Genomic DNA, 61,740 nt, shown 5'->3' with positions numbered 1-61,740 from the left:
TTCCAAAATGGGTTTGCAGGTGATTAATTACAGGAGCCAGAGGCCTTTGCCAGAAGCAGCTCAGACATGCACACTGTTTACACATTGGTGTTTGACTCATCATCAGCCCAGTCCTTCCCCCTTCCTCATCAGAACTAGTTTTGCTCCAGATCTGCCCCATTCCTAGTCCAGAGGGCTACCCTGATTTGTCTAAGCAAATCAGAGTACATTTTCCCCCATAAAGGTAAATGATTGGGAGATGAACTTGTGATCTTACTTGACCCAGTCAGACTGAGGGGAAGGGCTTCTCTTTCATGCTCTGGAAAGAAGTTTTCACACCCTGTTTATTTTTTATTTTGAAACAGAGTCTCACTAAGTGGGTGAGGCTAGCCTTGAACCTGCAATCTTCCTGTCTCAGTCTCCCAAGGACTGCTATTATAGGCGTGTGCCACAGCTCGTAGCTAAAGACCACATTCTAAAAGCCATTTTTGGCGTTTGGTGAAAAGAGCTAGTAAAGGTAGGAAGAAAACCAAGGTGCCCAGTGGTTGTAAACAAGAAAACTCACTATCAGCAGCCATGTTTCAAAATGCAGAGAGGAAGAAAGAAGAAAGAGGAAGAAAGAAGAAGGAGAAGGAGAAAGAGAAGGAAAAGGAGGAGAAAAAGGAGAAGAAGAAGCTTGAAAGGATGAACAGAAAGAACCTGTATTTTTATGACACCACTAAGTCACTCCAGGAATTCTCGTTTTATGTGAGAATACATTTCTTTTTAAGCCACTTCCAGTCAAGCTTCTTGACTCTATTTATTTGCAGATCAAATGATCTTAGCAGGCACGGTAAGGATTGGATTGATATGGTATGGATTGATGGTCTCCCTTCAGCTTCCCGCAGGCTCCCCAGTGTTCTGCAGTCAACAGTGGGCTGAAATAGTGGTTGAGAGCCATGACTTTTCAGTTTAAACCATCTATTCATTTTCCCTGGGTCACTCGTGGAGGATATGGGTTTTAGTCAGTTTTCTCGTCACTGTGACCAAAATACCCGACAAGAACAACTTAAGGGAGGAAAGATTTCCTGGTGGCAGGAGCTGCAGTGCCAGCCACAGAGCCTGCAGAGAGGTGCTACTCCCACATCATGAGGGCCAGAAGTAGAGAGAGAGGGGAGGGGGCCTGCAAACACATACTCCCCAAGGCCACGGCCCCACCACCGGCCTCCCCCAGCTATGCCCCGCCTCAACCTTGGGGCACTCAGACATGCTTTCAACACATGAACGCTGGGGGAGCATTTTAAGTTCAAACCATAACAATGTGGTTTGTATTATTTGGGGGATGTTATTCTCTTTCACTGACACAACACGCTACAAATAATTTACTATTAATGCCTAGTCCTACATGGATCTATAATTTGGAAGAACTTTCTTCAAGTAAAATTATGTTAGCCGGGTGTGGTGGCCCACACTGTAATCCCCGCGCTTGGGAGGCGGAGACAGGAGGATCGCTCAGGTTTGAAGCCAAGAGACCCTGTTTCCAAATAAAAAAGTGTAAAAATAGGTCTGGGGGTGTAGCCGGAGGTAGAAGGGTTTCCATGAACCCCAGTACCACAAAAAAAAAAAAAAATAGAGTATGTTATAGCAAATCAAGACGTGTCCAAATCACCCAAGACTCCCATGGGCAGTGCTAGAAATAGCAGTACTTCATAAATGTTCCTCTTGAATAAATAAACAAATATTCCTCTTGCTTAGTTCTAGCCTGATGGAAAGAAAAATTCACATGTTTTAAAATAGCCAGCTAGGCTGGGTGTGGTGGCGCATGCTTGTAATCCCCGCGCTTGGGATGTGGAAACAGGAGGATCGCGCAGGTTCGACGCCAGCCTCTCTGGCTTAAGAGACCTCGTTTCCAAATAAAAATATAAAATAGGTCTGGGAGTGTAGCCCAGAGATAGAAGGGTTTCCAGGAACCCCAGTACCACCACACAAAAAAAAGCCAGCTAAGGTAGTTTTAGCAAATAGACATCTGTAACGCTGTCTTCTTCCTTCTTTATCCCAGACGTGAGCTATTTATGTGGTTTCTTCTACTGATCCTTTATGGTTAGTTCATGTTTATAACCTCTAACATATTTACACTAAAGACCACATGGGAGAAGGGGATCTGAGGATTGAACCCGGGGGCATTCTGTTTTCGAGTCACACCCCAGCCCTTTTTTTTTTTTTTTAATAAGGTCTCACTAAGTGACTGAGGCTGGACTTGAACCTATTAAACTCCTGATTCAGCCTCACAAGTACTTAGATTACAGGCATGTGACACCATGTTACCTAAATACCATAATTTTAAAGCTATTTTTGGCTCCTGGTGGGAAGAATTAGTAAAAGTAGGAAGTAGGGGAGGACTCAGGGGAAGACCAAAGTGGCCAACTTCCCAAGAAGAACTGTGGGCAAGTGTTTAATGGATTGCTCAGAGAATCTCTAGACAACAGGCCTCGGGATTCATGACACACTGATTATTTGACCATTATTATGTGAACTAAGGAATCAGAAAGAAAGGTAAATTTTCATCTAACAGTAGACAATCTTGTGCTGGGTGTGATAAAAAGATAAATAAGTTCTCACTAAGTGGTTGAGTCTGGCCTTGAACCTGTGAAACTCCTGACTCAGCCTTCCAAGTACATTGTCCTTAAAGGAAGAGGATACAACAGCCAACTATTTTAGACATCAAATGATTAAACTCTAAAGCTATGTGGGACTTCTGGGAAGATGGTGACCGAGAAAAGCGGGGCTTAAGAGCCCCGCTAACAACCAATCTCCATTACCACAAAATCAGCACCTTTCATAGCCAGAAAACACCATCACCAGAGAAACAAAAAAATCACCAGGCTCCAGAGAGAAAGCAGACGGAGAACAGAGCTCAGAGCCATAGAGGAGATACACCGGCCTCACTCCCGAGGACGCGGCAGCAGCGCTTTACTGCCGGCAGCAGTGGCGAGTTCACTGGATGGCTACAGCAAGCCGAGGTGAGCCGCTGCAGAACAGCCAGGTGGGATTTCTCGGCACAGGGAGCATCTAAAGCTCCCAGTGGCTGAGCTCAGCACACGCTGCAGGGATTCAGAGTAGAACTCAAAACCAAGAAAAAATACGCCAGCCTCACAGCCGAGGGCGTAGCAGCGGCGCCATATTGCCACTGGCGGCAGCAGCAGCGAATTCACTGAGTCCAGTACAGCTACATCTGCGTACTCAAGAACAGTGAGTCAAATTGCGGGCCACAGAGGAGAAATCCCAGTACTGTACTCCCTGGGACTTGACCCAGTGGGGGAGGGGCGGTGGCAGAGATATCACACCATAGGAGAACGTGCAACCTGGCACCCCCCACAGTCTAAAGCAGCCTCTATCGACTCTCTGGGTCGGAGACTCTGTGATACAACCCAGTAAAGGAGTAGTGGGACCTGAGATACTACAGACTCAAGATCCAGAGCACCTTAAGTGAAGTAATAGAGACCCAAGGGAAGAACCCAGAGAAGGCACAAACTTCCGAAATCATGGGAAAGAGGAATAATACTGGAGCAATGAATGCCCACAACCCCACAACATCAGAACCCGATAAAACAGAAAATCAGAGATTTCTAGAAGATCAAATCAGGAAAATAACTGTAGAAATAATAGAGGTGCTTCGAAAAGAATTCAGAGAGAGCCAAAAAGAGATAAAGGATGCAATTAATGAAGTAAAGGCCTCAATTCAAAGCACAAACATCTGATTAGACCACATGGAGAACAGAATCTTGCTCTTAGAAGATGATCATTCCAAAAATGAACGCATAGTTTCTAATCTAGAAAAAAATATCCGACAGCAGGAATCTGACACTGAAGAAATATGGGCCCATTTTAAGAGAGCTAACCTAAGAATAATTGGAATAGAGGAGGGAAAAGAAGGTGAAACCAAAGGGATCAACAATCTCTTCAAGGAAGTAATAGCAGAAAATTTTCCAAACATAGAGCAAGAGGTCGATACACAGGTCCAGGAAACTTATAGAACTCCCTTTAGACAGGATCTGAGAAGAGGATCCCCACGCCATATAATTGTCAAAATGACCAATGTGGAAGCCAAGCAGAGAATCTTAAAGGCAACAAAAACAAAGGGCCAAGTGACATTCAGAGGCAAACCAATTAGAATCACTCCAGACTTCCCAAACCAAGTTATGAGAGCCAGAAGGGCTTGGAGTAACATATTCCAAACTCTGAAAGAAAACAACTTCCAGCCAAAAATTTCCTACCCAGCAAAACTTTCTATCAAATTAGATGGAGAAAGAAGAAGCTTCCATGACAAACAGAAACTGAAGGAATTTATGTCTTCAAAACCAGCACTAGAGAAAATACTCAAAGAGATTAACTACAAAGAAGAAATAGGTAACACACTCCAGAACTAGAAAAACAAGATTTTCCATCCAACAGACAACTAAGATTGGTTATCTGTGGAGATTCATTATTTATGTTAGTCTTTTACCTATCTCTAAATTGTATTGTTTGCCTTTATTGTTGTTAATTTTTAGTATTTCTAGTTGGAATATTAATATACCTTCAGATATAGCATTTGGAAATATTTTATCCCATTCTATTAGTAACTTTTAAGTCTGTTTACATTTTCTTTGGATATACAATATTATTTTTTATTTTTTATTTTTTAGGGAGTTTGTATACTCTTCTGTTGCCTGTGCCATTGAAATCATAACCAAGAAATCACTGCCAATTTCAATGTTGTGAGGTTTTATGACCCAGATTTTTCTCCTAAAAGTTTATAGTCTTACGATTTATATTTAGGTCTTTTATCTATTTTGAGTTAATATTTGTATATGGGATTAGGTAAGGGTCCAATTTTATTCTTTCCCATGTAATTATTATTTTTCAACAATATTTAGTTAAGAGATTATTATTTCTACCACCAAATGTTCGAGGAAATCTTGTCAAAAATAACTTGACAATATAGGGAAGAATTTAGCTCTAGGCTGTTATTTAACTCCAATGGTTTATATATCTGCCTTTAGAACAGTACTACACTGTTTCAATTATTGTAGCTTTATATGGTTTGAAATCAGGAAATATATATCTTCTAGCTTTGTTCTTTTTCAAGATCGTTTTGGGTATCTAGAGTCCATATTCCAGGATAAATTTTTTTTTCTGAAAAATAAATATATAAATATATGATAGTTTCACCTAAAAAAAATAGAAAAAAAATATTCTCCGGTAAGAAAGAAAGTAAAAAGAAATATTGAAATGTTATCTTTAAGTCATCAAAAGCTTGGTATCAGACAAATGAAACTGTTATGTGAGATTATAATTTTTAATTTTGGATAAATTGCTATAATACTAGATGTCAACCATTAAGCCAAGCATGGGAGGGAGGGATGGGGAGGGAATGGGGTGGGGATTGGGTGGGGGCTGACTGGGCGATGTGTGCATGTATGTCTACAAAAGTTTGTATCCCACTATGATGTATGAATACAGTGCACCAATAAAAAAATAAATCAATAAAAGAACCAGGAAAAAATAAATAAATAAAATAAAGCTATGTGGTACAGAGTAAATGTCATCAAGATACCAAGAAAGAATTTCTAATCAGTCACTGTGGTCAGGAGAGCCTATTTCATGGACAAGGTGAGCTTCATATAATGATTTAGGCTTAGAAGTACGTTCCACATTGAGAAAAATTACAATAATTATGGTGTTATAATTTAAAACAATATGAAATACTTTTTTATTTAAAACCTTGTTGAATTGTTTTCAACACGGATATACGAAATTGTCTTCTGTATTTTGGAATGCTTCAAAATAAAACTCAGAAAAATGTCAAATAGAGTTATACACTTCCTTACTTAGGAATTAAAAGCTATGGGCATTTGATGAGTTTATTTATTTACCCACTTAATATTTATAGAATGCCTTCTATATGCCAGTTAAGGTTCTGAATGGTGAGCAAACATCTTAGGGAGATCAACAATAAAGTAGCTAGAAATGCTTCAAAGGAAGAGAAGAGGTTGAAGTGACGGTGAATAGGTGCAAAACCTACTTGGCTGGGTGGTCAGGGAGGGCGTCTCTGAAAAGGCAATGTGCGGTTACAACTGAGAGTGAGCAGAGCCAGCCTGCCAGGGCCAGCAGGGCTCCAGGCAGGGACTGTGAGGTCTCAGGTAATAATTATGTGGGGGTAGAGAGAGATCAATGGATGGGAATGTATGCATGTATGTATGTGTGTATCCTGTGGTTTTTGTTTGTGGTTGTGGGGTCTGGCATGTCTGAGATTTGTAGGTAGTCCAGTAACCTGGAACTCTTGGGCAGGAGCTGGTATTATCATCTCGAGGCAAAATTTTTCTTCAGAAACCTCAGTTTTGCTGTAAGACCTTTCAACTGACTGATTGAATGAGGCCCTTCCACATTATTAAAAGCAATCTTTACATAATGTCAACTGATTATGAATATAAATCATTTCTACACTAATGTCTGATTAAATAACAGGGTACAGTGGCCTAGCTAAGTTGACGGATGCAGCTAAGCGTTGCGGCAGAAAACACCCAGCATGGTGTTTGGAGCAGAGACCATAAAAGAAACCAGGTAAACCTGAAAAGCTGTCCAGAGGTGTCGAAGCTAAGAAAGGGGTTTAGTTTTAATTCAAAGTGCACTGGGGAACCATAGAACTGTATTAGCAGGGAGTGGAGGGTTCTGTCACCTGATAGCCCAAAACTTATTTTTCAAAATGGGCATGGTCTCTTGTACCTAAAGTCCCAGCACTTGGGAGGCTGAAGGAGTTCAAGACATCCTGGGAAACATAGTGAGACTCTATTGAAAAAACAAAGTTATGGTTGGGCATCGTAGAGCATGCTTGTAATCCCAGGACTTGGGAGGCTGAGACAGGAGATTCTCAGGTTAGTGGCCAGCCCCAGCAACTTAGTGAGGCCCTCCACAACTTAGCAAGAGCTTGTTTCAGAAATTTATAAAATAGTCCTGGAGGTGTAGTTCGGAAGTAGAACTCCTCAGGTTCAATCCCCAGCAACACACACACACACACACACACACACACACACACACACACACACTATTTTTCAATCTTCTCAAAAGAAAGCCAGTGGGGAAGCTGGATGTGGTGGCAGCACATGCTTGTAATCCCAGTATTTGGGAAGCTAAGACTAAGGATCCCAAGTTTGTGGCCAGCCTCAGCTACTTAGTGAGGCACTCCACACCTTAGTGAGACCTTGTTTCAAAATAAAGAATAAAAAATAGGGCTGGGAGTGTAGCTCAGAGGAAGAATGCCCCTGGGTTCAATACCCAGTACCTTAAAAAAAAAAAGGAAAAGAAAAACTAGTGGGGATTTAAATTTAAATTTAAAAATAAATAGAAAGATGGGGGTGGTAGCATATGCCTGTAATCCTTAGGAGGCTGAGACAGGAGGATTGCAAGTTCGAGGACAGCCTTAGCAACTTAGCAAGACACTCAGCAACTTAGTGAGACCCTGCTTCAAAACAACAACAACAAAAAAGTTAAAAGAGATGGTGGTTATATTTAAAAAATAAAAATAAAAGGAATTATAGTATTGATGAGAGGTAGAATGTCCTGGCTTCTATCCCTACTACCACAAAAATGAATGAATGAATGAATGAATAAATAAATAGGTTAATTAATCACTCTGGATGCTCTCTGGAAAACAATATAGGGAATATATCAGCCAGGGTCTGGTCAAAAGGCAATAATTACATCAGTAATTTAATATGAGGAGTTATTAACTCTTATAAGGAGGTTAACTATTAAAAGGATTGAAGAAGACCCTAAGATGCACAGAGGTATCAACAGCACAGAGCGTTCTTGGGGCTGAGGGGAGAACAAAGGGGAATCAGGGACTCTGAAGAGGTCCCTGAGGTCTGAGATTTGGACTCTGATGAGACTGTGGTTCCTGCAGGAACAAGCTGCCCACCACTGAAGAGGAGAAAGAACTTTCTGGAAGCGGCTTGCTGGGACCACAAGTTCCTCAGCCACTTCGGGAAACAGGAAACAGCTACACGCTGAGCTGTTTGCTGGCCCTTGAAAGAATAAAAATAGTGAGAAGAAATTTTCTTCTCTCTCCTCCAGCCTCACAGACTCTGTCCCACACTCCCCATAGGCAGAGCCTCACATCAGTTTGGCTGACTAAGAAAAACCTGGCTTACAGAGTCTGCTCTAGTATCACAAAGTAGGGCCAAGAAAGATGGGCTTAGGCTGAGAACCAATGGGTAGATCGCTAGAGCGGGAGTAAGGTGGATAGAAGTGGGGGACAGTGATCAGGGAAGGGCTGGTGGGCCTGGGTGAGGGTGGGGGCAGAGCAGAAAAATCCAAGTTATTCACTGGAAAGAGGTGCTCAAAAAATGTTAGTTTGCCTTATTTTTTCTTTTTTTTTTTTTTAGGTACTGAGGATGAAACCCAGGAGCATTCTGCCTCTGAGCTACACCTTTTAGCCCTATTTTTTATTCTTTATTTTGTCTCACTGAGTTGCAAAGGGCCTCAGTAAATAGTAGTTGAGGCTGTCCACAAACTGCGATCCTCCTGTCCAGCCTCCCAAATGCTGGGATTACAAGTATGTGCCACCATGCCTGGCTTTTGTTTGCCTTCTTAATAGTTCATTAGAAAAAAATAGAAAGTAAGAAAATTCTGTGGTATATCTCAGGCTCTTAAACAGACATGTTATTGACATTATTATTATTATTATTATTATTATTATTATTATTATTATTATATTTGTGTGTATGTGTGTGTAATTGAGGATCAAACCCATAGCCATTCTACCTCTGAGCAACAACACTAGCCCTATTTTATTTATTTACTTTATTTTGAAACAGAGTCTCACTAAGTTACCAGGCATTGCTGGCTTCAAATCTATGATCCTCCCGTCTTAGCCTCCCAAGTACTGGGATTACAGGTATGTGCCACCATTCCCAACTTAATAGTTATATTATTAATTCATTTATTCATGTAGTGAAAGATATTGAGAAAATATAAGTAAATAGATATTCCATGTTCATGGATACTAAGTTTCAATATTGTTCAAATTTGAATTCTTCCCTACTTTATCTACAGTTTCAATTCAATCCCAATCAAAATCTCAGCAAGGCTGGGCATGGTGGCACACACTTGTAATCCCAGTATTTGGGAAGCTGAGACAGAAGGATCGCAGATTCCTGGACAGCCTCAGCTACTTAGTGAGCTTCTCTACAACTTAGTGAGACCCTGTTTCAAAATAAAAAAATAAAAAATAGGTGTAGGGTTGTAGCTCAGAGGTAGATTGCCCCTGGGTTCAATCCAATCCCCAGTACCACAAATAAAAAAAATTAGCAGGAAGTTATTTTATGAATATTGACAAAGGATTCTAAAGTCTATATAGAAATGGAAAAGGCCTAGACAGCCAATACAATATTGAAGGAGAAAGTTGGAAGACTGACACTACCCCACTTTAAGCCTTTTATGAATCTACAGTCCTCAAGACAGTGTGGTATGGGGGGGAGAGTGGGCAATAGACTAATGAAACAGTATAGAGATCTCGGAACCACACAAAATATAGTCAACCACTCTTTGACAAAGGAACAAAAGCAATCTAATGTAGAAAGGACTTTTTTTTTTTTAGTAAATGGTGATAGAACAACAGACTGGAGCAACAGGCCTATATGCAAAAACAACTGTACACAATTAGTCATTTAGCAACAGGCTTATATGCAAAAATAGCTATAGAATTTAGTCACATCAAATATTTATTGATTTCTACTAAGTGTCAGACACCAAGTTTGTGGTGGTGCTAATGATGAAAACAATATATGGATAAAATTAAGGCTCTACTGTCAGACAATCAGTTTAACAGGCCATTGACACTTGGCACCTGTAGTTGTGATTGAAGCAGTTGTGGAACAGTGAGCGGAGTGTGTTCAGACCACAGGACATACACTTAAAAAAAAGAGGTGGTGGTGCACACTTACAATCCCCGCGCTTGGGAGGCAGAGACAAGAGGATCGTGCAGGTTTGAAGCCAGCCTCGCTGGCTTAAGAGACCCTGTTTTCAAATAAAAATATAAAATAGGTCTGGGAGTGTAGCCCGGAGGTAGAAGGGTTTCCAGAAACCCCAGTACCACCAAAAATAAATAAATAAATAAATAAATAAATAAATAAATAAATAAATAAATAGAAAAGAAAGAAAGAAAAAAATTAACTGCAGCTAATTGAGGCTTCTTATTAATATAAATTTTCCATCAATCATGAAAATTTCTATATAGATGATGAGCAGTCTCCAAATAGCCTATTGTCACCTTTATATTCAATAATTTGAGTTAAGTAAGTTAAGTGCTTTCAGTGAGAAACCCATTGGTTTATGGCATTGGTAACTCCACAAGAAGGGGTGACAGGGAAATGACACAGAGTACATTACAGATGGGCATTAAAAAGACCTGGAGATCACAGAATTTGACCTGAATTAAAATAGCAGCTGCAGAATGGGGGTGGTTACTCTGGATGCATACTATAAATACCACAGCCTTCCCGACATGCTTGATATTAATGGTCTGAATAACATTTTGTCCCCTCTGTATTTGATTTGGATTTTCTCATTGCTGTGAGTGTTTAGTTTCAGATATATAGTGGGCCAAAGGGGAAAGGGGCCAAAAGTAAAGCCGGTTTATAGGAAGAGAAGCTGGGATTCAAATCACTGTGGCTTGACTCAAGATGAAAGCAAAACTGGAGACTTCAGTAGATTGTTAATTATTTCCCCAAATTTATTCTCCTTTTCCCCATAGTGATAGTTTTAGCTAGGCAGACAGCAACTTATCAGAGACTGCATTTCTTGGACTCTTCATAGTTAAGATTAGCCATGAGGCCAAGTTCTTGCAGATAAAGTATGAATAAAAGTGCTGCATTGAGTCCCTATGTCACTAGCTTTAAAGGAAATCGTTTGCTTTATATTTCTTCTCTTTGTTTCTTCCCATGGCTCAGGCTACAGTAATGTCGGTAATTCAACTTTAGCCATGTATATAAGTATCACACCGTAAGAAGGAATGACAAGAGGAAAGAGCTTCATTCTGGAGTAGACGTCTCCATCAGCCTGGACTACTTGCCTCCGAACATAAAGAATAATAATTTTCTATTTTATTTATTGGTCTTTTAATGTCGCTATAGTGTATGTGTGTGTGTGTGTGTGTGTGTGTGTGTGTGTGTGTGTGTGTGTGTTTTACTAGGGATTGAACCCAAAGGCATTCTGCCTTCGAGCTACATCCCCCAGCCTGATTCCATTTCTTATTTGGAAACAGGGTCTCGCTAGGTTGATGAGAGGCTCACTACTTGCTGAGGCTGTTCTTGAACTTGCAATCTCCCTGTCCCAGCCTCCCAACTATTGGTTATACAGGTGTGCATCACCATGCCCTGCTCCATAGTTTGGATCTGAAATGTTACCCAAAAGTCAGCGTGTTAAAGGCTTGGTCCCTGCAATGTTAGGAGTTCAATTGAATCTTTAAGAGAAGGAGGCTAGTGGGCGGTCTTTAGATTACTGGAGTTGGACCCATGGAGGGAACTGTGGACCTTGGTTCTTCCTTTCTCTCTTTTGCTTTCTGAGGTTAGTGTTTTTGCTCCACTGTTCACTCCCGCTGTGATGTTCCACCACAAGCCCAAAGCAACGGGGCCAAATGGTCACGCACTGAGCCCTCTCAAATGGTGAGCTCCAGCAGACCTCTTCTCCTTTACAAGTTGCTTATCTCATGTCTTTGTTACATAATGGGAAGCTCAGGGACACAAATGTCTTGGTAACAGCAGCAGCTTAAATTGTAGGTGAGTCTGGTGCGGTGGCACCCATCGGGAATCCCAGGACTTGGGGAACAATAGGAATGCAGATTAGAGGCCAGCTTCAACAACTTAGCAAGACACTCAGCAAATCGGTGAGACCCTGTTTCAAAATAAAAATAAATGGGCTGGGGGTATAGCTTGGAGGTAGGATGATCCCAGGTTCAAGAACTGTGAAGGAAGAGCCGGGCGTGGTGGCGCACGCTTGTAATCCCCGCGCTTGGGAGGCGGAGACAGGAGGATCGCACAGGTTCGAAGCCTGCCTCAGCTACTTAGTGAGGCTCTCAGCAACTTAGTGAGACCCTGTTTCTAAATAAAATATAAAATAGGTCTGGGAGTATAGCCGGAGGTAGGAAGCCTCTAGGTTCCACCCCCAGTACCACCACCACCAAAAAAAAAAAAAAAAAAAAAAAAAAACTGTGAAGGAAGAAGGAGGAAGGAAAGAGGGAGGGAAGAAAGGATGGGAAAAAAGGAGGGAGGAAAGGAAGGAATAAAAAAAGGAAAGAAAGAAAGGAGGAAGGAAGGAAAAGTCAATTACTTCCTTTTTCCACTAAAGCAATTTCTTTTCTTTTCATTTCTTTCTTTTTTTGGTACTGGGGGTGGAACCCAGAGGCTTTCTACCTCCGGGCTATACTCTCAGACCCATTTTTATATTTTATTTAGAAACAGGGTCTCACTAAGTTGCTGAGAGCCTCACTAAGTAGCTGAGGCTGGCTTTGAACCTGTGCGATCCTCCTGTCTCAGCCTCCCAAGCGCGGGGATTACAAGCGTGTGCCACCACGCCCAGCCACTGAAGCAATTTCTATCCCAAATACCCTGTAGTGGTGTGGGAAAGGCTGTGATAGTTGAGGGAGATAAAGAGAAGAGAGAGAGGAGACTGGTATTCTAAGTAAAAATGGAGAGAGATGGGGCAAAAAATGATGGTTTTAAATATTAGTCTGGAAACGTTGTACTTTAGTCGAGATCCTTAACAAGCTCTGGGGTTGTTCCTACTTGCTTCCCTCAGGCTTCCTCTTTACAACTCCCTCTGTGTCCTTGTGCTCCAGAAGGGCACAGATATCCCTGCAGCAGAGCCATGTTGTGTCCATGGGAAATGAAGTTTACTAAACACACTATGAGCAAGGAAGGAGCAAAGTGCGTGTGGCCTCCTGAGCTTCGTGCGCACTGAGGATGCTTGTGCTGGTCATGGCTGGCTAAAGCCCAAAGCAGAAAGGGCCCTAAGATTAGCCCCCTCTCCACCCTGAATTCTTTCAGGATGCTTGGAGTCAGCCTGTCCTTCCATTGGGCTGACTCAGACCTACAGAGCCCGCCCTGCCAAGCAGCCAAGAGGGTAGGAATGCATGTGTGAAGCCATCAAATCATGTTATGTGTTTGTGTGAATGTGCCACAATGAAAACCACTAGCTATTTATTTATTTATTTATTTTAGTGGTACTGGGGGTAGAACCCAGGGACTTTTCTACCTTCAAGCTATACTCCCAGACCTATTTTATACTTTATTTGGAAACAGGGTCTCACTAAGTTGCTGAGAGCCTCACTCAGTAGCTGAGGCTGGCTTTGAACCTGCGTAATCCTCCTGTCTCAGCCTCCCAAGCACAGGGATTACAAGCGTGCGCCACCACGCCCGGTACTATTATTTTATTTTTTTAATTACACATCAGAAAAAAATTCTACCACCTCAACATCACCACACTGGAGCCCAGCTTCCAGCACGTCTCTGAGGACACACTTACATCACATCCAAAGCCTAGCAGTAATTGACTTTTTTGTTCTGTTGATCCTGAGTTAGCAGCTTTGTGATACTGTCTGCTTTTCAACTACAGAGTTCTGGGGTCCTGACTCAATACAGTCTGAAAATTACTGAAGCCATGTCAGCCTAGCTCTGAATCGTTAACAGATTGGAGTACTGAGTGCAGCCCTCTTCCACAAGGCTCTAACATTGCCCTTTGATAAAGATAACAAAGAAAAACTATCTGTAGATAACACAGACTTGATGGTTACAGTTCATGTATTACTGGTATTTTTCAGATATGAAAAGTTCAATGAATAACGTAACTGACAAGGAAATGTAGTTCTTTCTGTACAGACAAAGATGAAAAAGAATAAGAACAACAACAACAAAACAACAACAAAAACATACCCTCTACTTGCCCTTCCTGACTGCCTAGATGGCTGCTCAGGTCCTGGGCAGTCCCTGAGGTCCTAGGATTCCTCCCCAGAAAGAAGCGGGCTGTCCAATCCAGCCTCAGCAAAGCAAATGGTAATGGCTGGGAGCTTAAAATAGATCTGGGAGGCGCTCATTAACATGGCATAGAAGCAGTTCAGCACCTCTGGCCTTTTTCATTTTGGAAATTGCTTTGGTCTACTTTTACTCTTTCTATTCAGTGGACCAGAAAACTCAGACATTTCCCAACATATTTATCTCATTTGATGATGAACTAATTTAGAATGGCCAAAATAATTGTCCTGCAGGAATGCAGGAATTCAACCTCAGTTCACAAAATCCCTGACATCTGACGTAGGAGGATTTATAGGTTTAGTGGAAATTGCTTTCTCCTGCTCACCAGATTACATACTGCCGGTTGATTTTTTTTTTTTCGCATGAGTAAACATCCTTCTAATAATGAACAGACCAATAATGTCTTAAGAGAGAAAAAGGGCATCCGTTTCCTTTCTGCGGTCTCTTGAGAGAAGTGTTTGGATTTGGAAACCCATGTTGGCTGTCCAGAATATGAAATTCGGCATCTTCCTTCTGTGGTGGGGATGGGTTTTGGCTACTGAGAGCAGAGTGCACTGGCCTGGAAGAGAAATGCATGAGATGTCTAAGAAAGGCAGGTGAGTGACACTGGCTGGAGGGTCCCGGGGAGGAGGGCGCGTGAGGCTGCTCACGGCATCCTTCTGGAAACAAACATCACTTCCAGCTGATGTATTTTGTGTGGATGCCTTTTCTTTCCTTTCCCCTTTGTTCTCCCACTTTCTCCTCTTAGGGAGCTAAATTATATCTTCTTCTGTAATGATGCTAGGTTAAATAATATTATTATCATATATTCTTATATTCCTTATTAGTTGTTCTGGGTAAAAGCGAGATTCTGGAAAAAAAAGAATATATGGACTTTTTTTAAATTAAGGGTGATTTTTTGATGCCTGCATCCTAGCATTACAACAAAACTGCAAGTTTTCAAATCACTAATGAGAACTTTAATCTGGGAGAATGATTCTATTATTCCTAATTATTCCTATTAGATACATGGGTTCCTTCTTAATACTTAAAAGGAGCAATTTTCTTTAAGACGTATGGTTAGAAAGATCATTAGATTGTTTCCTACCTGTAAATTGGGAGGGGGCAGGGATGGAGCTGCCAACATGGTACGTGCCACTGTGTCCGTACCAGCCTGCACAGATGGGGCTTAGACGGAGCGGCTCCCCAGCGGCCCCTTTGCACATGGTCTCACCTGGGCGGCTCTGACGGTGACACTGGATGGATGTGCACTTTGCACCTGCCTGGATGACACTAGCCAATAAAAGAGGACACTGGAGACGACCTAATCCAGCACTCTCTCTTATTGATGAGAAAATAGAGTCAGTAGGGCATCCTTGATTTTTCATCATCAGCCTTGGCTCCAAATCCAGCTTTAGCTTTCTTTATTCTTGGATGTAAATATGAAGAGTCAGAAATATCAATTACTATAGAAGAAAATGTTAGCTTTTGGAAGTTTAGGGCCAGGAGGAGAGGCGTGTGTCTCTCTTCCCAGTGCCCTACCTCTTGGAGTTTGAGTGAGCCCTCCACAATGGGCTCCCAAACAGCCAGCTGAGGCTCATAACACTTGTTTCAAAACATCACAGAACTAGGAGGTAAAATCTTCAGTGTTCCCAGTGAGCCCTGGCCCACCAGGAAGGGCTCCTCTGCCCGCCAGATTGAGAAGTTGCTTGGGCAAACAGTGTAATTTGCAGAGTCGTATGGCCCGGGAGATTAGTTGAACCAAATGTGTTCATAGGAATTAGAAGAAAGAACAGCAATGAACCCTACTGGTTGTCATACAAAACTTTTCAGTCTCTCTCCCAAGCCAGAGTTAAAGCAGCAAATACTGTTAGCAAATACTAGCGATGAAGTCCCAGACGGTGACCAGGATTTGTGTTTAAAAAATTATTTCCAATTAAAAATGTTTTACTTTTAAGCCGGGTATGGTGGCGCATGCTTGTAATCCCCATGCGTGGGAGGCTGAGACAGGAGGATTGTGCAGGTTCGAAGCCAGCCTCAGCTACTTAGTGAGGCTCTCAGAAACTTAGTGAGACCCTGTTTCCAAATAAAATATAAAATGGGTCTGGGCATATAGCCTGGAGGGAGAAAGCCTCTGGGTTCCACCCCCAGTACCGCAAAAAAAAAAAAAAAAAAAAAAAAAAAAAAGCTTTACTTTTTAAAGTTTAATTTTTAAATTTTTATTTTAAACTCAAAATTATAATTGTACATATTTATGGTATATTTATAGCTCACTGTAGACAACCTAATCCAGCACTCTCTACATATTGATGAGGAAATAGAGTCAGTAGGGCATCCTTGATTTTTTTTTCTTGGTGGTACTGGGGTTCCTGGAAGCCCTTCTACCTCCAGGCTACACTCCCAGACCTATTTTATATTTTTGAAACAGGGTCTCTTACGCCAGCGCGGCTGGCTTCGAACTTGCGCGATCCTCCTGTCTCCGCCTCCCAAGCACGGGGATTACAAGCGTGCGCCACCACGCCCGGCCATCCTTGATTTTTCGTCATCAGCTTTGGCTCTACATCCAGCTTTAGCTTTCTTTATACTTGGATGTAAATATGAAGAGTCAGAAATATTAATTACTGTAGGAGAAACATATACATATACATGCATATTAATTAATCTGTGCAACTTTCTTCTTTTGTGTGGAACTGGGGATTGAACCCAGGAGCATTCTACTTCCAAGCTACACCCCCTAGCCCTATATTTTATTCTTTATTTTGTTTTCATTTGTTTGTTTGTTTTGTGGTACTGGAGCTGGAACCCAGGGGCATTCTATCCCTGAGCTACAACCCAGTCCTATTTTTTAGTCTTTATTTTGAAACAGGGTCTCACTAAGTTGTGCAGAGGGCCTACGTAATGAGGCTGGCCACAAATCTGTGATCCTCCTGTTTCAGCCTCACAAGTATTGGTGGTATTGCAAGCATGTGCCACGACAACCGGCTTACTCTTTATTTTGAAGCAGTGCCTCACTAAGTCAGGGATGGCCTCACAAGTTGCTGAGACTGGCCAAGAACCTGTGATCCTCTTGTCTCTACTTGTCTCCCAAGTACTAGGATTACAAGTTGTGCCACCTCGCCAGCTTCAGCCTTCTTTTTTTAAGGCTAAACAACAGTTTTTTGGTTTTTGCCGAACTGGGGATGGAATCCAGCCCTATTTTTTATTCTTTATTTTGAAACAGGGTCTTACTGAGTTGCAAAGGCCTCACTAAGTAGTAGCTGAGGCTGTCTGCAAACTTTGACTCTCCTGTCTCAGTCTCCCAAAAGCTGGGATTACAAATGTGTGCCACCACACTCAGCTAAGGCTGAACAGTATTCACACACACACACACACACACACACACACACACACACATATAAAGTGATTAGGTAAAGTTAATTAACATATCCATCACCTCAAATACCATTTTTTTTTGTTGTAATGAGAACATTTGAAATGTGTTCGCTTAGCCATTTTGAAATATATGCTACACTATCATTAACTACAGTCACCATGCTGTGCTAGATGGCCTCCCGTCTCACAGGGATTTTGTAGCCTGTGACCAGCATCTCCTCCCCATTCCCCAGCCGAGGAAAACCACCTGTCTACTCTCTGCTGCTGTGACTTCGGTTGTTAGAGATTCCGCATGTAAGTGAGATCATCTGCTGTTTATACAGCTCTATGTTTGGGCATTCAACTTGAGAATTTGGTCAAATATCCATTGGAGACCTCTCTCAGGCATTCAGGAGCAATTAGGCTGCTGTAGTTGAGTTAGAGTTTGGGCCCAGGAAGAAGACTGAGACTGACCAGCTTTAGGTATTTGTCCCTCTGTGCCTGGCGTATTTAACCGACCATAATGTTCTCCAGGTCCATTCATGCTGTCCCAAAGAACAGAAGCCCCTTCTTTTTGTTAAGGCTGAAGAGTATTCCGCTGTGTACATCTATCGTATCTTTTTAATCTATTCATCCAATGATGAACACTTGGATTGATCCCATAACTTGGCTCTTGTGAACAAGGAAGTGTGGATGGCTCTTCAACACACCCAGCTCAGCCTTTGGGTAGATACTGTGAAGTAGGGTTGCTAGATCACATGGAAATTCTATATTTATTTATTTACTTTTATTTATTTGTGTGTGGTACTAGGGATTGAATCCAGGGGCCTTCTACCTCCAGGCCACACTCCCAGAACAATTTTATATTTTATTTGGAGACAGGGTCTCACTAAGTTGCTGTGAGCCTCACTAAGTAGCTGAGGCTGGCTTCGATCCTCTTGTCTCAGCCTCCCAAGGGCAGGATTACACGCGTGCGCCACCACGCCCGGCTCATATGTGTTTTTATAACGGCCATTTGGACAGGTGTGAAGTAATATCTCATTGTGCTTTTAATTGACATTTCCCTAATGACTGTTTTTCACTTATCTGTTGACCATCTGTATATCTTTTTTTTTTTAAGTTGAAGAGCCTTTTTTCTTTTTTAATAATTCGTGGGAAGGGTCTTACTGTGTTGCCCAAGCTGCTCTCAAACTTCTAGGTCAAGTTGTTCTCTTGCCTCCACCTCCCAGGTGCTGGGACTGTGGAAGTATGCTCCTGTGCCCTTACACAAATCTGGTTATTTGTTTTCTTGCTACTGAATTGTTTGCATGGGTAGGAATTTATTCTCGGATGTACAACTTGCAAATGTACATTTTATAGATCATCCAATTTATAGAGCATCCCTTCACTCTGTAAATTGTCTCTTGCCGTGCTTTGTAGCTTGGTATAATCTCATTTATCTATTTCTCCTTTTGTTGCCTGAGCTTTGGGGTTAAACTCTTAAAAATTGAGGCTAGTGTCTCATAATTTCCCCCCATGTTTTCTTCCAGTAGTTTTACAGTTTCGGGCCTTATGTTTATATGTTTAATCCATTTTGAGTCGACTTTGGTATATGGTATGAGGTAAGGGTCTAGTTTCATTCCTCTGTAGGTGGCTGTCCAGTTTTCCTAACACTTTTTATTGAAGAGACTGTCATTTTCCATTATGTGTTCTTGGCACCATTGTCGGGTTCATTTCTGGGCTCTCTATCCTCATCCACTGGTTGGTGTGTCTGTTTCTATGCCAGTATCATGCTATATTAGTTACTATACCTTTGTGGTAGTGTGGCGCCTCCAGCTTTGTACGTTAGGCTTTAAGATTTTGTTTTGGTTATGTGGGGTCTTTTGTAGTTCCATGCATATTTTAGGAATTTTTTTCTATTTCTGTGAAAAATGTCATTGGAATTTTAATAGGGATTACATCAAATCAATATATTGCTTTGGGTAGTATAAACATTTTAACAATATTCTTTCAGTCCATGAATCAGATATCTTTTTATTTATTTGTGTTGTCTTCAATTTCTTTCATCAATTTTTATAGTTTTTAGTGTAATTGAGTTTCACCTCATTAGTTTAATTAACTAATTTACTTTTATGGTAATGGAATTGGAACCCAAGGGCATTCTACTTCCAGGCTATATTCCCAGACCTATTTTATTATTTTTTATTTTGAAACAGGGTCTCACTAAGTTGCTGTGAGCTTCACTAAATTGCTGAGGCTGGTTTTATTTTATTTTATTTTATTTTATTTTGGTGGTACTGGGGTTCCTGGAAACCCTTCTACCTATTTTTTATATTTTTATTTGGAAACAGGGTCTCTTAAGCTAGAGAGGCTGGCTTCGAACCTGCGCGATCCTCCTGTCTCTGCCTCCCAAACGCGGGGATTACAAGCGTGCGCCACCACGCCCGGCTGAGGCTGGTTTTAAACTGATCTTTCTGTCTCAGCCTCCCAAATACTGGGATTACAAGCACGTGCTACCATGCCAGGCTAACCCTATTCACTTATTTATTTCACTTATTTATTTGTAAAATGGGATTGTTTTCTTGATTTCATTGTTAACATATAGAAACACTACTGACTTTTTTGGATTGATTTGTATCCTGCAACTTTACTCTATTTCCTTACTAGTTCTAACAGTTTTGGGGTATAATCTAGAGGGTTTTCTCTTTCAGTACTGAGGATTGAATCCAGGAACATTCTACCTCTGAGCTACACCTCCAGCCCTATTTTTTATTCTTTATTTTGAAACAGGGTCTCACTGAGTTACCAAGAGCCTCACTAAGTAGTTGAGGCTGTCCTCCCAAATGCCGGGATTACAAGTGTGCAGCACCACACGCAGCTTAGACTCTTTTTTTTTGGTACTGGAGATGGAACCCAGGGGCATTCTACCTCTGAGCTACACCCCCAGCCCTCCCTATTTGTTAGTATTTTTTATGCTTGAAACAGCGTCTCACTGAGTTCTCAAGGGCCTAAGTCGTAGCCGAGGCTGTCTGCAAACTGGGATCTTCACATCTCTACCTCCCAAATGCTGGGATTACAAGCATGCGCCACCGTGCCCGGCATAGACTTTGTTTTTAAAAATTACTTTTCAAGCTAGCCAGGCATTGTGGCACATGTTTGTAATCCCAGTACTTGCGATGCTGAAACAGGAGGATCAGGTTTGCGGCCAGCTTCAACTACTTAGTGAGGCCCTCTGCAACTCAGTGAGACCCTGTTTCAAAATAAGGATTTAAAAAATAGGGCTGGGAATGTGGTTCAGAGGTAGAATGCCCCTGGGTTTCATGCCCAGCAACACACACACACACACACACACACACACACACGCACACGCACACGCACACGCACACGCACACACAAATTATTTTTCAAGATGGGCGTGGTAACACATGCATGTAATCCCAGTGCTTGGGAGGCTGGGACAGGAGGATTACACAGGGTTGAAGCCAGCCTCAGCTACTTAGTGAGGCTCTTAGCAACTTAATGGGACCCTGTTTCCAAATAAAATATAAAATAGGTCGGGGGTGTAGTCCGGACATTAAAGGCCCCTGGGTTCCATCCCTGGTACCACAAAAAAACAACAACAAAAAAACAAAAAACTTTACAGCCAAGTGTTGTGGCACACACACTGTTATTTCAGTCCTAGAAAGCTGAGACAGGAGGATCACAGGCTTAAAGACAGCCTCTGCAGGTCCTGAGATTTTCATTAGCCTAGGGAGACCCTGTTTCAAAAATAAAATAAAAAAGGGCTGGGGGTATAGTTTGGAGGCAGAGTACCCTTGGATTTAATTCCCAGTACCACACACACACACACACACACACACACACACACACACGCACACACTGCTTTTCAAAAACATTTTTTTGCTGGGCGTGGTGGTGCACGCTTGTAATCCCTGCACTTGGGAGGCAGAGACAGGAGGATTGCGCAGGTTCGAAGCGAGCTGCACGCGCTGGCTTAGGAGACCCTGTTTCCAAATAAAAATATAAAATAGGTCTGGGAGTGTAGCTCAGAGGTTGAAGAGCTTCCAGGAACCCCAGTACCACCAAAAAAAAAAAAAAAACATTTTTTTTATTATGAAAGATATATATGACCATTATTTAAATTTAATAAAGGCATGGGAATTTTTTTTTTTTTTTTTTTTTTTTTTTTTTTTTGGTGGTACTAGGGTTCCTGGATACCTTTCTACTTCCCGGCTACACTCCCAGACCTATTTTATAAATATATATATATATATATATATATTTTTTTTTTGAAACAGGGTCTCCTAAGCCACCGCAGCTGGCTTCGAACCTGCGCGATCCTCCTGTCTCCACCTCCTAAATGCAGGGATTACAAGCGTGTGCCACCAAGTCCGGCAGCATGGGAAAATTTTAAAACACAAAAATCACCCATAATCCTCAAACCCAGGTAGACTTTGTTAGAAACTGTATATATTCTTCTATTCTTCTTTATAAGTATATACTGAATTTTAATTAGTTTGGGTTATGCTATACATAACATTGTGGCCTTATTTAATATGATATTGCCTGCATGTTTAGTTGTTTTAAGTCTATAGAATTATCATTTGAGCTGGGCATGGTGGCGCATGCTTGTAATCCCAGAATTTGGGAGGCCGAGACAGGAGGATCGTGGTTCAAGGACAGCCTCAGCTACTTAGGTCCTTTGAAATTCAGTGAGACCCTGTTTCAAAATAAAGAATAAAAAAATATGGGGCTGGCAATGTAGCTCAGAGGTAGATGCCCCTGGGTTCCATCCCCAGTACCGCAAGAAAAAAAAAATATATATATATACACACACACATATATACATACATACATACACACACACATATAGGGCTGGGGTATAGCTTGGAGGTAGAATACCTCTGGGTTCCATCTCCAGTACCAAAAAAAATTATCATTTGATTGACTGCATAATAATGTATCATATGTATATGGTCTTAGGTGACATTCTTGCTGCTGTACCCCAGTAAACCTGACCACACAACTTAGAGAAAAAAAAGATGTATTTCCTCGTAGGTTTTTGGAGATTCCAGAGTAGGTCGGCCTGTGGAGCTCAGGGTGTGGCCATGGGGAGCAGACACAGGGAGAGAACAAGGGCTCTGTTCTCACATCATGGAGGCCAGATGCCAGAGAGCAGACAAGCAAGGGTTCAAAGACAAAAGCACAGTCCCTGGGGCCGCATCCCCAGAGACTCACCTTCTCTAGTCACACACCACCTGCCTAGGTTACCGCTCAGTAAATCCACCACAATGCACTTATCCACAGATGAGATTACAACCCTCCTGACTTAAATACATTAATTCTGAACCTTAATACATTAGCTCTTCAGAGGACATTCCATATCAAAGCATAACGTAATAATGCACAGTGCACCACCATGTGCATATTTTTTTCAGTTTATGGACATTTAGTTGCTTCCTCCTTGTTACTATGAATATTCTGCATGTATATCTTTATATACAAAAATAGTTGTTTAGATACATGATTAATTGGGATAGACTCCTGGGCATATCTTGTATCAACTGGCATGAGAATATTTAAAGCTCTAATTTTATTTGGCCTAATTTCTTTCCAAAATGGAGAGTGGGCACAACTTAAAATCCATCGACCATGTTAAATTTACATAGCCTAAATTTTTAAAGGGCTCACTTAGTGTCATCCAGACTCTGAACCCACAAGCTTCGGGTAATTTACACCCTGGCTTCTTTTCCTAGTGCATGCTAATAAAGTGGGAAGCAAGGTAAGCAGAGACATGGGTGAGCAGGTGAGGGCCAAAGGGGAAAAGCTAAGGAGGTGCTCTCACCACCGAGAGTGGGCGGCTGCCTCTTTCAGTTTTGCTCCGTAGCACCTCACTTTCATTACACTAGTCATATATATATATATATATATATATATATATATATATATATATATATATATATATATATAACTGTAACTCCTCTCTCCCCCCTGGGAGAATGGGAAAATAACCTGTCTATACTATAGGCCTCTCAACAAAATGCCAGCTCAGGCTCTGGGAGGGTGAACTGGTCCTACCAGATGCCAAAAGAACCATGATCATACATTCTTTGTCATGCGACAGAGTCCACATTTACTCTGAAAACAGAGGATCTGACCAGTAGATTTCCATTTCTGTTCCAGAAAGATCACACTTGCTTGCTCACTTGGCAGTTTGGTGGATAGGTAGGTGCAAAGGGTGCGAGAGGGCGGGCAGAGAAAGTAATTCAGAGTCTGTGCCTAAGACCAGGTGAGAGATAGTGAAAGGCTGAGCTAGGATAATAACAGAGCAATGAGCAGGAGCTGAGAGCTTTTAAGGAGAACAGCCAGAATATATTTGGCTTGGGGTTGAGAGAGATGTGTAGGTATTTGAATTGCGTGGCTGGGAAGGTGGTGGTTAGGGGTTGAAGAGCAAGAGAAGGAGCAGCTTCAGGAGTCAAGGCGATGAGTTCAGTAGAACATATGTGCCCGGGGGTACTTGCAAGATACCAAGAGATTCTTGTCCAGTCACAGGAAAGGATAAAGGTTTGCAGCTCAGAGGGAAATTGGGCCTGGAGATATGGATTTAGAGAGAGTCCTCATAATGTGGTGGAGAGATGCCCAGACAGAGAATGAAGCATAAAATAAGGGCAGGAACAAGGACAAACCTTGGATTCAAGCAACATTTAAGGAGAAGTTAGAGGGCTCAGAGAAGAAAGCTGGAAACATGGAACCAGATAAATAGATGTAGAGCTGGATGGATGGAGAGGATACTAAGATGGCTATTTTGTTGACAGTTATCAAATGTCAACATTATGGCACAGTCAGAAGACTGGGCCATGGGACCTTTATCAACAACCAAACCTGGTGGGAGCCGAAGAGACTAGGGAGGCATCCCAGCGCGGCACCGAGGGTCTCCAGAAAGAAGGAGCAGTCAGTAGGCTCAGGTAATACCAAGGTCAAAATCAATTAGGTAGAGGGCTGACAAATGAACCTTCAGATATAGGATACAGCAAGAAAGTGCCACTAGTGACTTTATATTTTTTATTTTTTATTTTTATTTTTGCAGGTCTGGGGATGGAACCCAGGGGCATTTGATCTCCGAGCTACACCCCCTGCCCTAATTTTTATTCTTTATTTTGAAACCGGGTCTCACTGGGTTGCAGAGGGCCTCACTAAGTAGCTGAGGCTGGCTGCGAACCACGATCCTCCAGTCTCAGCCCTCCCGAGTGCTGGGATTACAAGCGTGTGCCACCATGCCCGGATATAAAGGGCAGGGTTTTTTTTTTGTTTGTTTTTGGTTTTTTTTTTGGTGGTACTGGGGGAGGAACCCAGGGGCTTTCTACCTCCAGGCTATACTCCCAGACCTATTTTATATTTCATTTGGAAACAGGGTCTCACTAAGTTGCTGAGAGCCTCATTAAGTAGCTGAGGCTGGCTTTGAACCTGTGTGATCCTCCTGTCTCAGCCTCCCAAGCACGGGGATAACAAGCCTGCGCCACCACTCCCGGCTTCCACTAGTGACTTTAAAAGGAAAAGATAGGTGTCCATGTGTTGTAGCAAGACAAGAGAAAATGGAATGATAACAGTAACCCTTACAAGAAACCTGACCAGGAACGGAAAGATGGAAGACCAAGACTGGCTGAAGGCGAGGGGGGAGACAGCAAGAGATCTGAGGTGAGGAGAGACATCAGCAGGTTCAAGTGATGGGGGTAGAAGCCAGAAAGGAGGCCACATCAACACGCTCGATGTCGCTATCGAGTCTGTCACGCACACACCCCAAGGTGAAAGAAAGCCACTGTGCGTGTGCTCTCTGACTGCCCGGAACACCATGGACAGTGATTTTCCTCTTCTGTAGTGAGAAAAATTTTCTTTCTTCTTCTTGTCTCTTTTGTTCTCCAGAAAGTTCGCTTGGACAGCTCAGTCCCGGCCTCTGCTTCCTGGTTCTTGTCTCTTCCGAGGCAGTCTGTCTCCTTCTATGGCTTCCGGAGGCCCCTGCTGTGGCTCCACGTCCAAAGCACCCTTCTTGTTCTCCGACTCTGGCTCATTTCTTTTCTTCCTGTAGTACTGAGCAGAGATGTCCCCTTTCTGAGAGGCCTTCCTTGGCCATCCTCTCACCTGCCTATCCAGACTCAGGTGACTTACTCCTGAGCTCTCAGGGTCCTCGGCCTTGGCCACGCCTCCTGAGGAGGACTAGTTACTCAGCTCAAGGTTGGAACTGGGGACACAACCCAGGGGCATCGACCTCCAGGTCATACTCCAAGCCCTCTCTATTTTTTATTTTGAAACAGGGTTTCATTAAGTTGCTAAGGGCCTTGCTAAATTACTAAAGTTAGCCTTGAACCTGTGATCATCCTGTCTCAGTCTTCCATGTACTGGGATTACACTTAGCCATCCAATGTGGGGCACAGATAAGGAATATCTGTACTTATCCTTGAGTTCCACCAGGAGCCCCTCTGAGGAGTTTCTTTGCTCTGAGCAGACTACTCAGCAATACTCCCCCATCTATGCTGGGCGAGGTGGCGTATGCTCATAATCCCAGCATTTGGGAGGCTGAGACAGGAGGATTATGGGTTGGGTTGCAGACAGCCTCAGCTACTTAGTGAGGCCCTTTGCAACTCTGAGACTCTGTTTCAAAATAAAGAATAAAAAATAGGGCTGGGGGGTGTATCTCAGAGATAGAACGCACCTGGGTTCCATCCCCAGTACTGCAAAAAAAACAAAACAAAACAAAAAAACTCTCCCATCTGCTAACCTGCAGGCCCCACCAGCCTAGAATGTCTTGTTATGAATGTCTGAATTCACACTGGTTTAATGTGGCTGACATGACCCAGTCCAGGAATGTTCCTAAGGTCTTGTTTTGTTTGTAATCAAAGCTCTAGAACAGCTTCTGCTGACCCTTCCTTCTCCCTTGTGAATGTTAAGAAAGCATGTCCTCATTCTGGCCCCCCTCCTGCTTCCAGGTTCTCTCTACTGCCAAGAGCCTTACCTCTTTGAAGCTGCCATTCATCTGGCTCTGTAGGTCTGAGCTCCATTTTAAAACTTTAGAATTCTAAATGTTGAGCGAGTGTGGTAGTGCACACTTAGAATCCCAATAATTGGGAGGCTGAGGCAGGAGGATCACAGGTCCTCGACCAGCCTCAGCTACTTAGTGAGGCTCTCCTCAACTTAGTGAGACCCTATTTCAAAATAAAGAATAAAATATAGGGCTGGGGGTGTAAGCTTGGAGGCAGAATGTCTCTGGGTTCCATCCCTGGTACCCCTCCAAAAAATTCTGAATCTTGTCTGAACATCAGAACCACCTGAGGTTTGAAGGCTTGATGTCTGGGTCCCTCCCTCAGAGGGTTTGACCTGATTGCCCTGGGGTGTCACCTGGGATTTTGTTTTTAAAGCTCCTTGGGTGATTCCTCAGGTGCATAACAGTGTTGAGAATCACTGAGCCGGCTGGGTCCATGCTCTCATGCTCTCTGGGGCAGCAACTAATTCTTTCGGTCTTCCCAGCTTTAGATGCACTCTCTTTGATGGGGACTATCAAAGTAAATAGGACTCTGTTAGCAGAATCTCAGCCTTCTTGCAATAGTTTGTTAACACTGCTTCTTGCTGTTTCAGCGGTGTATTTGTTCCCTTCTATTGAGTCTCCTGTCTAGAATTACAACTTTCTAAAATTCTGCTTGTCCTTTAGATCTTGCCAAGTACATCATTTCTGTAAAGACAGACACGTTAATTTTGACAAGGAAACAAGAACTGGCTAGCGAAAACACGACCACTCTTGGCATTTGTAACAGCCAAGGAAGGATTCTTGTATGCAGTCCAAACCCCCGTGTCATCTTTGCCTCCTCCCTCCCTCCCTTCCTCCCCACCAAGCACGGGCTGGCCCGCTCAGCTCTGCTGGCCGAGGTGTCTGTTCACATTCAGGGGAGGCCTTGGCCTCCCTGACACCTTTCTTATATGTTCATTCAACTTTCTGGAATACATCCTCGTGTGGGCAGGGCCCAAGCTGGCCTATTCAGAGACTTTATGCATACCTCACATGTTTGGCCCTAACAGGGCGAGGTAGAACATGCCTGTAATCCCAGTACTTAGGAGGCTGAGACAGAATTGCAGGTTCAAGAACAGCCTCAGCAAGTACTGAGACTCATCAACCTAGCGAGACCCTGTTTCGAAATAAAAATAAAGCCAGGCATGGTGGCACACGATTGTAATCCCAGTATTTGGGAGGCTGAGACCGGAGGATTGCAGTTCACGGCCAGCCTCAGCTACTTAGTGAGGCCCTTTTAAACTCAGTGAGACCCTGTTTCAAAATAAAGAATAAAAAATAGGGCTGGGGCTGTAGCTCAGAGGTAGAATGTCCCTGGGTTCTACCCCCAGTACCGCAAAAATTTTTTTAGATAAAATAAAATAAAAAATAGGGCTGGGGGGTGTAACTCTAAGGTAAAATGTTCCTGGGTTCAATCCCTATAGCACTACAGAAAGAGAAAGAAAGAAGAAGGAAGGAAGGAAGGAAGGAAGGAAGGAAGGAAGGAAGGAAGGAAGGAGGGAAGGGACACCCCTATGAACAGAACAACTTCCAGGCAGGCTGTGTGTGGGGGGAGGGGGACGGAGAGAGGGAGGAGTCACAGGTGACATCCAGGTGTGTAGACTGAACACAAGAATTTCTTCCCTTGGCTGTTGCAAATGCCAGGAGAGCAGGATTGTTTTCACCATCCAGTTTTTGCTTCCTTGTCAAAATTAACTTCTCGGTTTCTACTCAGAGACGATTTATTTAGTGAAGAGAAGTAGAACTTCCCAGGTTCTCTGGATGCCACCATCACAGACGCCCATCTTCCTCTACTGACCTCGGAGGGGGTTGAGACCGGTTGTAGAACAGTAGCCACACACAAACTGACTAGGAACTGAGAAGTCCCACAGGTCCCCACCATTCAGTTATCAGATTCATTCTATCCCAAACAAAAATGAGCGTTCAAGAAAATGCACACCCTCTGACCAGTCTGAAAGCTACCTCAAATTTCACCTGTATCACTGGAATTTGGGACAGGCCTATCCTTTCTTCAGAGCTTGCTGGGGGCCCATTCAGCTCATAGTAACTGGACACACAGTTTTTATAAGGTCCAAGCTAACTTCTTTATAAGGGAACCATAGGCTCAGACCTTCACATCCAACCCAAATTCTAGGCAGTTGGAAGGAAAATTTTCCAAGAAGACACTGTAGTCAACTTTGTTTCCAGCCCCTGGAGTCACGCCCTATGGGTCTGACTTCTGGTGCCATCCCTATTTTTTGTACTCCCCATTTCAAAATTAAATCTTTGCTGATTAAGTCATCTCTGAGTAGACACAGAGAAGTTAATTTTGACAAGGAAGCAGAATTAAATCTAGGCACATTCTACCACCTATTTTACTTATGTATTTATTTATTTTTGAAACAAGATCTTGCTAAATTACTGGACACAGGCCTCAACCCTCCATCTTCCTGCCTCACCCTCCCAACTACTGGGATTACAGGTGTGGGCCACTAAGCCCGGCCTGTTGCCATCACTTTAAAAAGTTATTTACCCTGCCGGGCGTAGTGGCGCACGCTTGTAATCCCCGCTCTTGGGAGGCTGAGACAGGAGGATCACACGGGTTTGAAGCCAGCCTCAGCTACTTAGTTAGTGAGGCTCTCAGCAACGTAGTAAGACCCTGATTCCAAATAAAAATATAAAATAGGTCTGGGAGTATAGCCTGGAGGTAGAAAGCCCCTGGGTTCCAACCCCAGCACCACACACACACACACACACACACACACACACACACACAAAGTTAAGTTATTTACGCCCCTGTGCCCAGTTTTCTCATGTACAAACTGGGGACACTGACAAGGCCTGCCTCATAGCATGTTGTGTGACTTAACTTGAGTTAATACATGTAAAATGAGTAGAATAGTACAGAGCAGGAAGTACTTAAGCAGTGTTATTAATTTCTATGGTTTGTTTTGTGTTATACATCATTCCAATATTAATAGTCACCTCCATGGACAGGTGGTACATGCTTCTAATCCCAGTACATGGGAGGCTGACACAGGAGGATCACAGGTTTGTGGCCAGCACCAGCAGTTTAGTGAGGCCCTCCTTAGAGATTTTGTTTCAAAATAAAAAATAAAATAGGACTGAGAATGTAGCTCAGAGGCATAATGCCCCTGGGTACAACCCCTAGTACCACATTCAGACACAAAATCATGTCCATGACTGATAAAAAAAATAAAGGATGTCAATAACCTGAAAAAGTACTCCATGAGTTATTGCAACTTGAATTTATTTATTTATTTATGGTGGTACTGGGGTTCCTGAAAGCCCTTCTACCTCTGGGCTACACTCCCAGCCCTATTTTATACTTTTTTACTTTTGGAAACAGGGTCTCTTAAGCCGGCACGGCTGGCTACGAACCTGCGCGATCCTCCTGTCTCCGCCTCCCAAGCGCGGGGATTACAAGCGTGCGCCACCACGCCCGGCTTGCAACTTGAATTTAAAAACAAGCTTCAGACAGTGCGACTTCTCTGAGGACTGTAAGGATACATGTACAATGGCAGAAGTTATTTCTGAGCTGCTTTTCATGTTCTTCTCTATATTAATCTACTTTTAAATTCTCCTTACATGGGTATTTCAAAATATTAGCAACAACAATGGAAGGACTTTAAGGATCCTCTTAATCAGTCTTCTAGAGGCTGAAACCCAATTTTCATGAAGGCAACAGCAGTGACATCTCAGAGTTCGACACACCTTCCTCTACTTGGCATCAGTTCTGTTGCAGCCTGGCCCAAAGCCAAAGTCAGAACTGGGCGGAGCTTATTTCCTATTCTGGCCCCTGTATTCAGCCCCTCCTGTCTTCTTCCAGGTGCCCGTGTAAGGGCTGATTCCTTCCATTAGTCGCTAATTTGTGTTGAGAGTGCCCTGGGGACTGCCTTCGGTGGTGGCCCCCCATCCCCCTAACTGTCTCTGACTTTCCCCACTTCTGCTGGGTGCAAACCTGCCTCTGCTCCACTTTGCCACAGATAATCCCTGCGCATCAGTCAAGGCCCAGCAGGAATAGCATTGAACTCAAAAGCGCTTAGAGAGTGGAAATGGAATAAAAGGGCTGCTCACAGAGAAGTGGGCACCGCGATGCCCCAGGACTAGAAAGAGCTGGAAGGCACAGCTGTGCTGGGCAGCGCAGAGCAGGCATTGCTAGCCCTGGCACGGCCTCAGAGAAGGGTGAGAATGAGGAGTGAACGTTCTGACTCCCTCTTCTCTTCTTCCATCATCTTCCACAGGCAGAGGGCAGAGGCAGAGGGTGCCCCAGAGAAAGCAGTATTGTATTACTCTCCACAGTCTGATGGTGGAGCCAAGTTAAAATGTGCAATCCCCAAGAACCCTCTGAAAGAGTGGGGTTGATTTCAGGCGTGGGTAGACCCATGGGGGAAAGATTTTAAATCAGGCCTTTTAAAGAATTAATCTCCCAGTTTCTGCTCTGAATTCTTGGGTAATGCTCAGCCAAAGGCGAAATGCATGCGCCGAAGCTTCATTTTTTTTTCTACATTCGATTCTGGATAGACTTGAAGCAGATCTGGAGGATAAGGGGTGCTTTGTTGATCTGAGTACCTAGACTGTCTCTAGAATGTCTTTATTTTTTATTTTTATAGTAGGCCTCAAAGACAGAGACGAGAAGCACACGAAGATGCCCACAAGCAAGGCAGGTACGGCCGTAAATGCACACACCGTCCTAAAGATGTCTCTCCCCACACCTCCACTGGAGTGATTTTCGGTAGTCCTCCCCCCCCAAACCTCTCCCAGGGATCAGAAAATAGCAGGTTGGGCCAAAAGAAAGGAAAGTCTAAGGAGCCTGTGATCCCAGGACTTGAGAGGCTGAGACAGGAGGATCGTAGATTCGAGGCCAGCAATATGTGGTGACTTAGCAAGATCCTGTTTCAAAATAAAACATAATGAGGGCTGGGGTCGTGGCTCAGAGGTGGAGGGCTGCTGGGCAAGACAGGGTGTGTCACAGCTATGGGGACTCCTTGCCCCCCTTGATGGTCCCATATGATCATAAACACGTGGTGGTCGCCGTCTCCATTCACTAGTTCGGATTCCTTCCCTAGGCCTCTTCTTCTCTTCTTCTTCTTCTTCTTCTTCTTCTTCTTCTTCTTCTTCTTCTTCTTCTTCTTCTTCTTCTTCTTCTTCTTCTTCTTCTTCTTCTTCTTCTTTTTTTGTACTGGGGATTGAACCCAAAGGTTGAATCCAAGCTACCTCCAAGCTATACCCAGCACCCTCTTATTTTTAAATCTTAAAATGGGGTCTCTTGCCAAGTTGCGGAGGCTGGCCTCCAACCTGCGGGTCTCTTGTCTCATCCTTTCAAGTACTGGGATAACAGGCGTGCACCACCACAACCAGCTTACTCCCTCACTTAGAGGGAGTCCCATCCTTGGCACACAACAGCGATGGTTTCTTCCCTTTGTCTGTTGCTTTAGAGTTTGAAAAATATTTCCACACACACATCCCATTTAACCCCACACCCTGTCCGGGGGCAGAGCGGTACCTTTTATCAGCTGGGGATTCTGAATTTCAGGGAAAAGAGCTGCCAAAAGGCGCACAGTAGGCAGTTTCAGAACGCAGGGATAGCCCTGACTTTCTGCCTTCCAGCCTCATTTGTTTTCTTCCTCAAAGTGAGGGGATTCTTCAGGGAAGAGAGCAAGAGGCTGAAAGGTGTACAGAGCTAGTTACACGAGAGGAGCCTGTGTGTCTCAAGGATAAAACGCAGCTGTGCAGGCCTCTCCAGGTGTTTTTTCCTGCCAGCAGCGTCTACAGGAGCCAGGCTCTCCTTAGTGAAGCAGATTCCCCGGTCTCAGCCCAGACTGCTGTACAGGAAGCTGGGGGGACCCAGGCTTTAAGGGGCCCTCCAGGAGATGCCAACTCCTGCCAAAGTGGAGGCGCCAGTGCACTGGGGGAAGGAGTGCGTGTGATGCTCCCTGAGAGGACACAGCCTGGGAAGACCTGAGGACTGAAGCTGATGCTGAAAGCAAATGAAGACTAGTCAAGGCCGCTGCAGCATCGCTAGGAAAAGCAAGACACCGGGCTAGCGCAAAAAGGTCCGCCAGCAGAGGACTGGCCACCCCGATGATGGAGCATCCGCTCTTGAAACGCAGTGCAGTGTAAAAAGGACAAGAAGGTTAAATCAGTGATGTGTACATGTATGTACACACAAGTTTTTTACCCCAATATGATGTATGATTATAATGCACCAATAAAAAAATTAAAAAAATAAAAAATAAAATGGACAAGAAGCCTGGGGCACCTGGCATAAAAAAATCCAAGGCATATTGAGTATAGTATAAAGAGGAATAGAGGAGTTCTATAACCGTGTTAAAGAAGAAAAGAACCAAGAGTATCTATTTGTATTTACTTATATCTACAAGGAATGCTAGACAGTCAGACAAGAAGCAACAAGAGAACCACCCTTGGACTGGGAGGGGGTGGGCGGAGCACAAAGGTGAGCGACAAATTCTTCATTGTATTGTATTTTTTTTTTTCTTTTCTTTTTTGTGGTACTGAGGATTGAATTCAGGGGCATTCTACCTCCCAGCTACATCCCCAGCCCTATTTTTTATTCTTTATTTTGAAACAGGGTCTCACCAAATTGCAGAGGTCTAAGTAGCTGAGGCTGACTGAGAAACCTGTGATCCTCCTGTCTCAGCCTCCCAAGTACTGGGATCACAAGCATGCGCCATTATGCCCAGCCTTCATTCTATTTTTTAATTGTCAAATCCTGCAACTATATTATCTATTAAAAAAAAAGTAAAAGTAAATATTAGAAGTTGCCTTCCAGGGTGGCAGACTTGAATCCACTCTCACAGAGTGACCCCCCCGACCTTGGCACAGAGGGATCAGCCAAGGTCATGGGAGCTCAGCGGCTCAGCCACACCTGGCTTCCCCGCCAGTCCTGCCCCCAACATGACCCAGGCACTTTGGGAGTCTTTGGGCTTATTGATAAAATCAGGACCCGTAGCTCTCAGTTTGGGTCACACATAAAGATCATCTGGGCTGTCTTCGCTTGGGGGAGAGCAGTGCTGGGGAGGGAAGCAGGGCCTCTGCACACAGGAGGTGAGGGCTCCACAGCCTCAGGAAGCTGTGCCGGTTCCCAGACCACCAGAATCAGAAGTTTGAGGCAGGGCCTAGTGCTGCCATTTTAACAGCTCTTCTGGCGTAGTTGAGAGCCACTACCTTGGACCTTTTGGGTCAGTTTATTTATCCAGAAAGCTGGAGAAAAAAAAAAAAAAGGATATCGCGTGGTGGCGCACGCTTGTAATCCCAGCACTTGGGAGGCTGAGACAGGAGGATCGAACAGGTTCAAAGCCAGCCTCAGCTACTTAGTGAGGCTCTCAGCAACTTAGTGAAACCCTGTTTCCAAATAAAATAGGAAAAGGTCTGGGAGTATAGCCTGGAGGTAGAAAGCCTTTAAGTTCCACCCCTAGTACCACCAAAAAAAAAAAAAAAAAAAAAAAAAAGAAAAAGAAAGAAAGGATATCTAGTGTTAAAAAAAAACACACCCTTTCAAACCTGTTTGGTTAGAATGCAGTGGGTTTACCTGCCTTGTTTAGAACCTTTGATCAGCCTGTTGTACCCTTTCCCAGCCCGATTCTGAAACGCAGCCCTGACATCACCAAATCGCCTCTGACAAAGTCGGAGCAGCTTCTGAGGATAGATGACCATGATTTCAGCATGAGGCCTGGCTTCGGAGGTATGAACAGTGCACTCTCGTGTTTGGGGGGGGGGGTGTCCTCTCTGTCCATGGGCAGGAAACCAAGCCCAGAGACCACCCATCTCTGCCCTCCTGATCACTTCCGCCTCAGTGGTACGTGGTGGATAAAGCTCAGTGTCTTCTGAGCACATGCTCTCCCACCTGGGCGTTTCCTCAACACCTTCTCAGGAGCATCTACTAGTGGGCGGCCAGGCTAGAACCCCAGCTGTCCTTGGGCCGCTGCTCCTGAGAAGGTGCTCAGGATCGGTGAGGCCAACAGCTGGCTGTGGGAGATGGGGACGGCTGCAGCCCAAAGCTGCCTCCTAAAAACGTTCTGAGATTTTGCCTAACAACCTTGGACTAAATTTGTTCTCATCTGGGAACTGGGCAGAGTATGGTTTGATAAGTTTAATTAAATCAAAATAGTTTGGGGATGGGGGGCAGAGATAATGATTTGGCACAGAAGGATGCCAAAGCCCTTTGAAACTTAGCCTGTACCTGCCAGGTACCATACCTGGTATATCTTTTATTTCTTCCAGTCACCTTTGCCCAAAGAACAAATTTGTTCTAGAAGGGAGTCCCTACCCACTTCATAATTTGCTGTTGTTGGATTCAAACCTACCTTTTCTGTTCATGATAATTGGAGTGGACTCTACACCTGATTCATATCCAAACACATGAAGAAAGAGGGGCAGGCATCTATCCCTGTTAGTGTGCTTTTCTACCCTTAATATTAAGTTTCTGGCCCAGCAGTGACAACAAAGCCAATATTTTAAAGGCCATCGTGGTATATCATGTCTCCCCTGGAGGCTTGCCATATAGCCAAGATGCAGGTCTGGAGCTCTGACAAGTGGCTGACTGTGACTTCAGTTCTTTACTGTCTCCAAGCACGTCCCTCTCATGGCCAGGCAAGAGCCACTGGCTTCCATGATGAAAAAGACTGCATAATTCAGGGGTAAATAGAGAACATTAAATGGGTGGACTTGTGCTGAGGAGTAAATCAGGTACTTCTTCCATCAGACCCAGCATTTGATGTAGGCCTTCATCATAGCTTTAGAGGAGCCTGGGCAGCCAAAGAAAAATGCTTCATAGCAACCTCATCACTCAGAATCACTTGGGTGATTCAGATCAAAAACCTTCCACCCCTAACCCTAAGTAGCACAGGGAGCCAGCCCATACATAGTTCTTTCCTTTTGTCTCAGATTTGACTTCAGGTTGGCATGACCACACACCTTTAAATCTCACCAACTCTGGCATTCCAAGGAAAATGTTTTCTTTGCTTAACTCTTACCTAGTAAAAGTCTGAGTAGAAAGAATGAATACGCTTGTCGTGCCCTGTCCCCAGGCCCGGCCATTCCTGTCGGCGTGGATGTGCAGGTGGAGAGCTTGGACAGTATCTCAGAGGTCGACATGGTGAGTGCTTCTCAGGTGACCGGGGCTGTAAGCAGGGAGACTCACGGGGGCTTACATCTGACCCTCAGAAGTAACCAGCCGGGTCCAAGGTGGTCAGGCTTCTTATTCCTGCAGATTCCATCTGGGTATGAAAATGCAGAAGAACCAAAAAAAGAGCATCCTGTTTTGTTTTATTGCTGTTTTTTGTTTTGTTTTGTTTTTTCCCTTTTTGTGGGTCAGATGAAAGTAGGACATTCTATAACACTTAACCCACAGGGATTTTAGGATGTTATCTGCGTTTAAGTCCCCCAAGAGGCCAACCTGAGACAAACATTCTAGTAAAAATAATTTATTTGGGGGTGATGCTGGGCAGAATCGAGGAAGGGGAGGGAAGGAAGCAAGAACAGGCTGTGCTCTTGATACAATCGCGGCTGTCGAACCAAGTCCCTCTGGGCTTCTCCAGGAATCCCAGAGCAATCTCAGGCTTATCCCAATTGAGGGGTGAGGGGGCTGGACTAGTTACCCACCAGCCTCCTCTCTGTTGAGGGCTGCCCCCAGGCATTAGTTCTCTCGACACTAGTAGCTTGAGTCTCAGAGGCTGGCAGGAGCAGCCTTTCTTTGCAGAAGCGAATGCCAGAGGGTGGGGTAGGGCCTGGGGACACTGCTACAGTCCTTTTGTTGACCCCAACCCCCAAACCTACAGTGTTCTCTTCCTCCTCGAGTAGCAAATGCCTAGGGTCTAGAAGCAAGACTTGGCTTGGCTGTCTCATTTCCCAGCCAGCATCTCCTGCTGACATCCCATGGGTTTGTGTGTGTTTGGGGTTCCCTCTCTCCCCTGGCTCCCAGGACTTCACGATGACCCTCTACCTGCGGCACTACTGGAAGGACGAGAGGCTGTCTTTTCCGAGCACCAACAACCTTAGCATGACATTTGACGGCCGGCTGGTGAAGAAGATCTGGGTCCCCGATATGTTTTTTGTGCACTCCAAGCGCTCCTTCATCCACGATACCACCACGGACAACGTCATGCTGCGGGTGCAGCCCGACGGGAAGGTGCTGTACAGCCTCAGGTAGGGCACGGGCAGGGCTCAGTTCAGTCCAGCAAGCTGGTGACACAACAGCTTGTGGATTCTACAGCAACTTCTAAAGTCGCAGTAACTGCAGAACTTGACATCGTCAAGGAAAACTAACTTTACACATGAGTAGAAACTTTAGAGAATTACTCAGTCTTGAAAATACACTTGGGGAGTTTTCTCAAGATGATAGTTATGGTTTCGGCTGTATCCTATATATTTTCATTTTTAAAAGTTTACTTTAGGCCGGGCGTGGTGGTACATGCCCATATTCTGATCACAGATGTGAGGACAACCTCAGCAAATTAGTGAGACGCCCAGCAACGTAGCCAGACCTTGTTTCAAAACAACAAAAAAATAATGGGTCTTCAATCTGAAATCTTGCATGTCACATAAATCTGTGATCAAGTAAATGTATTTGCTTGATTCTCTCGTGACCTGTCTTGGTATGGGGTGTCGGCCTTGACCCTTTATGCCAACAGGAAAGGGTCGCCTGACGCATACCCCCTGCAAAGCCCTGCCATGAGTTGGAACATTATCATGGCCATTTTTTTCTTTCTTTTTGGTTCTGGGGATTGAACCATGGGGCAGTCTACCTCCAAGATACACCCCCAGCCTTTTTTACTTTTTTTTTTGTGTGTGTGTGGTACTAGGGATGGAACCCAGGGGCATTCTACTACTGAACTCCACTCCAAGCCCAATTTTTTATTCTTTATTTTGAAACATTCTCACTAAGTTGCAGAGGGCCTCACAAGTTGTGAACCTGATATTCTTCTGTCTCAGCCTCCCAAGTACTGGGATCACAAGCATGCACCACCTAGCTGGGCTTTATTTATTTATTTTTTAATTTAATGGAGCCAGCCGATAAAGCATTTAAATTGTGTTCTGGCAGACCTGCTTTCTCTTACCAAAGAAAATGGCACATGTTTTATCAAACAACCAAAAATATTGTTATTGAACTTAGAAAGAGGAACTAAAATCAAGGCACGAAGGGGAAATTAAATATGTGTTCTTCCACTGCAAAATCCTGTAGGAATAGGAGTTCCGGCCTCTTGTAAGCAACACATCACACCACCAAACCCCAATTCCAGAATCTAAATTAACAGTAACAGAAAGGGAAAGATAATTCCAAATGCTTTTCTTGGCATATTCCAAAGGAAAGCTTGGAAAATATTCAAAACACCTAGGCTTGCCTTACATATTATTTTAAACAGGGTCTTGCTAGGTTGCTGAGGCTAGCCTGGAAACTGTAATCCCCTGGACTCAGCCTCCCACTTACTGGGATCACAGGTGTGGCTCAGCTATTAGGGACTGTTCCCCTCTAGCCTGATGTCTTAGAAATCAAGATGCTGCAAAGCTTTGTTTGCTGAGAAAAATCCATGCTTTAGCTGGAGATGGGATAATTTATCAGGTTTAATAGACAAGACAAGATCATCTCTTCTCTTTTGGCAATATATAAACAACATAGTATTTACATTAGGAACATTAGAATGGCATCTGTGATATAAATTGCAGTATTTATTTATTTATTTATTTGTTTTTAATTTTTTTTATTGGTGCACTGTATTCATACATCATAATGGGATTAAAAAAAACTTTGGTAGACATACATGCACACATCGCCCAGTCAGCCCCCACCCAATCCCCACCCTGTTTCCTCCCAATCCCTCCTTCCCATGCTTGGCTTAGTGGTTGACATCTAGTATTATAGCAATTTATCCAGAATTAACAATGATAATCTCACATAACAGTTTCATTTGTCTGATACCAAGCTTTTGATGACTTAATGATAACATTTCAATATTTCTTTTTGCTTTCTTTCTTACCAGAGAATTTTTTTTTTTTGGTGAAACTATCATACATTTATTTTTCAGAAAAAAATCTATGCTAATATGGAATATGGACTCTAGATACCAAAAACGATCTTGAAAAAGAACAAAGCTAGAAGATGTATATTTTCTGATTTCAAACCTTATAAAGCTACAATAATTGAAACAGTGTAGTACTGTTATAAAGGCAGATATATAAACCATTGGAGTTAAATAAAAGCCTAGAGATAAATTCTTCCATATATTGTCAAGTTATTTTTGACAAGGTTTCCATAAACATTTCGTGGAGGAAATAATAATCTTTTAACTAAATATTGTTGAAAAATAATAATTACATGAAAAAGAATAAAATTGGACCCTTACCTAACACCATATACAAATATTAACTCAAAATAGATAAAAGACCTAAATACAAATCTTAAGACTATAAACTTTTAGAAGAAAATCTGGGTCATAAAACCTCACAACATTGAAATTGGCAGTGATTTCTTGGATATGATTTCAATGGCACAGCCAAAAGAAGGGTAAACAAACTCCCTAAAAAAAAAATATTGTATATCCAAAGACAATGTAAACAGAGTTAAAAGTTACTGATAGAATAGGATAAAATATTTCCAAATGCTATATCTGAAGGTATATTAATATTCCAACTAGAAATCCTAAAAATTAGCAACAATAAAAGCAAACAATACAATTTATAAATAGGTAAAAGACTAACATAAATAATGAATCTCCACAGATAACCAATCTTAGTTGTCTGTTGGATCGAAAATCTTGTTTCTCTGGTTCTGGTGTGTGTTACCTATTTCTTCTTTGTAGTTAATCTCTTTGAATATTTTCTCTAGTGCTGGTTTTGAAGACATAAATTCCTTCAGTTTCTGTTTGTCATGGAAGCTTCTTATTTCCCCATCTAATTTGATAGAAAGTTTTGCTGGGTAGGAAATTTTTGGCTGGGAGTTGTTTTCTTTCAGAGTTTGGAATATGTTACTCCAAGCCCTTCTGGCTCTCATGACTTGGTTTGGGAAGTCTGGAGTGATTCTAATTGGTTTGCCTCTGAATGTCACTTGGCCCTTTGCTTTTGTTGCCTTTAAGATTCTCTGCTTGGCTTCCACATTGGTCATTTTGACAATTATGTGGCGTGGGGATCCTCTTCTCCGATCCTGTCTAAAGGGAGTTCTATAAGTTTCCTGAACCTGTGTATCGACCTCTTGCTCTATATTTGGAAAATTTTCTGCTATTACTTCCTTGAAGAGATTGTTGATCCCTTTGGTCTCACCTTCTTTTCCCTCCTCTATTCCGATTATTCTTCGGTTAGCTTTCTTAAAATGGGCCCATATTTTTAATGTCAGATTCCTGCTGTCGGATTTTTTTTTCTAAATTAGAAACTATGCATTCATTTTTGGAGTGATCATCTTCTAGGAGCGAGATTCTATTCTCCATGTGATCTAATCGGTTGTTTGTACTTTGAATTGAGGTCTTTACTTCATTGATTGCATCCTTTATCTCTTTTTGGCTCTCTCTGAATTCTTTTCGAAACACCTCTATTATTTCTACAGTCATTTTCCTGATTTGATCTTCTAGAAATCTCTGAATTTCTGTTTTATCAGATTCTGAAGTTGTGGGGTTGTGGGCATTCATTGCTTCATTGTTATTTCTCTTTCCCATGATTTCGGAAGTTTGAGCCTTCTCTGGGTTCTTCCCTGTGTCACTACGACTTCACTTAAGGTGCTCTGGATCTCGAGTCTGTGGTATCTCAGTCCCCACTACTCCTTTACTGGGTTGTATCGCAGAGTCTCAGACCCAGGGAGTCAATCGAGGCTGCTTTAGACCATGTGGGGGTGCCAGGTAGGGCGTTCTCCTGCGGGGGGTTGTGACTATGGTGTGATATCTCTGCCACCGCCCCTCCCCCACTGGGTCAAGTTCCTGGGAGTGCAGTACTGTGATTTCTCCTCTAGGGGCCGCAATTTGACTCACTGTTGTTGAGTGCACTGATGGAGCTGTAGTGGACTTGGTGAATTTGCTGCTGCTGCCGCTGCAGTATTTATTTATTTATTTATTTATTTATTTATTTATTTATTTATTTATTCATGGCACTGGGATTCCTGGAAACCCTTCTACCTCTGGGCTACACTCCTCGACCTATTTTTTTTTATATTTTTACTTGAAAACAGGGTCACCTAAGCCAGCGCAGCTGGCTTTGAACCTGCGCGATCCTCCTGTCTCCGCCTCCCAAGTGCAGGATTACAAGTGTGCGCCACCACGCCCGGGTAAATTGCACTATTTATACATTTGTCTTTTGACTTTGTTTATGGGAAGGCTCCCTTTACCAAGCAGTTCCAATATATTTTGTGTCCACATGACAAAAGATGAAAAGAATTCAAGGTGGCTGGCTATGGAGATCAGTGTGGAAATTTCTCCGAAAATTGGGAATGGATCCACCATATGATCCAGTTATACCACTCCTGGGTATCTTTCCAACGGAACTGTAATCAGAATATTATAGTAATATATGCATGTCTCTATTTATAGCAGCACAATTCACAATGGCTAAATCATGGAACCAACCTAGGTGTCCATCAACAGATGAATGGATTGCAAAATTATGGGATATACACACGATAGAATTCTACTCAGCAATAAAGAAGAATAAAATTATGTCGTTGGGGGAGAGGGCACCAAATATAGTTTAAATGTATACCATCTATGTTCAATAAAAATTTGTTAAAAATTAAAAATAGATAAAATTAAAAATAAATAAAACTTTAAAAATAAAATAAAATAAATAAATAAAATTATGTTGTTTTCAAGAAAATGGATAGACCTGGAGAATAATATGTAAAGTGAAATATGCCAGTCACAGAAAGCAGAGTACCTATATTTGAAAGCTAGGGAGTAATCCCGGATATCAGAGGGATTTCAGATAATGGAGGAGAAACTTCATTTTCTCTATTGGGGGAGGTGATCTAGGGGATGGGGGGCAGAGAGAATCAGTGAAGGCATCACCTCCATGACAGTACGTACATATGTGAGAATACCAAAGCCAATCTCAATATCCTGTCTGGGGAAGGGAGGAGTGGGGAGGAAACCAGGGGAAAACCCACAAGTGGGGTGTGCATGTATGTCACTATCACGCTGAACTACATTATGATGTGAGATGCTAATGCACGAATAAAAGCATAAAAGAAAAATAACTAAATAAAAAGGGCTGGGGGTGTAACTCGAAGGTAGAATGTTCCCGAGTTCAGTCCCCTGTATCTGCCCACACATACATTTAGTAAAATACTTCTCAAGTAGGAATCAGAGAAATAGATAATATGTTCTCAAACACTTGCCTCCTCTGATCTCTGTGAGTCCCCTTCTTTTTTTATGTATTTTAGAACTTTGGTCTAAAAAATGTTTCTTTTGGCCTACCTGCCAGCCGCAGGCATGTTTTCTATCCTAAGAAGCTGTGAGCTAGGTAGGGTAGTACATTCGCATAATCCCAATGACTGGGAGACTGAAACGGGGTAACTTCAAGTTTGAGGACAGCCTCAGCAATTTAGCAAGACCCCGCCCCAACATAAAAAATGAAAAAGTCTACGAGTGTAGCTCAGTAGTAGAGTACCCCTGGTTCAATTCCTAGGACCACAAAAACAAAACAAAACAAAAAACCAGAATGTAGATTATGGGGTGCACGCTGACACTAAAGGGCATTTGGAGCACCACTTTTACAATATACAGAATAAAATCTTTCCTTCTCATGAACTCAGATGCCTTAGGAATGTTTAGTTGCTCATGGAGCCTGCCCTGCAAAAGCTTTCCCCAAATACTACATGCACACTTTGTCCTAGGACCCACCTCCGTGGGAGGGACCAGGTGTGGAGACATCGCAGGCCTCACAGAGAAAGAACACGGTTTTTCGCTGTGCTTTAATACTAGCTGTGTTTAATGGTGGGTTCACGTGATTTCTGAAAATCTAACACGTGACTTCTGAAAATCCAGTCCAGCGCACCACAAGAAGCAGAACAAAGGAAATGAGGGCGTGGAGGAACTCCTGTATGTCCAGGAAAACTTCAACGAGCCTCACCAGGCAAAACACCTCCTTCTCTTCTTTGTGTCTAAAAACAGATTGTTTGTCATTACAAAAAAAAAAAAAAAAGATGGGTTCGTTTGGTTTTCATGGAAAAAAAAATAGCCCAAGTTACTGAGAAATACCACTTTGAGATTTATTGTAGGGAAAATGCAGAGTACTTGAGGTACCAACTCTGCCCATAAATGGTCATCTCCTGAAATATCTACTGTACAGTGTGGCCATGCCTCATTCACTCACTGGCCCATTCATCAGATGTCCCCCTGTGGTGCTGGGGATCCAATCCAGGGCCTCTCACATGCTAGGCGAGCGCCCCACCACCCAGCTATGTGCCCAGCCCCATGCAACAGATTTAAGTGAGAGGCTTCTGGGTGCCAGGGTGGCCCCAGGGTTGCGCAGTTGAATGCCCTGCCGGGTCCTGTCTCCAGTTCTGGGAATGAAAAGATGAAGCCACTGTCCTTACTGTGATTGCAAATAGTGGAGTGCAAGTGATTGGAGTGCAAACTGAAGGACGGCTGCCAGGCAGTGGGCAGCGGGCAGGGAGAATAGGTAACAAGGTGGTGAAATCAGTCTCCTAGGCACCAAGGCACAGTATAAAGAGAAATTCACAAGTGGCTTGTTCTATCACAGTGGGTAGATTTCACTTAGGAAATGTTGAGAAGGTAATTTCATGGCTTTGAACTGGTTCTATAAATGAGTCAATGATGGTGGGAGAAAGTCATCTGTGAGGTTTTTTTTTCCTGGGAATTGTGGACATGCCTCCCACGGCCTCCACTTGGGGAGGTTGGTGTGACTGCCTGCGACTGGCATGGTGTGCAGTGAGAGGGACAGGGGAGCATTCCAACTTCCCTGGGGGTGGAGTCAGATGTTGCTGCTGCTATGGGGTTGGTCTGCAGCCCTAGGATTGTTGGAAAGTTGTGTGGATGATGGAGGGTGAGCCAGGTTGGGGTGAGGAGCTGCTGCTGGAGAATGAGACCCACTGTGGGAATGTGGATCCCAGGAAAGGGAAAGAGAGTATCATCTTCCACCTGGAGCAGCCCATAGGGCTCCAAGACACCCAGACTGCATCCTGCGCTGCCCTCCCTCTCTCCACCCACTCCAACTCCACCTGCGATGGAGGTGGTCGGACCACCTCAAATGCCAGCTCTGTATCTTTGCTGAAGAGAGGAAGAAGCCCAGTGTGGTGGTGCACGCTTGTAATCCCAGCATTCAGGAGGCTGAGATAGGAGGATTGTGGTTTGTGGACAGCCTCAGCTACTTAGTGAGGCCCTCTGCAACTCAGTGAGACCCTGTTTCAAAAAATGAAAATACTAAAAAATAGGACTGGGGATGTAGCTCAGAGGTACAGTGCCCCTGGGTTCCATCCCTGGTACCACAGAAATAAATAAATAAGTAATAAAAAATTTTAAAATAGGGCTGGGGGTGTAGCTTGGAGGTAGAATGCCCCTGCATTTCATCCTCTGTACCGCAAAAATTTTAAAAAATATATAAAATAAAAAGGCTAAAAAATAGGGCCGGGGGTGAAGCTCAGAGGTACAATGTCCCTGGGTTCCAGTCTCAGTACTGCAAAAAAAGAAGAAAGAAAGAAAGAAAGAAAGAAAGAAAGAAAGAAAGAAAGAAAGAGAGGAGGGAAGGAAGGAAGGAGAAAGATAGAAAAAAGAGAGGGAGAAAAACTTTTAACATGTATGAAGTTTGAAGCATTGATTAATATCTCAGACCAAAATATTTAATTTCTGTGTTGAGATGTGGTTGGTGATGCAAAAGGGTTTTGACTATCACATGAGCGTGATGAGAAAAAAACATCATAGGACATGCCAGGCTTCCATCCAGGGCAAGGGAAAAGCCTCTTCCACGGAGTCACTGAAAGGACCTGGAGAGACAAAAGTAAACATGGGTTTGGTTTCCCCACAATGCTCCTTCAGTATGTAGGCTGTGAGTTTTTACAACCTACAAGTCCCAAGGCGGAGAAGGAAGAGCCAGTCTTATGAGGTTTGTGATTCTAAAAACATCCATTTCTGTTAGTAACAACTAGTAACAAGAGTACTAGTACTTGTAACTAGTAACTAGTAACAAGAGAAGAGTTCTCTGATTCACAACATTTCCTGTATTTGACATTTCATGTTTCTAAAGTTAGCTCCAAGGGTCCCCCAACTTAGCCCCTAGCTTCTTCCTGGCTGGTGATGCCGTTGGCCCTACTTAGGCCAAAGAGGCACCCAAAGAAATGGATGCCTGCCCACTCAGTGTGCCAGGCAGCTGCTGCTTGGACCTCCTCCCGCCAGACCCCAATATACCCAGTTCATCAGGTTTTCCAGGGGACACAAAACTTCCTAGCTGCTAGTGATCCACAGTACCCTGCAGAACACAGCCATTCCAAGAAGTAATAGAAGAAACAAGGTAAATATTTGTTTCGAAGCCAGGCGTGGTGGCGCACACATGTAATCTCAGCATTCAGGAGGCTGAGACAGGAGGATTGCGATTCTCGGACACCCTCAGCTACTTGGGCCCTTTGCAGCTCAGCGAGACCCTGTTTCAAAATAAAGAATAAAAAATAGGGCTGGGGGGTGTAGCTTGGAGGGAAAATGCCCCTGGGTTCCATCCCCAGTCCTGAAAAATAAATAAATAAATAAATAAATAAATAAATAGTATGTATTTTTTCTTTTTAGCCATGAGTGTTCCAGATTATTTCCAAATTTATACATAGCATTTTTTTTGTGTGTGTGGTTGGAGGAGAAATAGTACATTCAGTGTGAGCCAACAATTTAATCACGTCCTGTCATGAAATTTCCCACTGCATGGGAGAGTTTTCTTTTTCTTTTCTTTTCTTTTTTTTTCTCCCAGGATTGATCTCTTTTATTTAGTTATTTTTTTATTGGTACATTGTAGTCATATATCTTAATGGAGTACAAGATGGTAGAGGCATACATGCACACATCCCTTTTTAGCCCTTCCCCATTCCCACTCCATTCCCTGACCCCTCCCTCCTTCTCCTGTTTGGTTTAGGGGTTGACTTTGATAAGAGACTTTTCCTCTATGCAAAGTTATCTGTATTTTGTTCCTTGGTGCAGAAGCCTATTTTCCTGTGCAAACTCTGAAACAGAACCATTAGATGCCAGCAAATGCTTTCATGTTAGTATAATAGATTTTTCAGTGTTGATCCGTCACTGTGATCTCTTTAGTGGGATTATCTACTAAAAACATTTATGTCTACTAGTAGTGGCTGTTGTCAGTATGAAAGTATCAACAATAAAAAAATTCCAGATTTGGCAACTGGCATAAGTATACACAATAATAAATATCAATAAAAGCAGTAAGAGAACAGAGCTTATCTAAAATAGGAGGGTAATATATGCTCCTAAAGCTTCTTTTAAGAGACCATATCATAAGAGTTTTTAAATTTACATGGTTATATTGCCTGAGATCATTGCTTTTTTTTTTTTTTTTTTTTTTTTTGGTGGTACTGGGGGTGGAACCCAGAGGCTTTCTACCTCCGGGGTATACTCCCGGACCTATTTTTTAATATTTTATTTGGAAACAGGGTCTCACTAAGTTGCTGAGAGCCTCACTAAGTAGCTGAGGCTGGCTTTGAACCCGTGCGCTCCTCCTGTCTCAGCCTCCCAAGCGCGGGGATTACAAGCGTGGACCACCACGCCCGGCTTTCATTGCTTCTTTACATTGCTTGAATGTGCTAGGAGTTAATGGCTTCTCAGCCTTTCGGCTAAGATCAAGTGTAGAATGTGCTAGGAATTAGCAGAGATGTTCGGTTTGCAACACACTGGTCCTGAAGTTAAACATAAATACCGAAGAGTACTCCAAAGAAGCGATCACTCCTTAGCTTCTTATCTAAATCCTGAAACATTGCTTTTGAATTGTAAGGGGGCAGTTATAGCAGAAGGAAGCCAAGGTCTTCTGTCTGCTTTCTCATTTTGTACTTGACCTTTGCAGGCTCTGAAAACTTGGATTTATCTTCTTGTTTCTAGGGTTACGGTGACTGCAATGTGCAACATGGACTTCAGCCGCTTTCCCCTGGACACACAAACGTGCTCACTTGAAATTGAAAGCTGTGAGTAGGCTTGGGCTCAGGTGTCAGCACATAGCTCCTAGTGATGCATTCCCCATCCCTAGCTGCTTTTCACGTGACTTTTGATATTGGAGGTAAATCTAGAGTAGCTTTAAAAAGTGAGAGGCAATTAAAACTAAAATCTTCTCCGATAACTGATCTTTCTAATGCCCTGTGAACTGGGAGTTTTCAGAGTTTCCCAGTGCAACTGAAGGGTGGTAAAGGTAGTAAAAACAGGTAGTAAAGGGCTGAGCAAATGTAGGCCTCTTTCCAAGCCCTAAGCCCAACACACTTTCTCCATCCAGGCAGCTTTTTTATTTGTTTTATTGTTCTTCTAATATTATAATATTAGATAATATTCCTGAAGATTTCCTGGCAACAATAAACTTGGCAATGATAGGAGCCCACTGGGTGTTACTGTAGTGGCTGAGATACTCAGGTGCAACCAAGGGACCTCAGGAGAGTACACAAACATAAAGGTTCTAGAAAAGGTAAAACACATACATACATACATACATACATACATACTAGGCTCCAAGTTAGGCATGGTAGTGCCCGCCCAAGAGAGAAAGAGCGCACGCACTTGTGTAAACATCCATGTGGTACATAACTGAAGAGCCATTTCTGACTAACTCTTTCCATCCAAATGCTGGCTTTGACACATACTTTGTATGTAAAATCTTTACAATCTCTTTTTGTGGTTTGGTAAATCAGACATGTTTTTAGAAGTGTCTGTGCTGGGCATGGTGGTGCACGCTTGTGATCCCAGTACTTGGTAGGTTGAGATGGGAGGATCACAGGTTCATGGCCAGCCTCAGCTACTTAGTGAGACCCTCCAAAGCCTAGTGAGACCATGTTTCAAAATAAAGAATAAAAAAATAGGGCCGGGGGTGTAGCTCGGAGGTAGAATGCCCTTGGTTCCAACCCCGGTACCGCAAAAACAAAAAACAGGCTCCAAAAACCCACAGGTACTGAAAAAAAAAAGATAAATTAGACTTCACTAAAAAGTTTAAATTTTGCACATCAAAAGACCCCTACCAAGCCGGGTGTAGTGGCACATGCTTGTAATCCCAGCATTTGGGAGGCTGAGACTGGAGGATCGCCGTTCAAGGACAGCCTCAGCTACTTAGTGAGGCCCTTTGCAACTCATAGTGAGACCCTGTTTTAAAATAATAAATAAAAAATAAGGGCTAGGGGTGTAGCTTGGCGGTGGAATGCCCTTGGGTTCCATCCCCAGTACCGAAAAAACAAAAAAACAACAAAAAAAACCTTTACCAAAAGAGCAAAAAGGCCAGCCATGGTGGTGTATGCCAGAGATCCCAGTACTTGGGAAGTTGAGATAGGAGAATTACAGATTTAAGACCAACCTCAGCAACTTAGTGAGACCCTGTTTCAAAAATAAAAAGGGCTGGGGGTGTAGCTCAGAGGTAGAACGTCCCTGGGTTCAATCCTCAGTACCACAAAAATAAAAAAGGAGGAGGAGGAGGAGCAACAAACAGCAAGCAATAGAATTGGAGGTACTCAGAGCATAAAGAACTAAAACCCAAACAACAATAAAACAAACAACCTACTCATAAAATGGGCAAAGGGGTTTTTTCTGGCAGATAGGTGCTTGGATACCAGGACTCTCTTCCAACATGGCTCAAGACAACACTTCAGAAAAGCCTGTGCCAATATACCATAGGAGCAATCGTACCATATTCACAAACGAGCAATTGAAAATACTTATCAACACCTTTGACAAATCTCCTTACCCAAGTTATTCTACTAAACAAAAACTTGCTATGGAAATCAACATTGAAGAGTCAAGAATCCAGGTTTGGTTTCAGAATCGAAGAGCTCGGTACAAATTGCAGATAAAAACAGAATCTAGCCAAGGCCAGGAACAAGATGACAGTTTAGAACACATGCAAGGTAAAGTTAGAGCCGTATCAGGTACAGTTCTGCCCAACTGCAGGTGCTCCTCAAGGCCTTTACCAACAACCCTTATCCTGGGGTCAACTCCAGAGAACTCCTAGCCAAGGAAATCGGGGTTCCTGAGTCAAAAGTCCAGATTTGGTTTCAAAATAGAAGATCTAAATTTCATAAACAGAGAAAAAGAGAACCTGATGAATCACTAGAAAAAGACCAGGAACAAAGTATCTGACATGAGCACCAGGCATGAAAGCCATATAGAATGACCTCAACTTCTGAGTCCACAGTTTTTAATCCCTTATGATAATAAATAAATAAAATGTTTTAATATTTAAAAAAAATAAAAATAAAATGGGCAAAGGGTTTGAATAGACATTTCTCCAAAGACCATATGTCAGTTATCAAGAAGCACATGAAAATAAGCTCAACAAAGCTAATGACTTGAGAAATGTAAGTCAATAGAGTGAGTCACCACCTCAGAGTCATTAGGATGCTGCTATCAAACACAGAAAACAGCACCGGTGGAGACTGAGTGGCTGGAACCCTCGTGCCCTGTGCGTAGGAATGTTGAGTGATACAGCCACTGTGGAGAGCAGCTGAGCATGAATATATACATATGTAGTACTGAGGATGAACCAAGGGCCCAGGGACATTCTACCCCTGAGCTACACCCCCAGCCCTATGTTTTGTTTTTGAAACAAGGTCTCAGTAAGTTGCAGAGGGCCTCATTAAGTAGCTAAGGCTGGCTGCAAACCGAACCGAACCGAGATCCTCCTGTCTCAGCCTCCCAAATGCTGAGATTATAAGAGAGCTCCACCACACCTGGTTTTCTCAAAATATTAAATACAAAATTACCATATCATCCTGCATTTCTACTTCTGAGAATACATCCAAAAGAACTGAAAGCAAAGTATTGAAAAGGGATTTGTACAAACATACTCATAGCAGCCTTATTTAAAATACCTAAAGAATGAAAGTAGGCCAATTGTTCACTGATAGGTGAGTGGACATGTAAAATGTGCTCTATAAATGCAAGAGGATAATGTTCAACATTAAAAATCAAGGTAATTCTCACACATGGTACAACATGGGTGACACTTGAGGATATTTTGCTAAAGAAAGTAAGTCAATCCTGATTACTTAGGAGGCTAAGGGGGGGAGGATTGAAAGTTTGAGGCCAGCTTGGGCAACTTAGTGAGATCCTGTCCTAAAATAAAAAGGGCTGGGGATGTAGCTCAGTGGTAGAATACTTCTGGGTTTGACCCCCAGTACCAAATAATAAAAATAAAGTCACAGAAACACAAATACTATAAAATTCTGCTATTATGAGGTACTTAGAGTAGTCAAAATAATAGAGCCAAAAAGTACCATAGTGGCTGCCAGAATCTGGAGAAGAAAAGGAGCAGGGAGCTATTGTTTCATAGGTATAGAGTCTGAGATGATGAAACAGTTCTGGCGGTAATAGTTGCACAACATGATGAATCTATTTGATGCCACTGACCTGTACACTGAAAAATGGTTAAGATGCTAAAATTTTATGCTGAGCTTATTTTACCACAATAAAACAACAACCACCACCACCACCACCAAATCCAGGTTGCAGGAAGAGCCAGGTGGAGGCAGTGAACCAACCCAGCAACCTCCTCCGTAGCTTCTTTCCACCCATCTGCTCTGTGCTCTCTGCCAAAGCACTCCCTCATGGTCTAGACTCCCCTGTGACTTCAGTTTGCACGCTCCTCCTGGACACTGACACATCCTGCAGTGTCCAAGTCCTAGTGCAGATCCTCTTTGATCTAGGGCACCTTTGTAAGCCAGCCTTGGCTTATCCTGGTGGGTCAGGTGCCCTGTGGCTCCAATCATCTAGGACCAGGAAATGTGGGGATGTCAACGCCACACACTGCAGGAGCCAAGTGGACACCTCTGTCAGGCACTGAATGTGGGGAAAGGGTGTGATAAAGCCCAGGACCAAGACAGAACTACTAATTGCACAGTGGCTTTACCTCAGTGTTGTCATTTAGAACTCACAAAATAAATCTCTAAGAGAATGTTATCTCCATCATTAAAAGGAGGGACAAGACTTGCCTCAGACATAGAGCTGAGTGGCAGAGTCAAAGTGAAACACCAAGTTTTCTGGCTTCAGAGCCTTATTTTCCCCACTATACTGGGGAGCCTCTGCCTCCATTTGTAAAGTAGCTTCTTCCAGATGGTAGCAGTCAGGGGTTTTTGAGGAGAGAAACATAATGCTAGGATATGCACCGGCTCATGGGATTGTAGGAGTCGTTCTGTTCTCTGCAGAGCAGGCAATTAGGAGGGCGGCTAGTTCTCAGGCATGCCAGGCATGATGGCGCACGCTTGTAATCCCCGTACTTGGGAAGCTGAGACAGGAGGATGGCGGTTCACGGACAGCCTCAGCTACTTAATGAGGTCCTATGCAACTCAGTGAGACCCTGTTTCAAAATAAAGAATAAAACATAGGGCTGGGGGTATAGCTCGGAGGTAGAAGGTCCCTGGGTTCCATCCCCAGTACCAAGAAAAAAAAAAAAAAAAAAAAAAAAAAAAAGAAAGAAACTCTCAATCAGGAGTTGATGCCACAGAGTCCACGGATAGCTCTTCTAGGAAATGTCAACTCTGCTCTTAAGGCCTGTCACGTGATCAGATCATACCCAACCAGATTATCTGGGAGAATCCTCTTTACTTAAAGTTGACTGGTTATAGGTACTAGTCACATCTACAAAAACCCTTCACAGATGAGTGTCTGAGCGAATAGCGGTTAACTTAGCCAAGCCACGCAGACAACCGAGATCTATCATCACACAGAAGAAGGGTTAGAAAATAGAACCAGAATGGTGTCAGGGAGCCCCAGAAAGAAGGGTTTATACGTAGACAGTTGGGACTAACAACTCCATTAGCTTTTATCTCAGTTATGTCCAGGCTGCAGGTAGGTTTGTGTAATTGGACTAAGAAGTGGACTCACCTGGAAGCTGGGGTTGGAGAGAAATGGTAGTCCAGAGAGGGTGCGATCACGGAGTCACTTCTATTTTGCAAATATGAGCATGTTTGGCCTACAGGGAAAGGTCTCCTTCTGCCTCCTTTCCCTGTAAGGGAATTTTTTTTTTCCCCATACTAGTGATGGAACCCAGTGGCAAACTACCTCTGAGCTATACCCCAGCCCTAAATTTTATTCTTTGTTTTGGAACCGGTTCTCACTGAGTTGCAAAGGGCCTCACTAAGTAGCTGAGGCTGTCAGTGACCCTTGATTCTCCTGTCTCAGCTTCCTGAATGCCAGGATTACAAATGTGCACCACCACATTTGTAATCCTGGCATTCAGTTATCTGCCCCCATTTTTTCATGCATCATTTCTTGCTAGAATGCAGTCCAGCCGGGTGTGGCGGTGCACACCTGTAATCCTGGTTCTTGACAGGTTGAGACAGGAGGATTGCAAGTTCAAGGCAACAAAAATTTAAAAAAATACAAATAAAAAAACCAAAAACTATGGCTAGAATGCAGTCTTTATTACCTGACAGTGTTTGAAGGTATTTGCCATCAATGGATGAGTCACTACACTTTTTTTGTGTGTATATGTGGTACTTGGGAATGAACCCAGGAGCATTCTATCTCTGAGGTACACCCCCTGCCCTATTTTATTTTTATTTTATTATTTATTTATTTATTATTTTATTATTAATTAATTTATTTACTTGCTTATTTATTTAGTGGTACTGGGAGTGGAACCCAGGGGCTTTTCTACCTCCGGGATATACTCCCAGACCTATTTTATAGTTTATTTGGAAACAGGGTCTCACTAAGTTGCTGAGAGCCTCACTAAGTAGCTGAGGCTGGCTTTGAGCCTGTGTGATCCTCCTGTCTCAGCCTCCCAAGGGCTGGGATTACAAGCGTGTGCCACCACACCTGGCTTTTGTGTGTGTGTGTGTGTGTGTGTGTGTGTGTGTGTGTGGTACTGGGAATGGAACCCTTCTACCTCTGGGCACCCTATTTTATATTTTATTTGGAAGCAGGGTCTCTTAAGCCAGCAAGGCTGGGTTCGAACCTGTGGGATCCTCCTGTTTCCACCTCCCAAGCATGGGGATTACAAGCGTGCACCACGACTCCCGGCTTATTTTTATTTTGAAACAGGGTATTTCTAGGTTGATGAGAGTCTCACTACTTGTTGAGGCTGTCCTTGAACCTGCAATCCTTCTGTCTCAGCCTTCCAAGCAAGTGCCACCACGCCTGGCTAATCACTATACTTTTAAAAATGAAAGAGCTAAACCAGGTGTGGTGGCGCACGCTCGTAATCCCAGCATTTAGGAGGCTGAGACCGGAAGATCGCAGTTCGCAGACAGCCTCAGCTACTACTTAGTAAGGCCCTCTGCAACTTAGTGAGACCCTGTTTCAAAATAAAGAATAAAAAATAGGGCAGGGGGTATAGCTCGAAGGTCAAAATGCCCCTGGGTTCCATCCCCAGATCCACACACACACACACACACACACACAAAAAAAAAAAAAAGCTAAATGACCCCTGGTTTATAAGGTTGAACCACATGAAATTTTGTCAATATTTAACCATTTCTGACTTATAAAATAGCAATTTAGCAATTGCAAGCCAAATATGGTGGGCATGCCTGTAATTCCAATACTTGAGAGACTAAGAAGAAGACTGCAGGTTTGAAGCCAAGCCCAGCAACTTAAATAATGGCAGTTTGAATTTGTTGTGAGCCCTTTTGCAGGAATCATGAGCATTTACGCTTGAGAGCTTTGCTCTGATGGCTTTTGGAAGGCTAGGAGAGTTAGATTTGTCTTTTTGCATTTTGTTTGCTTTGCTTAAGCTGAAGTTCGAATATTCACACTATCTTGACAACATCTCAGTAGTTCGTGTGGGAGACGGAAACACAGGATTGCAGGCGGCCGGCAGACAGGCCAACCCTGCCATAGTTAGACCTGATACCATACCGCCCATCTTTTCAGATGCCTACACAGAGGATGACCTCATGCTCTACTGGAAAAAGGGCAATGACTCCTTAAAGACAGATGAGCGGATCTCACTCTCCCAGTTCCTCATTCAGGAGTTCCATACCACCACTAAACTAGCCTTCTACAGCAGCACGGGTGAGTGTGGCGGGTGAGCGCCAGGGAGGCTTCAGCTCCACGAGGTTGCGTGTCCTCTATTTCTGAAAAGGTGTCACTTGCTTAACCAGTGGGGAACCCTGTGTCACTTGCTTTGGAATCTGGAGGCGGGAGTCTCAAATGAGGGTGGCGAGTGTTGAGTGGAGATGGCAGGGCTCTTTTTGTGAGAACTCAGTGTGAGTCACGTGGGTAGGCTCATTTGAGACAATCACATTGCCAGCTTAGCAGCTGGCATCTCACCCTGAATGTGTTCCCCAGAGCCCCCCCTGTATAGCAAGAAACAAATTCAGCCTGTCCTGTTTCCCATTCATGGTCTCCCAGCTCCAGCCAGTCCTCCTGTGCTGCGGTCATTCCCTGTGGGTCAGGGTCTGGACAGGCGCGCCACCGCCTGTTGCCTGAGAGTGTGTTCTGTGGTCCTCCGGGCAGCCTACCTGTGCTACTAAAACAGATGGGGCTGACTCTCTCCACCTTTTAAGGTCTGTTTACTCAAATCTTCATGCAGTTTCTAGTGCTAAAACCTTGCACGATTGCACAGGGAAGTGTGAGCTTGTAATACTGTCTCTATAAGAGAGAACACCAGTTTACTCCAAAGTAGCTTGGCAATCCAGCACACCTTTCTGGGTTTGGTTTTTTTGGGGGGTTTATTTTTACATCAAAATTTATTTTTAACTGATACATAAACACATACAGAATTTTCATACTTATGGGGTACCATGTGATGTTTCAATAAATGTATACATTGTGTGTTTAAATCAGTACAAATATGCCTGTCTCTTAATCATTTATAATTTCTTTCCCTCTTGGGGGATTACAGAGGGTTGAGCCCAGGGACATTCTACCTCTGAGCTACACCCCAGCACTTCATATATTTTTGTTTTGAAACAGGGCCTCACTATTTGCTGAGGCTGTCCTCGAACCTGTGATCTTCCTGTCTCACCTTCCCAAGTACTGGGATTACAGGTGTGCACCACCACGCCTGTTTTATTTTTTATTTTGATACAGGGTGTAAATTACTGCACATGCTGCCCTAGAACCTATGATCCTCCTGCCTCAGCCACCCTATTATAGTTGTGCACTACTGCACCCAGCCTCATTGATCATTTCTTTATAGTAAGAACATTCAGAGTCATTTCTAGCGCATCTTATCTCAGTATGCATCACCCATGATCTTGATTCATAAAGCTTTCGGACAGTCCATCCACAATCACTTGCTGGTATCAAGAGGTATTGCCAAGCAGTATAATTACCCAGAATGCTAAGTTCTTTTTTCGGGTCTGGGGATGGAACCCAGGAGCATTCTACCTCCAAGCTACACTCCCAGTCCTATTTTTTAGTCTTTATTTTGAAACAGGGTCTCATTGAGTTGCAAAGGGCCTCACTAAGTAGCTGAGGCTGTCTGAGAACCACCATCCTCCTGTCTCAGCCTCCCGAAAGCTGGGTTTACAACCGTGTGCCACCACGCCCAGCTCAGAATGCTAAGTTCTGAGTCAGTGCTGCCCAGTGTCCATTTATCCTCAGCCCTACGCAGATCCTGAGCTCATGCCCATTCCTTTCATCGTCACTTTTCTTTCTTTCCCTTCACCTCCTCCAAACACAGGCTGGACCGGGATCATTCATCTGTGCCTAAATACAATATTGTGTTGAGCTTTACATCTTGACTTGGAACACATTTCTCCCCATAAAAAAAAAAAAAAAAAAAAATCCAAAAAGCCAGGCGTGGTGACACAAACTTGTAATCTCAGTACTTGCGAGGCTGAGACAGGAGGATCGCAGGTCCATGGCCAGCCTCAGCTACTTAGTGAGGCCCTCTGCAACTAAGTGAGACCCTGTTTCAAAATAAAGAATAAAAAATGGAACTGAGGTGTAGCTTAGAGGTAGAATGCCCTTGAGTTCAATCCCTAGTACTGCTAAATAAATAAAATAATGAATGAATAAATAAATAAATAAATAAATAAGGGAAATAAGGAAAATAAGGGGGTGTTAAAATCAGTGTTTCTTGACTTTGCAATGCATACAAATCATACAGGGAATATTGTTAAGATTATGCTTCAGCAGGTCTGGGCTAGCCTTACCAGCCTGAATTTCTAACAAGCTCTCAGGTGATGAAGAGGCTGCTGGATCCTAAATCAGGTTTTGAGTAGCAAAAGCTTAAGTAACCAGGCATCGTGACATATACCTAAAATCTTAGTATTTAGAAGGCTAAGATAGGAGGATCACAGATTCAAGGCTAACCTCTAGAATTTAGTGAAACTGTTTCAAAGTAAAAAGGTCTGGGAGGCCAGGCGTGGTGGTACACGCTTGTAATCCCAGTATTTGGGAGGCTGAGACTGGAGAATCGCAGTTCGCGGACAGCCTCAGCTACTTAGTGAGGCCCTCTGCAACTCAGTGAGACCCAGTTTCAAAATAAAGAATAAAAAAATAGGGCAGGGGGTGTAGCTCAGAGGTCGAATGCCCCTGGGTTCCATCCCCAGACCCACACACACAAAAAAAGTCTGGGAGTTTAGCTCAGAGGTAGAATGTCCCTGGTTTTAATCCCTAGTTGCATTTCCCACCACCCTCCAAAAAATGTTTTAATGATTTTCTTAAGAGGATGTATCCTCTTAAGGGGTGGTGGCGCACGCTTGTAATACCAGCACTTGGGAGGCTGAGACAGGAGGATCGCGCAGGTTTGAAGCCAGCCTCAGCTACTTAGTGAGGCTCTCAGCAACTTAGTGAGACTCTTCTTCCAAAAATATATATATATATAAATCTTTATATAAATATATATAATACAAATATATATTTATATATTTATAATACATAAATATATAAATATATTTATTTATAAATATATAATATATAATATGACATAATAATATATAATAATATATAATTATATATTATATTTATTTATTATTTATTATTTATATATAAATTATACATTCATATATAATATATAAATATATCATTTATTTATATTATATTATTATATTATATATTATATGTTATATTATTAATATATAATATATTAATATATTATAATTATTATATTAATTATATAATTAGTATATATTATATAATGTGTGGCATATTATTAATATATAATATATAATATAATATGTAATATATATTTATATATAAATCTTTATATATATACATATAAAGATGTATCCTTTGTGTTTAGGATGAGGCCCAGAGATTTCCTGAGGCAGATTTACTCAGGTGACCCGGGGGCCCTGGTGTTGCTCATTCACGCTTTGTAAAGGTGTACTCAGGCTCCCTGGAACGTGGAGGACATTCATGATTTCCTGAGTACTCTTTCATTTATGAAGGCGCTGATGGGCTATGATGTGTGCTCTTTTTTTCCTTATTCCCCCCAGGCTGGTACAATCGTCTGTACATTAATTTCACTTTGCGTCGCCACATCTTCTTCTTCTTGCTCCAAACCTATTTCCCTGCCACCCTGATGGTCATGCTGTCCTGGGTGTCCTTCTGGATTGACCGCAGAGCTGTGCCCGCCAGAGTCCCCTTAGGTAAGGAACGTCTCAAGCACACATCCCAAGCATCTGAAATTGCAAGCAATTCCTTCCAGGTAAAACCATCCTTTTCAAATTGGTCCTTTACCCCTTTGGACATTCTAACTTGAAAATACTCCAGGTATTTTTTTTTTTTCGGGTCTAGGGATGGAACCCAGGGGCATTTGACCTCTGAGCTACACCCTCTGCCCTATTTTTTTATTCTTTATTTTGAAACCGGGTCTCACTGAGTTGCAGAGGGCCTTACTAAGTAGCTGAGGCTGTCTGTGAACCGCGATCCTCTGGTCTCAGCCTCCCGAATGCTGGGATTACAAGTGTGCGCCACCATGCCCGGTTTACTCCAGGTATTACTGACTCACAGGTAAAACCCCACAATTAAGAATCTACTGCTGGGTATGATGGCACACACCTGTAATCTCAGTACTGGAGAGGTTGAGGCAGGAGGATCGCAGGTTCAAGACTAGTCTCAGGAGCTTAGTGAGACTCTCATCAACCTAGTGAGACCCTGTTTCAAAACAAACAAAAGCCAGGAATAGTGGCACACACTTGTAATTTCGGTTCTTGGGAGGCTGAGACAGGAGGATCGCAGGTTCTTAGAACATCCTCAGAAAGTAGTGAGACTATCATCAACCTAGCAAAATCTTTATTCAAATTAGAAATAAAATTGGGTTGGGGTATAGCTCAAAGGTAGAATGCCTCTGGGTTCTCTTGGTTCCATCCCCAATACCACATAAACACATATACAAAAAAAGGTGTAGCTTAGAGGTAGAATGCCCCTGGTTCAACCCAGCACCACTCCAAAAATAAATCTACATAGTAGAATTGTTTCAGGTCCCTATCCAAACAATCCAAACAGCCTTCCTTTTGGGGGTCCTGGGCTCTGCCCATCTGTGCAGTGGATTATATTCTGTAACAGGGTTTCTCAAAAGATGGCCCAAGAGATCTTTGTGGCAGAATCTCTGAGGGAAATTGTTAAAAAAAAAAAACAAAAAACAAGAGTCCTGTAACACACCAATAAAAGTATATATAAAAAAAAATGAAGAGTCTTGGGTCCTGCCTTATCTGAAGAATCAGAATCTCTGAATAAGGACCAGGAACCAACCCCCCCTCTCTCCCTCTCCCTCTCCCTCCTCCCCCTCTCTTTATCTCTGTTCTGTGTGTGTGTGTGTGTGTGTGTGTGTGTGTGTGTGTGTGTGTTACTGTAGGTTGAACCCCTAGCCCAGTGTTTATTTTTTTTGTTTTTGTTTTGAAACAGAGTCTCACTAAGTTGCTGAGCCTGATCTCAAACCTGCAATTTTCCCGTCTCAGCCTCCCAAGCACTGGGATTCCAAGCGTGCCCCACCACACCCGGCTGAATCTGCATTTTTTAAAAATTTATTTATTTATTTTGATGGTACTGGGGGTGGAACCCAGAGGTTTTCTACCTCCGGACTATACTCCCAGACCTATTTTCTATTTTATTTGGAAACAGGGTCTCACTAAGTTCCTGAGAGCCTCACTAAGTAGCTGCGGCTGGCTTCGAACCTGTGCGATCATCCTGTCTCAGCCTCCCAAGCGTGGGGATTACAAGCGTGCGCCACCACACCCGGCTGAATCTGCATTTTTAACAGGTCTTTAACCAGGTGATTTTTGTCATTATTGCAGTATGAGAATCCCTCCTCTAAAAGTCACTGGTGAGTTGCCTTCAACTCTTTCTCACTTTAAATATTGTACCCACTTGACCACACACACACCACCTGTGTGGGAGACAACTCAGGAGCTGCAAGGGACAGTGTGACCTGCCAGGTTTTAGTGAAAACAGGTTGGAGCTGGCCCTTAGGATGACCCCAATCCCTTGTGATTTGATGTTTGCCAAGCAAATGTTCTGAGCTTAATTTGAAATCCTGGGCAAATTTCCACGGACAGATGCCCAGTGCTCTAACAGTTGTTCATAGCTGGAACAGTTACTGTGCTAAATAAAAGTACATCCTGATTTTAAAATGTGTCCCCTACAAATGAAGTTAACACTTTCATCCTTCGTGAGATGGCCTCGGAACTCTCAAGTCAGCATTGCTGGATGGGCATGGGGCCCAGCATGGGAGTGACTGGCCAGAGCTGCCTGACAGCTGGGAAGACAGGTCCAAGACAGGACTCTACAAAGGTGGCCAGGGCACAAATAATAAAATAAACCACATGCACTTTCTAGCCCCTTGATTGAGGAGTACTTATAGGAAATCTATAATCACATATGCCTGTGATATCTGCTTGTATAGGTAATCTCTCGCTCTCGCTCTCTCTTTCTCTTGGTGTGTGTGTGTGTGTGTGTGTGTGTGTGTGTGTGTGTGTGTGTGTGTGTTTGCAGAACTGAGGATTGAACTCAGGGTCATTCTATCCCTGAGCTAGCTACACCCCTAGTCCTATTTTTTTTATTCTTTATTTTGAGACAGGTCTCACTAAGTTACAGAGGACCTCACTAAGTAGCTGAGGCTCGGCTCTGCACCTGCAATCTTCCTGTCTCAGCCTCCTAAGTACTGGGATAACGAGCGTGCACCACCAGGCCTGGCTTCTCTTCCTCTTTTAATAATCAAAGGAAATATCTTAATGTCAAAATGTCTGGAGTTCTCTGCAAGAGTTTAAAGTGATTCAATGCTTTGATAAATATACAAAGTACACAGAAGAGGGAAAAGGTGGGGTTGAGAGGCAAAGAATGGGAAAAGATTCATAAAAGCTAAGTCTTTTATGTCTTTTATTGAACCCAGGGGCATTCAACCATTGAGCTACAACCTCAGCCTTTTTTTTTTTTTTTTTTTTTTTTTGTGGATCTGGGGATGGAACCCAGGAGCATTCGACCACCGAGCCACAGCCCCTGTCCTATTTTTTATTCTTTATTTTAAAACTGGGTCTCACTAACTTGCAGAGGCCCTCACTAAGTAGCTGAAGCTGTCTGTGAACTGTGATCCTCCAGGCTCACCCTCCTGAAGGCTGGGATTACAAGCCTGCACCACCACACCCAGTTGTTGTTGCTGTTTTGAAACAGGGTCTTGCTAAATTGCTGAGGCTGGCCTCAAACCTGTGATCCTTCTGGGATGCATCCCAGGCCCCAGCTTTAGCAAGCAAATCTTGAGAGACTAGTAGGTGTTGGATCAAAGCTAAATCTTGAGAGATGACTAAGTATTTGCTAGAGGAGGGCTGGGGGTGGGGAGTGGGGGCTTGAAGGGGTGACGGGTTTCTTGGCCAAGAGGGCCTATGAAGCAGAGATAGCTAAGCGGCCCGGTATTTGGTGGAGGACAAGCACGGGTTTATTTCTCAATGTTCCGCTTATTTCTCAAGGCATCACGACGGTGCTGACCATGTCCACCATCATCACGGGCGTGAACGCCTCCATGCCGCGCGTGTCCTACATCAAGGCCGTGGACATCTACCTGTGGGTGAGCTTCGTGTTCGTGTTCCTCTCGGTGCTGGAGTACGCGGCCGTCAACTACCTGACCACGGTGCAGGAGCGGAAGGAGCGGAAGCTGCGGGAGAAGGTGATTTTCCTCAAGCGCAGAGGGTCTGGGGAGGGTGGAGCCTGGGCTACCTCTGGGAGTGTGCGCACATAGGATTCTGTTAATTTTTTTTTTTTTTTTTGTACTGAGGGTGGAACCCAGGGGCTTTTCTACCTCTGGGTTATACTCCCAGACCTATCTTATACTTTATTTGGAAACAGGGTCTCACCAAGTTGCTGAGAGCCTAAGTAGCTGAGGCTGGCTTTGAACCTGTGTGATCCTCCCGTCTCAGCTTCCCAAACGCGGGGATTACAAGCGTGCGCCACCACCCCTGGCTTCAGACTCTCTCTGTAAAGAGGGATGAGCTGGGTGTGGTGGTGCACGCCTTATACCCCAATATTTGAGAAGCTGAGACAGGAGGATTGCAGGTTTGAGCCCAGCTGCAGCAACTCAGCAAGACCCTGTTTCCAAATAAACAATAAAAAGGGCTGGGGGAGGAGGTGTAGCTCTGAAGTAGGTTAAATCCCAAGTACCAATAAGCAAAACTGGAAGAAGGCAAAGCCCTGCAGCATACAGTCACTTCTGCAGGGCTTCTGGGGGCTGGCGCTGAGCTCCCAGCCAGGGTGTGTTTGTTGTATCCGCAGCTCCCCTGCACCTGCGGGATACCACAGCCTCGAAACGTGATGTTGGATCGCAGCTACAGTGATGGCGAGGTGAACGACCTGGGCAACTACATGCCGGAGAACGGAGAGAAGCCCGACAGGATGATGGTGCAGCTGACCCTGGCCTCGGAGAGGAGCTCCCCCCAGAGGAAGAGCCAGAGGAGTGGCTACGTGAGCATGAAGATCAACACCCACGCCATCGACAAATACTCCAGGATCATTTTCCCAGCAGCGTACATTTTATTCAATTTAATATACTGGTCTATTTTCTCGTAGATGCCTGCAAGTCTATACGTTTCACATTTTTCATGGCATGTACTATAGAAACATCTCTATAATGAAAAGGAATTCAAGAGTATGCTTTTTAGAAAGTTCCCAGTACCGCTGGGTGTGGTGGCGCAGGCCAGTGCTTGGGAGGCTGAGGGAGTACCGTGCAAGTTCGAAGCCAGCCTCAGATACTTAGGCTCTCAGCAACTTAGTGAGACCTTGTTTCCAAATAAAAATATAAAATAGGTCTGGGAGTGTAGCCTGGAGGTAAAAGGCCCCT

At 43.4% G+C, this 61,740-nt stretch overlaps 1 protein-coding gene across 3 annotated transcripts; it reads left to right on the top strand.

Moving 5' to 3' along the window:
- Window positions 1-14,498: 14,498 nt before the first annotated feature.
- On the top strand, window positions 14,499-61,469 carry GABRR1 (gamma-aminobutyric acid type A receptor subunit rho1; the record flags this gene model as incomplete). Of its 3 annotated transcripts, none has more annotated exons than XM_080700777.1 (10): window positions 14,499-14,620; window positions 31,005-31,055; window positions 33,987-34,093; window positions 35,439-35,506; window positions 36,332-36,555; window positions 46,434-46,516; window positions 53,394-53,534; window positions 56,912-57,064; window positions 60,377-60,573; window positions 61,176-61,469. In XM_080700777.1, the coding sequence occupies 10 exons, from the start codon at window positions 14,499-14,501 to the stop codon at window positions 61,467-61,469; spliced, it is 1,440 nt and encodes a 479-aa protein (XP_080556903.1). The 3 variants fall into 3 exon arrangements, with proteins under 3 accessions (XP_080556903.1, XP_080556902.1, XP_080556904.1); XM_080700776.1 differs by having other exon boundaries at window positions 31,002-31,055; XM_080700778.1 differs by lacking the exon at window positions 31,005-31,055.
- Window positions 61,470-61,740: the final 271 nt, after the last annotated feature.

Source organism: Muscardinus avellanarius (assembly GCF_963383645.1).
Source record: "Muscardinus avellanarius genome assembly, chromosome: 8".
In the NCBI taxonomy this organism is placed as follows: domain Eukaryota; kingdom Metazoa; phylum Chordata; class Mammalia; order Rodentia; family Gliridae; genus Muscardinus; species Muscardinus avellanarius.
Note: the sequence above shows the minus strand (reverse complement) of the source record. Positions and strands in the feature narration are given on the sequence as shown.